The 65,479-nt window shown below is 39.8% G+C and overlaps 2 protein-coding genes, 1 long non-coding RNA gene and 1 pseudogene across 3 annotated transcripts; 3 read left to right on the top strand and 1 right to left on the bottom strand.

Annotated features, from left to right (window-relative positions):
- Positions 1 to 19,216: 19,216 nt before the first annotated feature.
- LOC122311023 lies at positions 19,217 to 20,759 on the bottom strand. The gene is made up of 2 exons (XR_006242719.1): positions 20,130 to 20,759; positions 19,217 to 20,034 (listed from the first exon to the last, which is right to left on the bottom strand). It is a non-coding gene; the product is annotated as an uncharacterized LOC122311023 (long non-coding RNA).
- Positions 20,760 to 20,901: 142 nt separating this feature from the next.
- LOC122311022 (endoglucanase 8-like) lies at positions 20,902 to 25,164 on the top strand. Its single transcript, XM_043125365.1, has 7 exons — positions 20,902 to 21,153; positions 21,261 to 21,668; positions 21,781 to 21,873; positions 21,990 to 22,151; positions 23,507 to 23,618; positions 24,118 to 24,281; positions 24,588 to 25,164. Exons 1-7 carry the CDS (start codon positions 20,908 to 20,910, stop codon positions 24,909 to 24,911), a joined length of 1,509 nt encoding a protein of 502 aa, XP_042981299.1. The 5' UTR covers positions 20,902 to 20,907; the 3' UTR covers positions 24,912 to 25,164.
- A 3,212-nt stretch (positions 25,165 to 28,376) lies between these two features.
- Positions 28,377 to 35,362, top strand: LOC122310286 (protein PLANT CADMIUM RESISTANCE 2-like). Its single transcript, XM_043124170.1, has 7 exons — positions 28,377 to 28,481; positions 32,324 to 32,460; positions 32,651 to 32,722; positions 33,577 to 33,673; positions 33,913 to 33,984; positions 34,793 to 34,965; positions 35,286 to 35,362. The coding sequence occupies exons 2-7, from the start codon at positions 32,361 to 32,363 to the stop codon at positions 35,360 to 35,362; spliced, it is 591 nt and encodes a 196-aa protein (XP_042980104.1). The 5' UTR covers positions 28,377 to 28,481; positions 32,324 to 32,360.
- Positions 35,363 to 36,787: 1,425 nt separating this feature from the next.
- LOC122311093 lies at positions 36,788 to 38,438 on the top strand (annotated as a pseudogene).
- The last annotated feature ends 27,041 nt before the right edge of the window (positions 38,439 to 65,479 follow it).

Genomic DNA, 65,479 nt, shown 5'->3' with positions numbered 1-65,479 from the left:
GTATGCACCATGACCTCCCCTAGGGGTCATCCGCACACCCTGGCTCCAGTGCCACACCGCAGAGTACCACCACGCATGTGACACCTAACGAGCGATGCCCAGTTCCGTGCCCCGCACGTTCGTAGCCAAACATCCTCTAGCCCTCGCCAGCGAAGGGCCACGGAGTCGGTGAGTAGAGCGATGCCCGGTTCCGCGCCCGGCGCGTTCGTAGCCAAGTAACCCCTAGCCCCCGCTCTCGTCGTCTAGAGACAACTCAGGGGACATCACTCAGTTTATTCTGCTCCCGAATGACCAGAGGAGCTCCACCGGGATAATACCACATCCCGGCTTGGGGTCGTGATACACACGCACCCGTAAGACCACTTACGCCAATACACAGGCTTTTCACATATAAACAAAAACACACGTGCATGCACCATGTAATGCCATATCAATGCATAATAAAATAATCCAACAACATAAAACAATAAAACAAGCAACTCCGTCCTCCATCCATCCGACCCCCGAACTCCTCGGACTTAGTCCGGAATCAACCAACCAGCAGATTAATTAATTGAAAGAGCAATACATATTTAAATCTGAAAATAGGGTTTGGAAAATACTTACAGCGCTATATGGCAATTTTAGAAAACTCGCGGCGTTGCAAACGGCGGCGAAAAAGCAACGTCACAGTCAAAATTCACTGTGGCCGTGGGTTGTGAAAAATTCACTTTTGAACGGGGACAAACTAGGGCTTGAGATTGATAGGGAATGATCTAGGGATGGTTGTGAAGCTATTGGAAGTGGTGGTTGGCCGTGGGTGGCGGCGGAATCGCCGGAAAGAGGCTGGATTTTCCAAAAAGGAAAGCTAGCTCGTAGGAGCTGTTCCGATGGTCGTTGGAGGCCGGAAATAGTTGGGTTAGGACGGCAAGGGACCGGTGATGAAGTGGTGAAGAAATGGTGGCCGGAGGTGGAGCGACGGCGGCTGATCGAGGCAAAATCTGTGCAGCCTTTGGAAAGCTTTTCCAGCCAAACGGCTTGCCGGATGGGGGTGGAAATCGGTAGGGTGGTGCGCCGGAGGGAGAGGAAGAGAATGGTGCCGGCGGTGAGCCACACGGTGGCCGGACGGCGGTACACCGGGGGTAAGAAGTTCCGACGTGAGGGAGAGAGAAGAGAGAGAGAGAGACCGGGGGGGGCTCGACGCGGGGGAGAGGAAAAAAGGAAAAAAAAGAAAAGAAAGAAAAAAAGAAAAGAAAGGAAAAAGAAAGAAGGAAAAAGAAAAAGAAAAAAAAAAGAAAAAGGAAAAATAAGAGAAAAAGGAAAAGAGATGTAGGGAAAAGATGAGGTCCAATCCTCATTCCGGGAAACAAAACTAAACTGCCAAAAAGAGATTAAAACCCACAAAACAACTAAAAGAAATAAAACACAACATCAATTAAATTAAAAACAATTTTAAAATGCAAATAAATTAAAATAAATAACTAATATATTAATTAAAATAAAAATAATTATTTCAGCGAAAATACACTCAAAAGCGGATCATCACATCCTCCCCTCCTTAAAAACAATTTCGTCCTCGAAATTTGCAGATCAACCACCAACTTAAAGCAAGCCACAAGAAAGCCCATAAACCAACTGTGATCAAGATTAAGACACATACCTTCTCTATTCGAACAAATACGGGTACTGCTCCCTCATGTCCGCTGCTCGCTCCCAAGAGAAGTTTTGAGCTAACGGATCTCCCCAAGCCACTTTAACCAAAGGTATCGTCTTGGACTTCAACTGTTGCTCCTTCCAATCCAAAATCTGCGACAGAACAACTTCATAAGTGAGATCCGGTTGCAACTGAATACCTGCTGGGTCGACGAAGCGTGGTTCTTGCTGTCCAAAGCTCTTCTTCAGGGATGATACGTGGAAGACATCATGAACATCCCCAAAATAATTTGGCAAAGCGACTCTATAGGCGATGGACTCTACTTTCTCCAGAATCTGAAAAGGGCCGACGTACCTCGGATCTAGCTTCCTCTTCTTACCAAAACGCTTAACACCTCTCATGGGTGAGACTTTAAGGTAAACCCAATCACCAACTTCAAACGACAACTCTCTCCTCCTGGTATCAGCGTAACTCTTCTGGCGACTCTGAGCTGCCGCCATTTTATCTCTGATGATCCAGACTTGGCTTTGCATCTCTTGAATTATTTCGGGTCCAATTATCCTACTCTCCCCAACTTCATCCCAACACAAGGGCGACCTGCACTTTCTCCCATAAAGAGATTCATAGGGAGCCATCTGAATGGTCGCATGGAAGCTGTTATTGTATGCAAACTCGATGAGCGGCAAATGATTTTCCCAACTTCCTTGGAATTCCATGACACATGCTCGCAGCATGTCTTCCAGGGTCTGAATGGTGCGCTCTGACTGGCCGTCTGTCTGCGGGTGATAAGCAGTACTGAACTTCAACTTAGTACCCAAAGCTGCCTGCAAACTCTTCCAGAACTGCGACGTAAACCTCGGGTCTCGATCCGACACTATACTCTTTGGTACGCCGTGTAGCCGCACTATCTCTTTGACATACAAACGGGTCAACTTAACCAAAGAGTCGGTGTTATTAACAGGCAGAAAATGAGCACTCTTTGTTAACCGGTCCACAATCACCCAAACAGAATTCTTCCCACTAGGCGTTCTCGGCAAACCCGCTACGAAGTCCATCGTGATGTCATCCCACTTCCACTCAGGAATAGGGAGGGGTTGGAGCATACCTGCAGGTCTCTGATGCTCGGCCTTCACCTGACGGCATGTGTGGCATCTCTCCACATATAAGGCAACGTCCTTCTTCATTCCATCCCACCAATAATTTTTCTTCAAGTCTCGATACATCTTTATACTGCCGGGATGAACTGAATACGGGGCCGCATGAGCTTCCGCGATGATCCGTTCTTTGAAATCTGAGTCCTTTGGGACCACTCTGCGATCTCGGAACCGAAGTATCCCATCATTATCCATGCTATAATGCAACGGCCCTCGAGATTTTCGGACTCTTTTCCTGATGTTCAGCAGCTTCGGATCCTTTCTTTGGAGGGTTTTCAATTCTTCAAAATCAGTTACCCGAATATCAAGAACTGAAGACAAAATCACTACTTGCTACGAACTCTCTATAAGGAGCCTTCTCATCCCACAAAGCAACGACTCCAATTCTGACGGCTCGGCTTCATCTTCCAAGTGTGACTTTCGGCTCAAAGCATCAGCAACTATATTAGCCTTCCCCGGATGGTACTTGATCTCACACTGATAGTCACTGATTAGCTCCAGCCATTGCCTCTGCCTCATATTCAGATTTTTCTGGGAAAACAAATGCTTCAAACTCTTGTGATCAGTAAATACCTCGCAAGCTTCCCCATACAAGAAGTGCCGCCAGATCTTAAGGGCAAAAACAATCGCAGCCAATTCTAGATCGTGCGTCGGATAATTCTTCTCATGGTCCTTTAGCTGATGAGATGCATAGGCTACAACCCGTCCTTCCTGCATAAGGACACAACCCAAACCGAACTTAGACGCATCACTGAAGACTACGAATGGCTTATGCGGTTCTGGGAGTGCTAACACTGGTGCCGTCGTCAACCTGTTCTTTAATTCCTGGAAGCTTCTCTCACATTTCTCTGACCAAACAAATTTTGTATTCTTCCGAGTCAAGGTTCTGAGAGGTCCGGATAGGCGAGCAAAACCCTCTACAAATCTTCGGTAGTATCCGGCGAGCCCCAAGAAACTCCTGACCTCGCGCACTGTAGTCGGGCGCTGCCATGACAAAATGGCTTCTACCTTACTAGGATCAACAGCCACTCCGCCCCGGGAAATTACATGCCCAAGAAATTTAACTTCTTCCAACCAGAATTCACACTTACCGAGCTTGGCGTATAGCTGGTGTTCTCTCAACCTCTCAAGCACCAGACTAAGATGATACACATGCTCCTCCACATCTCGGGAATAAATCAATATATCATCAATAAATACTACCACAAAGGAATCCAGATAAGGTCGAAACACTCGATTCATCAAATCCATGAAAGCTGCAGGGGCATTAGCTAACCCAAACGGCATCACCTTAAATTCATAATGCCCATACCTCGACCTTAAAGCAGTTTTAGGCACGTCCTAATCTCTGATTCTCAGCTGGTAGTATCCCGACCTCAGATCAATCTTAGAGAACACGGCTGCTCCTTGAAGCTGATCAAACAAATCATCAATCCGCGGGAGAGGGTATTTATTTTTTATGGTCACCTTGTTCAATTCCCGATAATCAATGCACATACGGAGGGTTCCATCTTTCTTTTTAACAAATAAAACTGGTGCACCCCACGGCGACGTACTAGGCTGAATAAATCCCTTCTCTACCAGTTCTTGCAACTGAGTCTTCAACTCTTTCAATTCAGCCGGGGCCATGCGATAAGGAGCTTTATGCACAGGAGCCGCTCCAGGTTCCAAGTCTATAACAAACTCCATCTCCCGAACAGGGGGTAGTCCGGGCAAGTCATCCACAAACACATCGGGGAATTCTTCCACAACTGGAATGTCTGCCAAAGACTTCTTCTCAGACGGCGTGGACACCATCTGCACCAAGAATGCATCCGCTCCCCATGCAATCTCTCGTCTTGCCTGAATCGCCGATATAATTATCGGTTTTTCTTTTAATCTACTCCCCACAAATTCCAGACAATCACCATCTGGAAGCTGAAAGCTAATTATCCGACTTCTGTAATTAATACTCGCAAAATATCGGTATAGCCAATCCATCCCGAGGATGATGTCAAAGCCCAACAGCTTGAACACCACCAAATCCGCATCCAAGAACCTTCCCTCAAAATTTAACGGGCATCCCAAAGTAACCTTGGAACACCACACCATCTCACCATCGGGTAGAGCCACTACCATAGACTTCGGCAACGGTTCCGTGACCAAATTACACACCCGAGCAAACGTGGAAGATACAAACGACCGTGAAGCACCGGAATCAAACAAAGTACAAGCATAAAACTCATACAAACGGACTCTTCCTGAACCAAACACATCAACCCATGAAATCCAAAAAGCAAAGAATAAACCACAAACACCAAAAATTAAATCCAACTTAAGATTAAATTAAGCCATACCTGTAATTACTCCAGCATCATGGGTCGCTGGCGCCTCATCATCCACCTCTCCGGGTGTGACAGCATAAACCCGGGCTTGCACTGCTTGCCTCGGGTTGGTTCTTCCACCGTGTCTACCTCCACGGCTTCCTTGAACTCTGACGGAGCAATCCCGAGCGATATGTCCCACTTGACCGCACCGGTAACACTGGGGTTCGCTACTCATCCGACACTCGCCCTCGTGAGCTCTATTACAAGCTCCACAAATAGGCACCTGTCCTCCCATACGAACACCTAAGGACGTTTGAGGTCGAGTTCCGGTCCGCTGAACAAACTTCTGGGGCGAACCCGAGCTGCTTCCTTCACCAGAAAAACTCCGCCTCTTATGCCTTGGAGGGGAGCCCACACTCAGATTATTTTCCCGCTCCACAAGGGTGGCCACATCCACTAATTCCTGAAAAGTGGATATCCGATGGCTGACTACCATATAGCGTATGTCATGACGTAGCCCCTCCTGGAAACGATCTACTCGCATCTCCTCAGTGGCGACAAGGTGAGGAGCAAATCGCTCAAGTTCTATGAACCTCCGGGCGTATTGTTCTACTGTCGCGCCCCCTTGGACCAGATTTGAAAACTCTCTTGCCTTTTGCTTCCTTACCGATGCGGGAAAGAAGCGGTCATTGAACTCCTTCTTGAAACGCTGCCAGGTCACCGCAGCGAAAGATCCCAGTTCAGATTCCAACAACACCCTCTTGGTATCCCACCAATCAGAAGCGATACCTTGCAGGAGATAGCTGGTGTAGAGTATTTGCTGTGCCTCAGTGCATCCACACACCTCAAAGATTTTCTCCAGATCTTTGATCCATCTTCCAGCCTGAAGTGGATCCTCATTTCCAGTGAAGTGTGGAGTCCTATGCGCCAGGAAGCGCTCATAGGTGCATCCGGCTTGCACCATGCTACTGGACCCTCCTGGATACATCCAAGGCCCTCCCTGATATGGCCAAGGACCTCCTGGTTGTTGCCAATACCCTCCTTGTTGTGGACAAGGCCCTCCTGATGGTGGACAAGGCCCTCCTGATGGTGGCCAGGGACTCTCTTGTTGTGGCCAAGGCCCTGTTTGTTGAGACCTCGCACTCTGTTGCATAAATTCCGTCATCTGCCGTATTGCTTCGGCTATGGAGTCATCCCGGGAGGTATTGTCCCGTGGTTCCTGGGTAGATTTCCTTGGTCTCTCCATTTTCCTGCCACAACACCACTCTTGACCCTCCTTTAAGAAAACAAATAAAACCATCATAAAACCAACAAAAACAAAACCAACACCACACAGCAAAAACAAAAGAAACCAGCTTGCAAAAACATAATCAAATAAATACAAACAAACAAACAAGCTCAAACAAATGAAACAAATAAAACAACTGTACTTAACATAATTTTCAAAACACCACTTTAAAAAGCATTTTGGTACTGCCTACGGGACATGTGGTTTTACCCAGAGCCAAACCGCTCTGATACCACCAGTGACGCCCCCGCTCCCCACGCTCGAACACGGGGAAATCGAGACATCCGGATGGTGACAACCCGGGTCACCATCCTATCGACGGGTGCCAAGTGTGTGCAAAAGCAACAAATGTGCACGAAGAAAACACGCAGCGGATAACGAAAGTCATAACTAAGTACCAGAATTTTTCTTAACGTAATACAAGCTGTTTAAAACATACATAGATAAAATATTACAAAAACACAAATACAGTTTTAAACCAAACATAAAGCATAGCATCAGCAACTCGGCGGAGCCGCATCCTCGGGCTCAGCCTCCTCCTCTTCGTCCTCTAACTCTGCACCAAAAGCTACGGAACCAAAAATGGTACCGCAGGTAAGTAAAACCCAAACACTACCAGATAAAAACACATAGAACTCAAACAATATGCATGAAACATGCCCAATGCACAAAACCCAAAAACATAATTTTCCACACACGCCAAAAACCCATTTGGCCCAAAAACACATCCTTTCCGAAAAACACGCCAAAAGTCACATTTGGCCTTTATCCGTCTCAAACCATTATCCATATTAACCGTATGCACCATGACCTCCTCTAGGGGTCATCCGCACACCCTGACTCCAGTGCCACACCGCAGAGTACCACCACGCATGTGACACCTAACGAGCGATGCCTAGTTCCGTGCCCCGCACGTTCGTAGCCAAACATCCTCTAGCCCTCGCCAGCGAAGGGCCACGGAGTCGGTGAGTAGAGCGATGCCAGGTTCCGCGCCTGGCGCGTTCGTAGCCAAGCAACCCCTAGCCCCCGCTCCCGTCGTCTAGCGACAAGTCAGGGGACATCACTCAGTTTATTCCGCTCCCGAGTGACCAGAGGAGCTCCACTGGGATAATACCCCATCCCGGCTTGGGGTCGTGATACACACGCACCCGTAAGACCACTTACGCCAATACACAGGCTTTTCACACATAAACAAAAACACACGTGCATGCACCATGTAATGCCATATCAATGCATAATAAAATAATCCAACAACATAAAACAATAAAACAAGCAACTCCGTCCTCCATCCATCCGACCCCCGAACTCTTCGGACTCAGTCCGGAATCAAACAACCAGCAAATTAATTAATTGAAAGAGCAATACATATTTAAATCTGAAAATAGGGTTTGGAAAATACTTACAGCGCTATATGACAATTTTAGAAAACTCGCGGCGTTGCAAACGGCGGCGAAAAAGCAACGTCACAGTAAAAATTCACTGTGGCCGTGGGTTGTGAAAAATCCACTTTTGAACGGGGAAAAACTAGGGCTTGGGATTGATAGGGAATGATCTAGGGATGGTTGTGAAGCTATTAGAAGTGGTGGTTGGCCGTGGGTGGCGGCGGAATCGCCGGAAAGAGGCCGGATTTTCCAAAAAGGAAAGCTAGCTCGTAGGAGCTGTTCCGGTGGTCGTTGGAGGCCAGAAATAGGTGGGTTAGGACGGCAAGGGACCGGTGATGAAGTGGTGAAGAAATGGTGGCCGGAAGTGGAGCGACGGCGGCGGATCAGGGCAAAATCCGTGCAGCCTTTGGAGAGCTTTTCCGGCCAAACGGCCGACCGGATGGGGGTGGAAATCGGTGGGGTGGTGCGCCGGAGGGAGATGAAGAGAATGGTGCCGGCGGTGAGCCACACGGTGGCCGGACGGCGGTACACCGGGGGTAAGAAGTTCCGACGTGAGGGAGAGAGAAGAGAGAGAGAGAGACCGGGGGGGCTCGATGCAGGGGAGAGGAAAAAAGGAAAAAAAAGAAAAGAAAGAAAAAAAGAAAAGAAAGGAAAAAGAAAGAAGGAAAAAGAAAAAGAAAAAAGAAAAAGAAAAAAAAGAGAAAGGAAAAAGAAGAGAAAAAGGAAAAGAGATGTAGGGAAAAGATGAGGTCCAATCCTCATTCCGGGAAACAAAACTAAACCGCCAAAAAGAGATTAAAACCCACAAAACAACTAAAAGAAATAAAACACAACATCAATTAAATTAAAAACAATTTTAAAATGCAAATAAATTAAAATAAATAACTAATATATTAATTAAAATAAAAACAATTATTTCAGCGAAAATACACTCAAAAGCGGGTCATCACAGCGGGCAAGGAGCCCACATCAAGTGTGTGGGTGGCAATTTGAGGGTCTCCCATATCAGAGACCTATACCTCACGAGGAGCAAGGCCATGAGATCCACCGACCACAAAGTCGACACCCACAAGTAGACGAGTAAGAGGCTCGCCGTTCTTTCCCACTATTCCTCTCCACCCCCATGATAGATTGTAAAGCTGAACATGCACAACCAGGTTCAATCCTACTAACTCTACCACAATTACCAAAGTCTCTTGGTGCTCGTACTCCACTGCCAAGTCATGGCTCCAAGGCCTGTATAATCAGGTTCAAATCCTGCCACCTTCACCACCATTACCAAAGCCTTTTGCTGCTCATGCTCCTTTACCAAGCCACGACTCCAAGGCCATTTCAATCCTGACAACTCCTCATATTCGGTCCCTCATCGCCATACACATTGCATGCAAAGGGTACACATAAGCTTGCACCCTGGAGAGCCACAAGCAAAGCTTTCGTGAACTGGTGGAGCCTTTCCAACAAGTATTGCAATAGCGGCCAAATATGCAAGCAAGAGGACGCATGTACAAAGCAAGAGTCCTAGCTCCATGACAGTTGAGCCACACACGACAGCACCAATGACCACCATCAACTTGGTCACCATGTCATGATATGCACTTACATAATGATAGGATGTGGACAGACGAACGACCCAACAATAGGTTTCCAAACACGCACCACAATTTCAAACACATGTAAAGCCTCTTGGTTTGAAAATACACACCATGGCATCCCAATGTCGTAATCACTTTCCTCACCACAGTAGATTGCTCACTATTAAGAGCTTGCACATTAGCCTTGCTCACATAACCACTTTTCCTCCTGACAACACATTGCATGACCCTTATGCAACGAGCAACTAGATCATAAGGTTGGCGACCATTAACTTGCAACCCACCTAAGGCATGGGTGGGTATGACTGACAATAATGACCCATGGGTCCACAGGTCCAATCTCAAAGACAAACGTAAGGCTTGTCAATCGCCTTCTGTAAATGTATAGAATTTTATTTCTTGAAGGTATACTTCATGTAAGTTTCAGATTTAGTATTTTTATTCTGAGTCAAAAACATGTGTTACTCAGTTTAGAATTTACTAAGCATGTCGATTGTTTGGTGATGAATTTTGTGATTTTAGTTGTTTGATCTAGCATTTTATCACTTAGTTTTGATTTATAAATGTGTTAAGAGTGTTTTATGGAATTTTGGAGTTATTGAAGTTGATTTAAAAATTGTTAGATCAACAACATCAAGGGTGTATTCTATTTGACCAAAACTTAATGTTTTGGGCATTTTATTGATATTAGGAGTTTAGATTTTTATGAAATGATTATTTTAACGTCTTAGCATTATCTTAGAACACAGGATATGATTTTTAGTGTTGCATAAATGGATTTAAGTATATGATTTATGGTTTGAAAGAAGTGTAACAAAAATAAAGATTTTCTAGCCAGGACTTGAATCGGCCAATGCATTGTTTGTGTAGTTTTGTTTCAATTTAAATTTTTCTGAATGTAGTTTTGGATTTAAGATGAAATTTACATGAGAAATGTAACTTTTGGTAGAATTTGGAGTTTGTATGCGAAATCCTTAATTTAGAAGCAAAATAGTCATTTCTCACAAGTAGAGAGATAAAGTGGCAATTTTTTCACAAGTTAGTGAATTTTATGTTTTATAGTAATTAGTAGGATATTCTAACTCTTAGAAATATCCCATTTCAGTTCACACTATTTTTCCGCTACTCTTTCGTCACTCGTATCACTGTAAGTTAGCCCTAACTTACTTTTTGGTGTATTTTTGTATGTGCAATAGTAAGTCATAATTGCCATAGTATTGTATCTTATGATATAGATAAATGTTCTAATATGATATGCCATGATTATTTAAGTACATGCATGCTTATATGTTACATCATATGTTATGTCATGTCATTTGTCACATGTTCATGTCAAATCATGTCTAATGCATAGAGTATGTCACAAAAATTATTTTCAAATTAGTAGAGTTTTTATGTTTATCATGATCTCAAGTGTTAGGATGGGACACTATCCTAGTGGAACTATATTATCCAAGCTGAAGTGTTTAAACTAGTGTTGAATTTTTTAAATTGAAAAAGTACCTTCAACAAGCTTCGAATATGATCTAAGTAACTTGTTGCTAGAGCAAATTCAAGTACCCAAAGCCAGTGGTGCCAACCTAATGTTGATTAGTTTTAATCGGTTCAGTTATCATGATGTATTCATAGTTAGAGCAGATGCCTGTGATATAATTTGGTAATGACAGAAGCACACAACTCAAGGGGACTTGTGTTGCATCCACATGTTCATGTTTAATTAATCGTGTTTATGTTAACAAAGTTCCAAATTCATGTTCAGTTCATGTCAAGTTCATTTCATCTCAGTTACAGTCCATTTCAGTTTTTAGTTCGTTACATTTTTTAGTCCATGTCAAGTTTCAACTTATGTCAACACATGTCATGCTATTTGCTAAGTCATATCATGCACATTCATGTTCACGTCACATTGCATTCTTCATTTAACTGTTGTGCATGAATCTATATACTGCTAGTTAGGTTGGTAGTTAACTTGCTGAGATTTGTAATTAGATCTCACTTGGTAGTTCCAAGTAGCATTTCCCCATAATGGTAGTATAACAACCTAACCCAATAATTCTAAGGTCAGAATATTGATAATTTTTATTGGGTCTAAATTATATTTAATGGGCCATATTGGATAAGTCAACAAGCGATAAATTATTGAGGTTAATTAGAAATTATAATTAGGTCTAATAATTTGGTTAAATCTCATTTATTATTGAATGAGTTAGACTCCTTTTAGAATTTAAAGATCAGCCATTAGAAATTTATTTCAATTTAAAATCACCACTGATTGAAGTCTCCTACACAGTCTCATTTACTGCCAATCCTATATTAAATGAACTACTAGATCATGTTTTTAAATTCAAACTATTTTCTTGAATGATCGCGATTGAGTCCAACCTGAACTCGAACTCGTTGGCTCCCTCTCCCAAATATCTCTATAAATATCTCTCTTCTATGCGTTATTTGAAAAAAAAAAAAAATCCCATAAGCCTTCATAAGTGCAGTCCACCACCATGATTGATTTTGTATTGAAAATTTTAGAAAAGAACACTACAAGATAAGTAGCTTAATTATAAATTAAGAATATCACACGTTAGCTAGTTATATATATTATTATTAAAGCCAATTATTTGAAAGTTAATATTTATGTGCCACACATGTCATGATATTTGCAAGCACGTCATTCATAATATTTCATTTTGTATATTATAATTATGTATATATTATGCATCATATGCATATCACATTACATAAGACACGTAAGCTTTCATAAAATCAAGTATAAGATAAGTTTAGAATAGTTAATCAGATGGCTATTAGATGCATGGTACCAATGTGATTTATGAGTGGACGTGCAAGCCACGAACATAAGCATGGTCTATTTGCAGCTCCTCTTGTGGCCCCAGAATATGGGGTCGGTGCACAACCTTACACATGGAGTGAAGTGTGTTGGCTAATATGATAAGTAAGATAAGTTACATAAATCATGCATGTCACAACATATGTATGAATAGTCATGATTTTAAAGCCTCAACATGAAATATTTTATGAAAACCTTATGTCAAGTATGTTTACTTTATGATGGGTTTATTACTAAGTTATCGACTCATTTTGGTTTATTTTTATATTTTTAAACCACCCCAAGTTGGAATATTTATGAAAACAAAGCTGCAGGGCGAGACTTAATCCAAGGAGGCGTGATAGTGGTCTAGATCATGTACAGGAGATTTAAAGTTATGAATTTCATGGCATAGATTTTGAGAAAGTTTAATAAATGATTCTGCATACTCTATTTTATGATCTCAGTATTTTAATAAAGAATGCTTTTATTTATAGAATTTTTGTACTTGGGGCTTCCTTCAGAATAAATATATATATACAGACTATGTGTCAAGACCTAGAGAGTCAGTTGAGAACCAACTATATGAGGTTGATTAGGCGCCGACACAACGACAAGAGAATTGTTACTTCATTCCTCTAGTTTTTAGATAAGAATATGGCTATCTAAGCAGAGTTGCAAGAGCGGCTTAAGGAGTTAGCTAAGTAGTTATATGTTTTTTGGTAATGTACTTATATAGCATTGTCTCTGATACTTATTTATGTTATAGTCATTACGGACAAGTTTTATATCAATACAATTATTATTTTGTTATTTTGTTATGAATCATGATATGTTTTAGGATATATATATATTCTAGTACAATGTTATTTATTCAAAGAAAAAAACTTATCTGATGTGTATATTGTATACTATTATATGTATACTAGGTGCATTGCATATTTAACGGTCATGAACAGGGGCCCCTAATCTTGTGTTACATGTCCCGTCGCTTTAGAATCCATCTGATCCCAAGCGACATCTGGAAGTGTCACACTTCCCAACCATGGACTTCATAGAGGGACTGTCCGAGTCTAAGGGATTTAATAGTATTTGGGTGGTAGTGGATAGACTTACCAAATTCAGTTATTTTATAGCCCTTAAACACCCTTATACTACCAAGGATATAGCCAAGCTCTTCGTAATTATACATATTTTAAGTTACATGGCTTACCTCTATCTTCGGGCAGAGATGACATTTTCACGGGTCATTTTTTACAATAGTTATTTACATTGTAGGGAGTACAAATGTCCTTAAGTATAGCCTATCATCCTCGGACCAATGGCGCAATCAGAGGCTATGAACACGACCCTTGAAAACTACCCAAGGCGTTTTACTAGGGACAAACTAAGTGATTGGGTTCTATGGCTACCATTGGCAGAGTAGTGGTACAACACGACTCCCCATCTATCTACTTGATTCACTCCATTCAAGGCATTATATGGATATCAACCACCAAGGTTTGTGAGTTACACACCAAGCATTGCAAGGCTGGAGGCAGTGGAAAGCAATCTAAGATCCTAAGACCAAATTTCTCAACTGCTGAAGGAGAACCTGCAAAAAGCACAAAACCAAGTGAAAATGAATGTTGATCTTAGGAGGAAGAAGCATGAGTTCGAGACTGGGAAGTAGGTATTTATGAAATTACGAACCTACAGGCAAACCTCTATGGCACATCGCATGAATCTTAACTGGCACCAAGATTTTTTGGGCCTTTTTGAGTTTTACAAAAAATATGGGTGATTGCTTATCAGCTAGATCTACCGGAAGGCTCTTGGATTCACCCACCATTCCACATCTCACACCTAAGAGGTTGGTCGGAAAAAACATTACTATGATTCCATTGCTACCATCAGTCAATGGTCAAGGGATTCTCCATCTTGAGCCCAAAACAGTGTTGAGCCGCCGAATGGTGAAGGCTAGGAACAAAACTTGGGTTGAGCTATTGGTGAAGTGGTAGGGGCAGTTGGAGGAAGAGGCCATATAGGGATCCTACTGTGGCTGAGCGATGCCTTCCCTTACCTTGTGAGCAAGGTGTTTTGAAGGATGGAGCAATGTAACAAGCCAAGGTTGAGACTTTGTTTTGGGAGTCTGAGGTTGCTATGGAAACAGGAAGGCATGACAATATTTGTGATATTTGTATCGAGGAACACTCTGTAGAAGTCATATGTAATTTAATATAAAAAACCCTAACTTTTTTCTCCGGCCTATCTTCTTTGGAGACACTCTCCTCAAAGAGAGCAACCCTATTTTATGTACTTTATTCCTTATATACCTGGTGTGTTACAACAAACTTAAGAATAATTTCATATCACAATGCTTCCAAAGACGGCTAATGTTTAGTTTAATTGTTGATGAGGTGAGGGGAAGTTAAACCTTCTTAGCCACATATATAGGACTTATGAGTTTTCAGTTTAAGGGGTTGTTTGAGAATAGAGATGGTTTGATCTCATTTCAAAATTTCTCATCCCATTTTGATCTTCATAAATATCATTTAAATAAAATACTTTTAAATTTTTAACTTTTTTATCTAATTATTACTAAATCATTATAATTTTTTCAAACTTCTAAATAAAATATAAACAATAATTTAATTTTTTTTAAATCTTAAAATAAAAATAAAATTAAAAAATTATATTCTTATAATATTTTAATTATATAATATTTTTATTCAATTTTTTCTCCCATGTTTCAAAATAGAATAAAATATTTTAATTCAAATTATTTCACTATAATTTAAATTTTTTATCCCATCTCATTCTCCCATTATTCCTAAGCCTAGCTAGCTAGCCGGTGAACAAAAACAACATAAAAAAAACATGCAAACATCTAAAGAATTAATAGGTGGATGCAGCCCAGCTCATGATATTCGATTAAACGGAATTAATAGGTGGATGCAGCCCAGCTCATGATATTCGATTAAACGGATTTATCGGCGTGACTTACTCATTAACCCAATCTATTAGAACTAAACTCAAAATAGTTTTGCTGTGTGGAGTGTGTGCATGCACTGTATGGACAAGAACGATACGTACGGAAGTTTTATCTTTACGTGAAAGCTTTGTAAAAAAATTCTTTTGGATGGGGAAACAAGGGAGCTAGATTTCTGTGTTTGAAGATTACGTTTTCCAAAGTAGACACAACTTCAAATATCACAACAGTTACGCTTTAAAAATAATAATGCAAACAGTCTCATGATTTTGGCATGAAAAGGTGTGTACGTACCCTCGTTGCCTCCAAAGAAAAAAATGTCCGACAGTACTACATCATTGTCAAAGAAAAGAAACAGGCGAACCGGACTCCGTGACTTGGGGGAAAATGTCCACCGCAAATAGCATTTTTTTAGTTGGAACTGTTGCTAGATTTGCCTTATGGCACAAATAAAACGATGCCATCTCAATGCATGCATGGTTTTAGGTAGCATTGTTTTTGCCCAGCTGGTTTCCTTGTCAATTTGGATCCATGATATAACAGTACGATCCATGCAGTGTATGCTCAATCTATCTTATCTTCTCATCATAATTTTTTAAATTTTCATATAAAATATAATAAATAATTTAATTTTTTTAAATATTAAAATAATAATAATATTAAAAAAATAATATTTTATTTTATTTTTATCTTTCATCTAAAATCAAAAATTGGCTCTACAATTTTTTGAATTAAGTTTGCCGTATTTGTATATTTTAAAATTATATCTATAATATTACTTTTTAACTTATCTTCCCCTGTAATAAGAAATTCGGATTGATTAACCAAAATTAAAAATTTCATCTCATCATTATAACTTTTTCAAATTTCAATACAAAATTAATATTAAAAAATTATATTATAATAATATTTTATTCATTACTATTCAAAATATCTCATCTGTATAACCAAACGGAGCCTAAGATGTTTGATTCGTTTTTAAGTGGATGTAAGACTTCTAATTTGCATTGAAACTAGCTTCATTTGGTTATACAATTTAAATGAGATAAAATGAAATATTTTGTTAAAAGTTGAATAAAATATTATTATAATATATTTTTTTAATATTAGTTTTATTTTTAGATTTGAAAATTTTAAATTGTTTATTATATTTTTTATAAAAATTTTAAAAAAATTATAATGATTATATCAAATAAGATGAGCTGAAATAATTTTATTTTATTTAATCAAACCCGCCGTAAAAGTGCATTTTAAACGAAAATTAACGGACTTGTACATATCCCATAAAAAATAGGAAAAAAGTTAAAAGGAAAAGAAAAAATGAGGGGTGATAAAGTTTTCGAATAGAGCACAAGAAAAATGGTTTCCTCATCTGTAGCTTTGGCATCATGTCCTCCGTACATTGGGATAATTTGGTGCGCTTTGCCTCCGTGTTTGAACCCATGTTTTCGTATAATTGGTCAAAATTCGGTGGCGGAGTGAAGAGTGTTCACAAAGAGTCGAGAGCTAGAAGTGCAGCTATAAAATAAATCTTATAAAAAGTAAATTTATGAATTGACATAGATTCGTATATTAAGTTAGAGGATAGATTTATTTATTTATTTATTTTAACATTTTATTAATGTAGGTGAGATGTTTAAAGTACTTAATTAATGAAGTATAGTGTAAAGTTAGGATTAATTCGAACCTCAACTCCAGTAACGTATTAAATTATTATTTATTTCAAATATTTAAATTAATAAAAAAATAAATTCTAATATGTATTATATCATATCCTTAGATTTATCGGGTAGGCATATATGGAGCATGGCATAAATCTACAATACAACAACATGCCGGCGTCTGAGCTAGGATGGCATAAATGTGCATGTTTGGAGTGCATTTTCCTTTATATAAAAGACAATGAACGTATGGGCCCGAAGAACAGGCCCGCGCTCCGAGGCATCCTAGCATTATAGCTTTCAGGACCCAGTTAATTAGGAGAGTGTTGATCATGTTATTTAAGCCCTGAATCTTTCGGTGGGGTTGCTACTCTTCGTATTGTTCAGGTGACAATCTTTCAGCTGGGTGGCGGGTGCTGTTTTCTACCAAGAAAGAAAGAAAGAAAGGAGCTGGGAGAAGGGGAGAGGGGAGAGGGGATCGAGGGGGATAACAATCTAATTGCATGTTAGCAGATATAATTAAAGAGATGTCTAGCATTTGTGATGATGAGCGAAAATCAGTTGGAAAATAATGAAAAGATTTTGACTAATTAACGATCGAGTGCATGATCTTTCATGATCATGTACCGTAATCGGCTAGAAATAATTGAAGATTTAACTGCTATCACGTTAGCAAATAGTTGAGGGCATCTCTTGCTAATTATAATGTCTCAAAACATGACTAATGATTCATCAAACATGACCACCTGATCATTATGCTAATGGAGTACTGTACATGCTTTTAACTTTTATAATTATTTAAGGATTATTGTATCTACAGTTATAATTAGATACTTCCAGAATATAGATAATGATCGAGGTCATATCAGTTAAAATTTCTTACATAATTACCTTTTGTGTAAAAATATGAATAGGGTAATTAGTAAATTATTAATTGAGTGTTTTAGTAGAGCGATTATTATATATGTAATCATAGAGAATGAACAAGCGATACTCCCATCCTATTATAGAATATCGTATCAGTTAAAATTGATGCTTACATTGATAATTTTAATTGCATGACATATGGTGATATGATTAGAACTGTGTGAAAATGAAGTTCGATGTCAAGGCTTTAGGGCCCTGAGTAATATTGCAACCGTGACCAAATTCACATATAAATGCATGTTTAGTGAAAAAGATTTTCAACATTACAAAAGCAAGAATAAGTTCGATGTATACGTATCTGAGGGATGAAACTTCTTTCCATTTGCCCTTTCCTATTGGTAGTAGTGTCTTTTTGGCTCCAGGCAAAGAGGTCACTAAACAGCCAATTTCTTCAGAAGTTTAGTTGTCAGATCGCGGTAACTTGTCCTTTTCACCCAATCCAATATCGGGGAAGAACCTAAAAAGAAGAAAAAAACGACAGGAATGAAGATGAATCTACAATTCAAAATTATTAATTTTTTAAGAATATCATCACTCTTTGCATCTACACTTCAGCATCACTTTTTATATACAGAGTCACCTATACCACACACTCAACACATGTTTTAATTTTCTTTAATTTTATTTTCTAATAAATTTTTTAAGTTCTTATATTCATCATCTATACACCATATATTTATTAAAAATATATATATAAAAAGATAAAAAGTCAAAATAAGTAAAATAATGAGCAAAATTATTCTTTACTTAAGATGTCGATGGAGTGAGATTTAGGTAACAGAGTTTGCCTAAGCTTGGCCCAAGGCTCCATCAAGTGACTTTTACGACTTGAGTTATCTAGATATAAGGTACACACCTCAATCAAGTGAATGTTTTTGTTTCTATTTTTATTTTTTCAAAATAGTAATATTATTAGATACAGTTCTAGATGTATAAATTTAGAACACTTATTTTAAAAAAAGTTAGTCTATCATTAAAAATATAAATTTTTACATGAGTCTCATATTTATTCATATTTTTTAAAGAAAATGTTGTGCCATATGTATACACTTTAAGACTGTCAATAGAATTTATCTTTACAAAATTTATGAATGTAGTAAATTTAGACTTCTAGTTTGGTTCTAATTATACATAATAACATGGGTTTTGCATTGAATAATGACTATTCTGTCTTTTTGGGTTCATTTAATTTCACAATTTCTTAGAGTATTTTATTTATTCCTTGTGAGTTTAGAGTACTTGCTTTACTATTAAGAAAGAGCTGGTTCACCTTTGCAAAGTATAACACTAATATTCAATAGAAAATGATTTCCATAATCTTAAAGTGTGCGGCGTGCTCTTTTAAAAAATATGGACAAATTTGAAATCGAGATAGAAAAATCTATTTTTTAACAATAGGTCTCATTTTTTAAATAAGTGAGCGATACTTATATATTTTGAGACTATGTATAACATTATTTATATTTAAAATTTAATACTATTTGTAAAGATTAATATTATTTGAGTTTTTTTACGGACAGTCGGCCTTGTGTAATTATGGTGCAATCGGTTGATGTACCACATCAATCGATTTAAAAAACAAAAAGAAATCGGAAAGAAACAAAATCAAAAAATGCAACTCACGGAGAGCATTGGGGTGCAGAAAAAAAAAAAAAAAAATGCAAAAATGCTAAAAAAATACACTTCTATTCGTCTTTGTGGCTGGAGCTTCTCTTCTTCGACGGAGTGATAAATTTCGTGGGTTGGCATTGTTGATCTATGCACAGTGGGATGGAGGTTGTTTTCGTCGTCATGGAGTTTCGATTGGTTCATCGGGGGTTTCAGTTCCTCTTCGTGCATTGATTGAGCTTCAACAACAGTTCTAGGAAAAAGAATTTTCAACGACTACTCTATACATTCCCCTGTGCAGATCCACTATAGAACCCAATCTAGGTTTCCCTCCCAAAAACCAGGAAAAATAAAATAGAACTAATAAATAGATAGTCTCTATATCAATAGCAAGTGGAACATTCTTAAAAAAAAAAAAAATTGAAATGGGTATGAAGTAACAAAGGTCTCTGGGTTAGGGAAGGAGGATGGATGTTCGGGGAGCTCTTCACTCACCGTATATTGAAACTTTTCTTGAAATTTTTTTGGAGCAGATTTGTGCAAAATCAAGGTGTTCACTTCCTCCCCCTTGGTTGCCAATAGTGTTGGCACAACCAGTATAATTATGGTTTTCTTTCCGATTTCAATTTCGATTTCCTCTGCAACCTGGTGTATTTCTAAGCTCCTTCTCTCTCCGATTTTCAAGAATCTGCAAATCCACAAAGAAAATTTTTCATTTTTCAAAAATACACGAAGGGGAAATGAAAGGAGAGTGAAAAAGAGAGGAGAAAACGAGAGGGAAACCACGGAAGGAGAGAAAAGAATGAAACAGTTCATTTCATTTTTTCAGGTGCACGCCAGTTCTCCCATGCGACTGCAACAAGAATTATTCATCTTTAAATATCACAACCAAATTGAAAGATATCTCAATCGAGTAAGGTTTGGGCCTTAATCTGCCAGCAACCTAACGTATCCTCAAAATGGATCGGATTACATAACATCGACAACAGGGCGTTTGGTGTTAACCAAAGCAGCAAGGACCATACAATCACTTGATTTTAGCCGTAGAATCTACCTATAAAACCTAAAATTGTCTATTTTTTTTTTTTATAAATACGTCCAACAACCCAGCATAAAGTCACATGCCTTCTGAGTTCTACCTCAAAAGTCCTAAAACAGCGCTAGAAAACCGTCAACATATCTGACGCTTCTGAATCATTCCCACCCAATCAAGATAACTTCGGGGCAAATTTGTTCTCTTCCTCCTCGTCCTTTGTGGGTCCACACCGTTTGAAACCCACCCACGTGTCCACCGTCAATACGACGGTGGATCACACCTCTTCCCTCTTTATTCTACTTTCTGTCCCACCGACCCTCTTAATAATCCAAATGGGATACTGGGGTCGGGTTGCCCGACCCAACAAGCTGTCAAGATCCGAGAAGACCCGGTCAAGCGTGTTGTGTATCGGAATCCGAACAATCAACCAGTCATGTCTGTCCGCGTGGCGGGCACTGATTGGTCCCAGCTCTGGAATCCAATGACACTTTCCAGTATAAAGAACCTCGACGGTTTCGCTTCTACATGCTCAACCAGCAAGACATGGCGCGAAGTGCACTCTCTTTCCCGGGCTATGTTCCCGCACTTGGCTTCCTCAGCGTCCTCCTCTTGCTACTTCCTCTCCGTTCAATCGCCGGCCCCCACAACTACCACGACGCCCTGAGGAAAAGCATCCTCTTCTTCGAGGGCCAACGATCGGGGAAACTTCCGCCAGATCAACGTGTCCAATGGCGCAGGAACTCCGGTTTGCACGACGGGGCCACCGCTGGGGTAAACTTCACAACCTACATTCTCACACACCTTTAACATTCCCCTTTTTCTTCGTTGAGCTAGTCTTAAAAACACCGGCGCTGTACCTACATTGCATACTTTTGCAGGTGGACTTAACCGGCGGATACTACGACGCCGGGGACAACATTAAGTTCGGGTTCCCAATGGCATTTACCACGACGATGCTGTCCTGGAGTGTTATAGACTTCGGGAGGACAATGGGACCGGAGCTGAGGAACGCCGTTAGGGCCGTGAAGTGGGGGACGGATTACCTCTTGAAGGCAACGGTGGTGCCGGATGTCGTTTATGTGCAGGTGGGTGACGCCTACTCAGATCACAACTGCTGGGAGAGACCAGAGGACATGGATACGCTTCGTACGGTGTATAAGATCGACAGGGCCCACCCTGGCTCTGACGTGGCGGGAGAAACCGCCGCTGCCTTGGCCGCTGCGTCCATTGTGTTCAGATCACGTGACCCTTCTTACTCTAGATTGCTTCTCAATCGTGCCGTTAGGGTACGTCCCTTTCACACATGAATCACCTTTTTTTTAACGTTGGGTAATTTTTATATATTAATTTTTTTATTCGTCCCATTTTGTGTGCAAGTATGTAACGGTTACAACGCAGGTGTTCGAGTTTGCTGACAGACACCGGGGTGCGTACAGCTCGAGCCTGCACCCTGCAGTATGCCCTTTTTACTGCGACGTCAACGGCTACCAGGTGGGGAGAGGGGGGGGGGGGGGGGGGGGGGGGGGATTTGTTCACGAGTCTCAGCCGTTGGATCGTCGTAAAAGTTGCTGGTTTTACTGAATGGTGTTGTTGCTGTTATTGTGTAGGACGAGTTGCTTTGGGCAGCGGCGTGGTTGCACAAGGCCTCGAGGAGGCGCGAATACAGAGAGTACATAGCGCAGAACGAGGTGATATTGAGAGCCGGGGATACCATCAACGAGTTTGGTTGGGATAACAAGCACGCTGGGATTAATGTGCTGATTTCCAAGGTAACCCTAATTCCTGAATTTATTTATCTTGGGAACTTCATAATATGAAGTTAATACATGAATATGTCTTGGCACTTATCAAAAGCTTTTTTGTCGGACTTTAATGTTTTTTATTCTCCCTGGAGTGTCCTACGTTCCTGTTTGATATATGGGCGTTTTTATTTTATGCTCTTTAACCCCATTGTTAATGCAATGGATGTGTATCACGTGGTGTGGAATGTGTATCTATCTAGTGGGGTCCAACTGATCTGGTTTGAACGTATTGAAGCAGTTATGTTCGAAGTATTCATGCTTAAAATATATACTAACCAAGATTATATAAAGAGAGGACTATGGCAGTATGTATATATGCTAATATATTTTTTTAGTAAGGTGTGTGGTGGTTCTAAAAGCGGCTTCCTACGCCCCTTAAGGCTTGGCTTTGTGATCATTCAACTTCCAAAAGGGTCTCCTTGTTATGGGTCCACATTTTTGGTGGAGCCCTCTACTCTGATCGGGATGAATGGAATGGAATATATAAAAGTTTTCTTTTTGGCTGATGCAATAGTCAAGATCGTAATGGAGAGAAGTTGTATGAATTTGATGATAGCACATGGAATCTCTGGTACAGAATTTGGCTTTCATGTGACTTGCTTTCTTTTTTCTTGCCAATGTAATTAATATGGAATTCAAGTTTGGTTCTACAATAAATGGGGAGAGCCTGGCTAGCAGTCCTGTCATGTACTTTGTGTTGTTTTCTTTGCATATGTAGGTTACCGTCTTATATGATGGAGAAATTAATTTGGGGTAGTGTCTTGTGGTGTTAACTTTTTTCTTTTTTCAAAAAATTTCCTTGTGAACTGTTATGATGCTTTTCCATTGCTTTTGTGCATTTGTGTGTTGTCCTCTCAATCAATATTAAAGTTATGCCAAAGCCTGAGTGAGGGGCTGGGGGTGGTTACCTCAAAGTCTAGGTTAACTCATCCATAGATTTGGGTCCTTTGTGGGTCCCGAAATGAGTAAGTTACTGCTGCATGCATGTGCATAAAGGCTGGAACGATGGTTCATCCCATGCTGAGCCATTATTCTTCACGATTGCGACTTCCTCTTTAGGGCTTTTCACTATTATCAGATACATATCCATACATACACACACACATTTATATGTATATATATATATTATATATGGGGAAAATCTTAATTTGCCAATCTACTCAGTATGTACATGCATTTTTGCATGTTTCAAGAGAAAAGATCGAAGATTATTTACGGCATGAGCCAGGGTTTGTATAGGTTTTCGCAATTGAAACTAGACATGGCAGACCAAGACAGCTAACTAGTTCTTTTTTACCTTTTCAAATGATTTATATGATCAGGAAGTATTGAGGGGAAGGGCAGATTATTTCAAGTCCTTCCAGCAAAATGCAGATGGATTTATTTGTTCTTTATTGCCTGGGATTTCTCATCCTCAAGTCCAATATTCCCCAGGTAATTTTTGTCTTTCTCCATTTCCCTGTGTCTTAAAGGATAGCTCAATCACACCTAATCATTGAGTAGAAAATCACGTGAATCACTGTTACCTTACAATAATCCAAAAGAATAACGGGCCCTTCATACCAAAAGTCTTGCGCAATGGTTCATTGGACAGACTGTAGTCTCGCAATTGTGCGTTCCATGCATGTGTTACGTTCTGTGTCATTCTTTTTGGCGCATATTCTTGCGGCTCTGAAATACCTTTTGCGTTAGATTAATAAATGACCATTTTTCTATAGAGAATTTTCACATTTGCTGCCAGAATGAATGAGTTTTTGTCATATATTAATTCGAATCTATTTTTATCTTATTAGGTCACTCGCATTACCCATAATAGAATAGAAATAGTATCAATACGGTAAAATAAATAGAAGTAAGATGATATTTTTCAGAATTAATCAAATCTTCTTATATAACATTCTGTTTTTCTGTTTTTGGCCTTTTATTCGGAAAGGTGGGCTGATCTTCAAGGCTGGTGGAAGTAACATGCAGCATGTAACGTCATTGTCTTTCCTGCTTCTGGCCTATTCTAATTATCTAAGCCATGCCCATAAGATTGTACCATGTGGCGAGACATCAGCCTCCCCTGCTCTGCTCAAACGACTGGCTAAACGTCAGGTAAAATTCATAGGCCACTATGATAATATAGGTGGGCCCTCCTCCTATCCAGGTTCAGATCAGCATTTAATCTGGGTGGACCTTCTCTACTTCAGACAAAATCAACGGCTAGGTTTGTCTGCTATATAATATATATACATATATGTATATATGAACAGTATCTATCATTATATAAGAGATGGTCCTCGGATTGAATAGCTCGATCCCCAGGGCAAACCACGTAATTAGGTGTCTTATTTTGGAATTTGGAAAAATAATGTGGGTGATTTTGATAATTTTGAATTGGATCCTTCCCTTGCTTACCAGGTTGACTACATTCTTGGAGATAATCCACTGGGAATGTCGTACATGGTTGGATATGGCGCACGTTACCCACAGAGGATACACCATAGGGCCAGCTCACTACCTTCAGTTGGGGCCCACCCTGCCCACATTGGTTGCAAAGCGGGTTCTCGATATTTCCTAAGTCCAAATCCCAATCCCAATCAGCTGGTTGGAGCCGTGGTGGGTGGGCCCAATAGCTCAGATGCCTTTCCTGACTCTAGGCCCTTCTTTCAAGAGTCCGAGCCCACAACATACATAAATGCGCCTCTGGTGGGCCTGCTTGCATTCTTTTCAGCCCATCCTTGATTTCTCCACCGAAAAACGAAAAAGAAAGGAACGTGAGGAAAAGGACAAGCTTTTAGTGGTGTGCAAAGGTGTCACCCTCCCCCCAATTATTGTGAGTTGCTAAAGATTCTAACCGTACCTCCAGTCATCAATGTAAGAAATCAAACGGCTGTATTTATGCACAAATTGTATAAATACAGCTGTCCCTATGAATAATTAATGACACGTATTAAAAATTCAGTGTCTACACCTGTCTTTTATTAACTTTGTTGCATCTATGTTGTATTAGGCTGTTTCAGGTTGATTTTGGGTTCTGTTTTGTTTTCTCTTAGCCTAATGATCTCTCTGTCACATTTTATTTAAAAAAAAAAAAGTAAATAAAAAGTACCATTTCTTTATTTAAAAAAAAAAAAAAAAAAAAAAAGCCTTAACAGCAGGTTAGCGCATACATATTTCAAAACCGAATAAAGAAATGGGCGACATAAACTTTGGAGCATGGTAAAAAATAGATGGTGTGCCGCTCTTGTATATGACTTCACCGAATGTTTATAGCCGGGGCAGCCCATATAAATTGAGGCCTAAAACGAAGAATTAAAATTTAAAATGAGATATTTTTTGTTTTGCAAGACATGTATACAAGAAGTAAAACAAATGATCATGATTCATGAATGAAAAGAAAAATGAAGAGACGACACAGTATACTGAGGACAAATAGAAGGTGAGTTTATGATCAACATACATCACTAACAGATGAGAGAGAGAGATATATATATAATGGTAAAAATGAGTTATTTATTTATTTTCATTTCTTTTCACTTATTTTTCAGGCCTTCTCATATATCTTCAACCCTTCCTCCCAACCCCACTCTTTTGGAGTTTGGACCATTAATTGACCACTCTTCTATTTCACATGCACGCAAAAAGCCAACTTCTATGTATTTTGTGTGTAATTTTTTTTTTTTTTTTTGGGTGTCTAACTTCTCTCTTTTTTGTTAACTTTGTGAATCATTTTTTTTTTCCCAAAAGAAAAATGTTGAATTTTATATTTGGGAGCTCATATGGTTGGAAGCCTTAGAGCATTGGCAATGGACCTAGTGATAAGTTTAAATTTTGACTAAAATTAAAGCTTTCGGTCAAATTCCAAACCAATGGAAATATAGATCCACATTGTATTAGCCATTCTAAAGTTAAAATAATAATATAATATTATATCTTTTTAATAATAATTTTATTAACTTTTTTAATATTTTGCAAATTCACATTTAATCTCCACAAAATGCCCATCATAAACCATTTTGCAACATTTCCACCAACATTCACAAAAACACTAAATTTGCACCAACATTCAGCGACGAAATTAGGGATGATGTCGGTGGCGACTACAAATAGCAAAAATAATGAAGACAACAAATGTCAAGTGGAAACAAATAGAGAAAAGCACCTAATGAAGGGAAAAAATAGAAGGGGAAAAAAAAAAGAAAAAGAGGAAGAAGAAGAGAAAAATGGGACGTTCAAAGCTCAAAGGAATTGGAAAAATCTGGAAAAATACTACGAAGAGAAGGGTCGATTATGCTCAAAGGCTGGACTTGGGAGGATTGAAGGGAAAGGAAATTGATAGATTCTGTCCAAATGAAACAATAAAATAAAAAAATTCTCGTGTGACAATATTGTTACGTAAGTATGTAAGATCCATTTGTATTTATATTTTATAGCATGACTCATATTTTTAATTTTTTTTTGCTCTCGTTAGTTTCTTATCCTTTTTAATAATAAAATAGTAGTATAACTATCAAATATACTTATTAAATGTGTGCAATTATATTTTTTTATTTTTTATTTTTTTCTTAATGGTTAAGAAAATAATTATTAGCAAATTTATATATATTTTTAATGCATAGTTAAGGATATTTAAAACATACATAAAAAATAAAATAAAATAAATTCATTTATACGAATGTACATATTTAAATTTTAATGGACACATTTGGCATCATCTTAAAATATTTTCTTTCTAATAAGGACAATGCTACTAGTATCGATAAACAATCGATGAAATGAACTAATGCAGTGTAAATGATGTTTTTATTTTTATTTTTTTCTTCTTTTCTTTTAATAATTTTTAATACAGTTTTAAATATTTTAAAAAAATAATAAAAGATATCAATTTATTAATATTCATTTTTTTAATTATTAAATAAAATTAAAAAAAATAAAAAAATTTCAATCAGACATTTTTATCAGTCAACTTCATCGTTTCAATTAGCATCTTCTTTTGGATAATTGAACACTGAGGAGTAATATTCGGTCCAACTCATAGACCAATTATAGCCCCCGATGGACCCCACTGCAAGACAATCTAATTTGACGGCACATGCAATGCGAAATGCTTTGGCTACTGCTGGTAGCTTTCCTTGGGTGCCACCGTTGGTTTTTTTTTTTTCTTATTATTTAATATTATTATAAATTTTTTATATATTTTTAAAATATTTAAAATATTAAAAAATGGTTTTTATTTTTTATTTTATTTTTATTTTTTATTTTTCTAATGGTGGCTGCCAGCCAGCTGTGGCTGTAGCATCATCCGCATGCAATTCAGTGCCATCGTTTCTCCGTTAAGTAAACCATCACCATCGCACATAATTCTAGTGTTTGTACTTTGTCCAGTAGTTTTCATGCACATAATTCTAATTATTGTCTAATTCGAATTCGAAGGTTTGAAGTGGTAGAGGAATGGAGAAATTCTATAGCATTTATTATTGCGCGCATAAACAACTTGAGCATATATCTTTTTCCTTTTCGACATATGGCTTGCATGCACCAAACATCATTGTATGTATATTATAAAACATAAAAATAATAATAAAAATTTATTGAAAAGTCCCATATAACTTACAAATAAGCTCATCTTAGACTTTATAAAGAGTTATCATATTCCTCCTATCAAGTCTTTTAAGAAGAGAAATGAATGTTTTTATATGATGTCAGAACAGGTTAACCTATGATCGATGATGGGTTACTACGATCTATCCACAATGATAATACCGGAAATACCGGCCTACACATGAGACAGCATATTGAGAAGTCCCACATGATTTAGAAACAAACTCATCTTAAATTTTATAAAGAATTATCATATTCCTCTTATCATACCTTTTAATCTTAAGCCATACATTTTTTTTAATTAATATATAATTTATCATTTTTATCATTTTTATTTAAATACATATATTTAAACGCACGTGACGGAAGACTTTGATGTAAATTTTTTTATTAAAAAAAAAAGGGACAAACTCGGTTAAAAAGAATAAATGAGGAAATCTTGCCCTTCCATCGTAGATTCGATGAATGAATGCAGAGATAAAGAAACATGTATAAACAGACAAATGACTTTTCTTATATTACCATGTATACGTTCCTCGCCATCTTCTTCTCCTTCTATATATACACTCCCAGTAATCAATCTCTTAATATAGCAGAGCCCAAAAACCAACTCTCTTATAGCAGAGCTTTCTCTTCTCTAGCTTTCTCCCATTTCTCTGCTTTGTTATATATTATTTAGATACACACACCAACACACACATCTGTAAAGACTCGACTGTTGCAGATGGAGACAAAGAAGCAAATGGTGCATGGCTCACTGTTTACTATTTTGGCTCATTAGACACCGTTCGGTGCTTTTGTATTGTTAGGCACCTCCCCAAGAATCATGCAGCAAATTGCTGCAACGTAGTGATCTGCTCTCCTATAAATAGGAGAGCTTAAGAGTGCAGACTGTGTGTGCAGCAGAGAGAAAACAGAGAGTGTTGTGTGTGTAGCAGAGAAGTGCATCAAAGTGGGTGAGAGAGAGATTTCTGTAAAAATCATTTTATAGTGAAATTACAACAGCTGTGGACGTAGGCAATTGCCGAACCACGTTAAATTTCGTCCCTCCTTTATTTAGAATCGTCTGTGTCAAAACAGCTCCCAACAACTGGTATCAGAGCACTGGTTCGAGCTGTCTGAAAATTCAAGTTGTTCAAAATCAATTTTTGACAATTCCACGGTGTTCCTCGCGTCGAGACGAATCCGTTGCCACAAACGGAATCGAAAAAGGAGGTCGGACGAGCCTACACGCGCCCCTAGAAGATCGGCGCGTGCATCTGCTGCAATCCACGCTCCCCCACGCGCGCCGAAGGTTGAAGACGCGTGAGGTACACGCGCCCACGCGCCCTCACGCGCTCCAGAGGTTGAAGACGCGTGAAGGACACACGCCCACGCGCCCCCACGCGCCCTACAAAGGTTCAGCGCGTGTTGAACATCGCCTCAGTCTCCCCCATGCGCCACAGTACTATAGCGCGTGTATCTCACGCGCCACGTGCTTGCCCACGCGCACTGTGCAGCGCGTGTATCTCACGCGCCAGACAGATCAAGACCGTCCATTTTTTAGATCTGTTTTTGGCTAGATCTAAGCCATTCGGAGTCCGATTTCGACGATCAAATAGTGCTTTCCAACTATTTGGATCATTCTGGACTTATCCGTACGGTCGAAATTTTGAGATTCGACATCAGTACATTGGATCTGAACCATCCACGTGTTGCAGATCATTTTGGGCTAGATCACGCCAGTTGGAGTTCCATTGCGACGATCAAATAGTGCTGACAAACTATTTGGATCATTCCGGACTCGTTTCCAGCTAATTCAAGTGTTTCAGACGCAACGGTGATCTTTGTTTGTTTGAATTTGAACTCATTTGTAAAGTTATGGCTGGAGAAGAAGCTAAAGGTGTTGGTATCGAGAAATTTGACGGTACAGACTTTGCCTACTGGAGAATGCAGATAGAGGATTATTTTTATGGGAAGAAACTACATCTTCCACTCCTAAGAAGAAAGCCAGATGATATGAGCAATGAAGATTGGAGTTTCCTTGATAGACAAGTGTTGGGAGTCATTCGACTAACACTGTCAAGATCAGTTGCACACAATGTGGGAAAGGAAAAGACCGCGGCGGATTTGATGAAAGCTCTATCGGACATGTACGAGCAGCCATCAGCCAATAACAAAGTGCATTTGATGTACAAGCTATTCTACTTGAGAATGGCAGAAGGAACTCCAGTTATTCAGCATCTGAATGAGTTCAACACCATCATCAATCAATTACGTGCACTGATTGCTCTAGCTCAATTGCCAAAGAGCTGGGAGGCCATGAGAACAGCTGTTAGCAATTCTTATGGCAAAACAAAGATGAAATATCAAGATATCCGGGACCATATTCTTAGCGAGGAAGTTCGCAGAAGAGATACAGGAGAAGCATCAACTTCCAGTTCTGCCTTAAACCTCGAGACGAGAGGTAGAGGAGCTAGTAGAAGTTCAAATCGGGGCAGATCGAAGTCCCGAAGAGGCAGAAATAAATCAAGGTCCGGAAAACAAGTACAGTGCTGGAATTGTGGCAAGATTGACCACTTCAAAAATAATTGTAAGGAAGCAAAGAAGAAGAATGAGCATGACTCTGTTAATGCCACAACAGAAGAGCTCCGAGATGCCTTACTCCTTTCAGTCGACAACCAAATTGAATCTTGAGTGTTAGATTCAGGAGCCTCGTTCCACACTACAGCACACCGAGAAATCATGCAGAATTATGTCACTGGTGATTTCGGGAAGGTGTACTTAGCAGATGGTGAAGCGTTGGAAATCGAAGGCATGAGAGATGTACCAATCAATCTTTCCAATGGAAGTGCATGGTTGCTACAGAAGGTGTGACATGTTCCCAAGCTCATGAGGAACCTGATTTCTGTAGGACAACTTGATACTGATGGGCATTCGGTACTATTTACCGGTGGCACGTGGAAGATAACAAAAGGAGCTATGGTAGTAGCTTGAGGCACAAAAACAGGTACTCTATATATGACTTCAAGCATTAGAGATACTATTGCAGTTGCTGATGCAAATGCTAACCTATGGCATCAAAGGCTTGGTCACATGAGTGAAAAAGGAATGAAAGTACTATTATCCAAGGGGAAGTTACCAAAGTTGGAATCAACTGATTTCGACATGTGTGAAGGTTGCATTTTTGGAAAACAGAAAAAGGTTAGTTTCCTAAAAAATGGTAGAACTCCAAAATCTACAAAGTTGAAGTTGGTGCACACAGATTTGTGGGGGCCATCCCCAGTCGCTTCTCTTGGAGGATCGTGGTACTATGTTTCCTTTATTGATGACTCAAACAGAAAAGTATGGGTTTATTTTTTAAAAAATAAATCTGACACATTTGATACTTTCAAGAAGTGGAGAGCCATGGTTGAAAATGAAACAGGCTTGAAGTTAAAATGTTTGAGGTCAGACAATGGAGGAGAGTACATCGATGGAGGGTTCAAAGAATTCTGTGTTGCAAATGGGATTAGATTTCAGAAGACTATTCCCAGGACACCGCAGCAGAATGGCATAGCTGAACGCATGAACAGAACTCTCAACGAACGTGCCAGAAGTATGAGGCTGAATTCAGGATTGCCTGAATGTTTTTGGGCTGATGCAATTAACACTGCAGCCTATTTGATTAATCGGGGACCTTCAGTTCCCTTAAAGTTTGATCTACCAGAGGAAGTCTGGAGCGGAAAGAAGGTAAATCTTTCCCATTTGAAAGTTTTTGGCTGTTTATCATATGTTCACATAGATTCTACTGATCGTAACAAGTTAGAATCCAAATCTAGAAAATATTTTTTCATCGGTTATAGTGATGAAGAATTTGGCTATCGATTTTGGGATGATAAAAATCGCAAAATCATCAGAAGTAGAAATGACAGTCCGCTCGAGCGAACTCATCCAGAGAGTTCCGCTCGACCTCTGCTCGACAGTCCGCTCGAGCGAACTCATCCAGAGAGTTCCGCTCGACCTCCGCTCGAGCGAAATCTTCCAGAGAGTTCCGCTCGACCTCCGCTCGACTGTCCGCTCGAGCGAGAAAGTAACCCTAACGTGCGCTCGACACTTCGCTCGACGTCCGCTCGAGCGAATGTTCTGACTAGCGCCTTGAAGTTGCTGTGATGATTGCTATGAAGATATGTAGACTCATTTGTCTCCAAGTAGGAGATTGTTGCAGATGGAGACAAAGAAGCAAACGGTGCATGGCTCACCGTTTACTATTTTGGCTCATTAGGCACCGTTCGGTGCTTTTGTATTGTTAGGCACCTCCCCAAGAATCATGCAGCAAATTGCTGCAACGTAGTGATCTGCTCTCCTATAAATAGGAGAGCTTAAGAGTGCAGACTGTGTGTGCAGTGTAGAGAAAACAGAGAGTGTTGTGTGTGTAGCAGAGAAGTGCATCAAAGTGGGTGAGAGAGAGATTTCTGTAAAAATCATTTTATAGTGAAATTACAGCAGCTGTGGACGTAGGCAATTGCCGAACCACGTTAAATTTCATCTCTCCTTTATTTAGAATCGTCTCTGTGTCAAAACAGCTCCCAACATCGACGTCACCGAGACATTAAGACTGCTAGCTCTAAAATGGCCAGCGCTTCGGTGCCTGCCCAGTACCCTGGTCAACCGACAAGTGAAGTTCGTTGGTCAACTAGCCTTTTTCACTGCTTCTCTGACATGCATAGTTGTAAATTTCTAACCTCTTTCGTTCCTTAGTCAGGTTATAATTAATATTCTGTGTTAAATAATGTCAATGCCTTTCGTTTCCTCACCTTGTTATATAATGCGAAGATCCATACAGAAATGCTCGTTTATAGTGATTGGCTAAAGTGGGGGGTTTAAAAAATTAAAACTAAAGCTACGAACTTCTGTCACAGGTTGCTTGACATTTTGGTGTCCATGCGTTGCTTTCGGGCGGATCTCCGAAATTGCAGACAAAGGATCCTCCTGTAAGTAGGATAAAAGCACATATATACATATAAATACATACATATATGTGTGTGTGTGTGTGTGTGTATATTCTGCGATGTATGTAGCTTTAATTTGTGTTAATTTTGGTCAACTTGCGGTGGAAATGGCTTGCTATATTTCCTCCTCCAGAGTTTATGTTGAGTTTGGCTTAATTTCCTGTTGAAAATGTGTTTTTTGGGGCTTGGCTTGACTGTGGCTCGACCGTGGCTCGAGCTAAGGTTCCGCTCGACAGTCCGCTCGAGCGAACTCATCCAGAGAGTTCCGCTCGACCTCCGCTCGAGCGAAATCTTCCAGAGAGTTCCGCTCGACCTCCGCTCGACTGTCCGCTCGAGCGAGAAAGTAACCCTAACGTGCGCTCGACACTTCGCTCGACGTCCGCTCGAGCGAATGTTCTGACTAGCGCCTTGAAGTTGCTGTGATGATTGTTATGAAGATATGTAGACTCATTTGTCTCCAAGTGGGAGATTGTTGCAGATGGAGACAAAGAAGCAAACGGTGCATGGCTCACCGTTTACTATTTTGGCTCATTAGGCACCGTTCGGTGCTTTTGTATTGTTAGGCACCTCCCCAAGAATCATGCAGCAAATTGCTGCAACGTAGTGATCTGCTCTCCTATAAATAGGAGAGCTTAAGAGTGCAGACTGTGTGTGCAGTGTAGAGAAAACAGAGAGTGTTGTGTGTGTAGCAGAGAAGTGCATCAAAGTGGGTGAGAGAGAGATTTCTGTAAAAATCATTTTATAGTGAAATTACAGCAGCTGTGGACGTAGGCAATTGCCGAACCACGTTAAATTTCATCTCTCCTTTATTTAGAATCGTCTCTGTGTCAAAACAGCTCCCAACATCGACGTCACCGAGACATTAAGACTGCTAGCTCTAAAATGGCCAGCGCTTCGGTGCCTGCCCAGTACCCTGGTCAACCGACAAGTGAAGTTCGTTGGTCAACTAGCCTTTTTCACTGCTTCTCTGACATGCATAGTTGTAAATTTCTAACCTCTTTCGTTCCTTAGTCAGGTTATAATTAATATTCTGTGTTAAATAATGTCAATGCCTTTCGTTTCCTCACCTTGTTATATAATGCGAAGATCCATACAGAAATGCTCGTTTATAGTGATTGGCTAAAGTGGGGGGTTTAAAAAATTAAAACTAAAGCTACGAACTTCTGTCACAGGTTGCTTGACATTTTGGTGTCCATGCGTTGCTTTCGGGCGGATCTCCGAAATTGCAGACAAAGGATCCTCCTGTAAGTAGGATAAAAGCACATATATACATATAAATACATACATATATGTGTGTGTGTGTGTGTGTGTATATTCTGCGATGTATGTAGCTTTAATTTGTGTTAATTTTGGTCAACTTGCGGTGGAAATGGCTTGCTATATTTCCTCCTCCAGAGTTTATGTTGAGTTTGGCTTAATTTCCTGTTGAAAATGTGTTTTTTGGGGCTTGGCTTGACTGTGGCTCGACCGTGGCTCGAGCTAAGGTTCCGCTCGACAGTCCGCTCGAGCGAACTCATCCAGAGAGTTCCGCTCGACCTCCGCTCGACAGTCCGCTCGAGCGAACTCATCCAGAGAGTTCCGCTCGACCTCCGCTCGAGCGAAATCTTCCAGAGAGTTCCGCTCGACCTCCGCTCGACTGTCCGCTCGAGCGAGAAAGTAACCCTAACGTGCGCTCGACACTTCGCTCGACGTCCGCTCGAGCGAATGTTCTGACTAGCGCCTTGTCCTATAAATACATCATTTTCTCTTCATTTTGAAGTGTGTTCAGCAGCCAAGAAAGAGAGAGTTTTGAGAATCCTTTTGTATACAATCCTAAGAGTCCATTGAGTGTATTGGGGCTTTAGGATTGAGGATTTTGTGATCAATACTCTTGTACTCCCATCTTTTGTTCATAGTGAAATTCATTGAAACCGACCCCTACAGTGGACGTAGGCTCACATTGAGCTGAGCCACTTAAATCTTGGTGTTCTTTTTGTGATTGTTGTTTATTTTGTTGCTTCCGCTAATATTTACTTCAACTTAGCCTTTGTTTGTTCGGTCCATTCCCAACAGTTTAACTGGTTTTGGTTGTTTGTACTCGTGCACATACCGTGCTAAACTTCGAAAACTCTATATGTTGGAGGAGAGCCCTTGTGGGGATTGTTGTGTTCATTGTTTCTGCGAGCTGTGTGCCTTGTGTCAAGAGTATCGTGAGCTGCAAAACCAGGGCTTCGATGTGTCTGCTGGTAAATTAAAATATTTCTAACAGAAACAGAATATATATAACTATATCCATATTTATATATATATATATATATATGAGTAATGCTAATCGTTAAATACAAACTCCAACTAAACAGCTATCGCGCAAGTTTTTTTTGTAAAAAAGTAAGATGCTCCACTAAAAAGAACAGATTTTATTTTATACTTTTTCATATCAAGATCAACTTTTTTACAAAAATTAAACTACACGAGACTGGTTGATTTAGAGCTTATACAAATCATTAAACATTATATAATAGAAACACGCGTAATTTTGTTCATCATGTTAAATATGCATATATAGGATGGGACGGGAACTCGCAAAAGAACAATCAAGGAGTGGCTATGGCTCCAGTTGTGGAAGGAGGAATGAAGCGCTAGTACTGCAGAAGACGTCCGTGCTTACGCGTACTTCTAATGAAAATAAGTTTAATTGGCAAGTGTTAGAGAACGCTAGCTATAGCATGATATGTTTAATAATGACTCTGAAGTCGTAGGTACGCTATCTTTTAATACTCCTCTTGTGCCACCTATAGATAGATATTGCAATTTGTAGTGCTGTAATATCATGATATCGTTCTGAATACAAGTATTATCTGTGTTGAATCGCGCAAGTCAATAAGAGAGATCATGAATTCTGAAATTTTCCAAGCACCCCTGATTATGCATGCTAATGCTGAACAAAACTATTAGTTCGGATTTGTAATCAATATAAAATAATGAAAGCATTAACACAATAATTTGATTACGAAGAGAAATCCTTTGAAAAACTCTTTACAAATTATCTATTTATTATTTATAAATATTTTTATCACATCTCTTATCTAATCAAACGAGACCTTAATTTTGAGTAAGGAATGGTTCGTGCTTTTATTTAAAGTCTCAACTCATTGGTCAAGCAGCTGATTGTCAATCGGCTGTATAGGACAAGTTAGGTTTGGAAAGTAAGATGAAAATTTTTTATTCTAACTGGTTTGTAATTATTTTATAATTTTATATATCTACTTATATTAGTTCTATTTTAACGCTCATGCATGTAAACATATATTCATAAATTATAAAAAAAAATGTGGAAAGAAATTAATAATTATTAATTAGGAGTACATGATCATGAGGCCGATCGACTACATATATCTTCAAAAAGAAATGTATGAGGAATACATTTAACAACAAGTCTCATCAGATTAATACTGATCATGTTTTAGAACGTGACTACTGTTCAATTTATTGAAAGTTAGCAATGAGATTTCTATTCATTCATAAGAAGCACTGATCAAGATAAGATGGAGAAAAGGTTGCTTTCCTAGCTTAACTACAATAACATCAATCTCGGTTTGAATGAGTTAATTGCCTAATGAAAGCTGTCCACTTAGAGAATGAAATTACACATGCAAACACACAATCGATCGACTTGGTGTAAGTATTAGAGCAACATGGTACCAGCTCTTGCAAGGATCTCGATCAAGTAAATGCAGGAGAAGGTATGCACATCAACGTCTCTAATATGCAGCAACATGGATCATCAAATAGAATTAGTTCTTGTAATAATATCATGGTACATTTACCACAATGTCCTCATCATAGATGATCTGTTATGTATCCTTATGTAATTTTAGAGGTTGTTACATTTCGCAGCTGTACAGATAGAAAGGCTGGAATATTCTTTTGTTTTCTGTTAGAAAGGTTGCTCTGTTTCTGTGTATATAAAGTAGCAGCAGTGTAAATGATAAATACAACGCATAATCCTTTTGCATATTTTCTGGTTTCTCTCTCGTTAGCAAGCTTGAATCATTATTCTCACAGAACCACTAAAGATAAGATGGAGATTTCTATCCATTCATAAGAACCACGAAAGCTAGCAATGAGATATCTATCCATTCATAAGAACCACTAAAGATCCTTATCTTTAGTGGTTCTCCATCTTCTCCTTCTATATATACACTCCCAGTAATCAATCTCTTAATATAGCAGAGCCCAAAAACCAACTGATCTCTTATAGCAGAGCTTTCTCTTCTCTAGCTTTCTCCCATTTCTTTGCTTTGTTATATATTATTTAGATACACACACCAACACACACATCTGTAAAGACTCAACGTCACCGAGACATTAAGACTGCTAGCTCTAAAATGGCCAGCGCTCCGGTGCCTGCCCAGTACCCTGGTCAACCGACAAGTGAAGTTCGTTGGTCAACTGGCCTTTTTCACTGCTTCTCTGACATGCATAGTTGTAAATTTCTAATCTCTTTCGTTCCTTAGTCAGGTTATAATTAATATTCTGTGTTAAGTAATGTTTAACGCCTTTCGTTTCCTCACCTTGTTATATACTGCGAAGATCCATACAGAAATGCTCGTTTACAGTGATGGGAGAAAGTGGGGGGTTTAAAACTAAAGCTACGTACTTTTGTCACAGGTTGCTTGACATATTGGTGTCCATGCGTTACTTTCGGGCGGATCTCCGAAATTGCAGACAAAGGATCCTCCTGTAAGTAGGATAAAAGCACATATATACATATAAATACATATATATGTGTGTGTGTGTGTGTGTGTATTCTACGATGTATGTAGCTTTAATTTGTGTTAATTTCTGTCAGCTTGCTTTGGAAATGGCGTGCTATATTTCCTCCTCCAGATTGTAACTGGTTGTGGTTGTTTGTACTCGTGCATATACCGTGCGAAACTTCGAAAACTCTATATGTTGGAGGAGAGCCCTTGTGGGGATTGTTGTGTTCATTGTTTCTGCGAGCCGTGTGCCTTGTGTCAAGAGTATCGTGAGCTGCAAAACCGGGGCTTTGACATGTCTGCCGGTAAATTAAAATATTTCTAACAGAATATATATATATATATATATATATAGATGAGTAATTCTAATTGTTAAATACAAACTCCAATTAAACAAATCTCTAATAAGGGTTTTTTTATTTTGATTTTTTTTTTTTTGTAAAAAAGTAAGATGGTCTACTAAAAATACTTTTTCATATCGAGATCTACTTTTTTACAAAAAAGTAAAATAAATAAAAAATAAATAAATAAATTTAAAAAAAAAAAAAAAAAACTGTTTGATTTAGAACTTACACAAATCATTAAACATTATATAATAGAAACACGCGTAATTTTGTTCATCATGTTAAATATGCATATATAGGATGGCACGGGAACTCGCAAAGTACAATCAAGGAGTGGCTATGGCTCCAGTTGTGGAAGGAGGAATGAAGCGCTAGTACTGCAGATCGAAGACGTCCGTGCTTACGCGTACTTCTAATGAAAATAAGTTTAATTGGCAAGTGTTAGAGAACGCTATAGCATGATATCATGTTTAATAATAACTCTGAAGTCGTAGGTACGCTAGCTGTCTTGTAATACTCCTCTTGTACGACCTATATATAGATAGATATTGCAATTTGTAGTGCTGTAATATCATGATATCGTTCTGAATACAAGTATTATATATATGTGTTGAATCGTGCGAGTCAACAAGTATTATATTTGTAAGCCTAGCTGGTAATGATTCTTCTGATCTTTAAAAATATATATATATATATATATATATATATATATGCGATCAGTTAATTCACTTAACAAATTCAACTAAGTATAAGTTGAAAACGTACATCTATTAGTGTTTATTTCTTTAAAACTATTTATTTTATGGCCTCACCTCATGCATGCACATGACTCTAATTAATCGCTTGACTATCAATTTTGTATTACGCAGTGAGGGGATTACAGGCGCCTTCCGTTATTTTCAACGGATAAGATGGCTGATCTGGCCCTTTTCCAGAGAGAAATTAATATTTACAATTAGAATGATTATAACGAATACATTATACGGTTAGAAGTGCTAATACGCAATGTTGTGATGCACGTGTTTGTGGTGGAACTCAAATAAATAGTTTAAATAATGAAATAAGAATTGTTGAACTTTTTAAAGTGTTTTTCCTTCCCTCGCAAGATATAAAAGATTCCTTAATTAAAATTAAAAACATATCTTATAAATTTGAAAAAGAGTTTGCAGAGAAAATCATTTAATTAAAATATATTGTAGTCCTTTTATACAATATTCTTTCATACATTATATAAACATGGTTAGACTTTTGTCACCCTTTCCTTGAGTCATGTCTGTCCTTATGCTTTGTCCTTATTTTTTTCTTATGAGGGGCAAGGGACATACATAAAAATAAAATAGTATATCACTCCATACTATAAAAATATTCCAACATAGGTTTAATTTTCATTCATGCATTTATCATTCCTCTACATACTTTACATAAAATATTTATTTTCTTTGAAAACATTACAAGGTGGAGTTTTTCTTTAAAAAGCTTTTGCTTTCTACTAAAACATTTCATACACCTTATACACTCTTTCATAAAGAAACTAAACCAGTTATATATTCAATTACTCTTATCACCTTTTATTTGGCTGGTATACATTGTTACTCATCGTGTGTTGGGGTTAACGGTATTTTGAATCCGGATTCTGCTCGTGGCTATAGGTTGAGAATACCTTTTAGTTAAGGGGCAGCACTTGGTGTACCACCAATATTACTTATCCAACATTGCAATTTGCTCAATCCATTAATACCATCATTCATTCAATCATGGCCGTTACATAGCTTTAAATATATTAAAACATTCATTCATTTCCTTTCCTTTCAATCATTTCCTTTTCATTCTTTCTTTCATTCATCATTCCATTTCATTTCATAAACATTACTTCACAGCATAAGTATAAACATCATCAATAAATATCAATTCATAGTATCCTTTAAACATCGTTTCATAGTATCATTTAAATATCATTTTATAGCCTCGGTTATAAATATCATTTCATTTCATTTCTATTTCAAATTCATACAACTATTCTTGAGGTGCATAAAAAGGGATTGCCAAAGAAGACCATTACATACATATATCTTAAAACATTACTACTTTAGCATGCTTTTATAAGTATTATTTCATTTTCCTTCATTGCATAAAAAAACATTTTTCATAAAAGCTTTCCATTTTCATATCATTAGAAAATTCTAGAAGAGTATGAACATAATATTTACTTAGATCCCAGGCCATTTTCATTTCATGCAGTCTATTCATATGCATTTCAAATGACAACCTACATGTATTCATAACTTAACATAATTTTCTTTTAAAATGCGTAAGCAACTTAAACTTAGAACTTACAGGAAACTTCCGTTGAGTTAGACTTCCTTCACTTAGGCCCATTCAAGTCACACTTCCAATAAATGATATTCAACTTCATGTCCTTGACTCCTTATACCTTAAAGTGAATCATTGTGCTTCACTATAAAGGTTTAGGCACAATCCCATCAACTCCATCATCCCCTTCCTCCATTGATGTATAATTAACCAACACTTCATCATAATCCAAACCAAGCATAATACACAACATTAAGCCAACTTTGAAGCTTAAAGATTGTATATTTATACTTAAGACAGACTATCTATTACATATGGTAAATCTATCCGATACATGCATCCAACTAATTTACACATGTACCCTACCATTTTCATCACGTAAGATCAACATATAGTCCACCAAAACATCAACTTGTTTTTACTCGCTTCCTACAAGCCAACACAATCCTAACCAACATATCACTTCACACAACATATCCAAACTAAATAGCTTATTCTGACACTTCACATGACATATAGCCACATCACAAATTACACAAACATCCCGTCACTTCACACAGTTCACAACCACTTTCCAAATGCACAATAATTCCATCACTTCACATGGCATCCGACCACTTCACAAACTACACAATCAACCCCATCACTTCACACAACACAACCACATCATAACTTTACATTTAATCCCATCACTTCACAATATAATGCCATATCACAACCTACATCACAAACTGCACCAATAACCCTTCACTTCACACTATGCACAACCACATCACAAACTTCACTATTTATAATCCACAATGCACAACACAGACCATACTTAACAACACCATTTCAATTTAAAAATATAATATTTGTTCAGATAAAGTGATAGGAGTTTATACCCAAAATCAAGGGGCTAAAATTGCTACTTGCCGCTTCTTGTCTGGTGGTCTTGTGGTGGTGGCTACAAATGTGCAAGGAGGGGCTAGGTTGTGGCTTGGAAGAGACTGTCATGACTGTAGGTGTTGCTACTGACTCTGGTGGTTGAGCATGGAGATTTGGCGTTATGTTCTTGGTGCAAGGGCAGTGATGGTAACGCTCAGTTTGGCTTAAAGCGGATGGCAACACTAGTGTGGTGGCTTACGATGGTTCTATTTTTTGTTCAAGGTTGGGCTTATCGTCAGTTTGGCTGGAGGAATTGGAGGAGGGCTCTAGCTTGGGGCATGGAGGAGGCAACCCTTGAGGTGGCTCACATTTTAGGCTTTCATAGTAGTTTATTGGTATTGGTGGCCGGGCGGGGGCGGAGTTGGGTTGAGTAGCAAGAAGACTTGCTCTGCCTTCGTGACTATAAAAATAGGCACAGTTTGGGTGGCTGACTTCCAACATGAGATAGAGGTTTGGGGGTGGCTAGTAATGCCACAAGCGACTATGGGTGGTAGCAAAACATGAGAGAAACAATGAGGGAGAAGGGAGATCAAGAGGGGACTAAAGAGGGAGGTTTTATTGGGGGAGAACATTGGAATGGAGTGGCTTGAGAGGTGGTACCGGGCTGAGGTGTGGGCTCTGTTTCAGTGGTGAGTAGTAGATGGTAACAGAACAAAAGGATCGAGAGGAAGATACTATGACACCCTCAACTCTCACATATGGACACGTGGAAATTAAGACATCAAGATGATGACAATACGGCTCACACACACTAACGAGAAGTGCTAAGTGTGTGCACATGCAACACATGTAAGACAAAAGATGCGGCGGATAAGTCAGAGTCAATCAATTAAGTACCAAAATTGTTAAATACAAATTCACTTAAATACAAGTGTTTCAAAAATAAAAAATACAGTTATTCAATGAAAACGTAAATAAATCAAAATATAATAACCATAAGCAGGATTTAAATCCCATCTCACAAGAAAGTGATCCCCGATCACTCCTCTGGCAGAGCCGCATCCCTAGGCTCTGCATCCCCATTTGCATAAAAAACTATGGCACCAAGAAACGGTACCACAGGTTAGTAATAATCCAAGCAGTCCACAAGATAAAAATACATTCATGCAATAACAAAAATGCATAAACATGATGCCATATGCATGAGATCCAAAAATCATCATTTGCCAAAAATGATTAATTTTCCACGCACCCCAAAATCCTATTTGGCCCAAAATCCAATCCATTAAAACATCCGCTATTTTTCCAGAAAATAGCTCATCATAAATTCTACCATTTTCACATACAGTGGTCCACATATCTTTTAACCAAATCTCGCAATTTTTTCAGAAAATGGCCCACATATATCCTTTAATCAAATCTCGCCATTTTTTTAGAAAATGGCCAATTATCTGTTTTACCGTATGCACCATGATCTCCCCTAGGGATCATCCGCACACCCTGCTGGCTCTCTTCATCACACCACGGGTAACGATTGTGATTGTGACTTTGTGACGAGTGATGCCCAGTTTCACACCCAGTGAGTTCGTGACCAAGCATCCTCTAGCCCCCGTTAGCAGAGGGGCCACGAATTCTACACAAAGCGTTATTATCCCGTCCGATCTTGTTGTCACCCAGCGACAACTCAGGGGACGTCACTCAGTATATTTTACTCCTGAGTGACCAAACGAGCTCCCCCCATTTCGGCTTGGGGTCATGATACACATGCACCAAGAAACCATTTAACACATGAAACCCAGTTTCCATTTCCAACACATCAACATGTATGCAATATGCAAAAACCCAGTCTTCATTTTACAAACATGAACATGTGTGCACCATGCAATGTATACGGCAAGACACAAAAATATCCAACAAATTTCAACATCAACCAATCACATAAAAAACTCTATTCTCCAATTCCAACTGACCCCCAAACTCCTTGGACTCAGTGAGGCACAACCAACCAAATCACAAAATATTGTTAATGAAAAATATATTTAAATCTCAAAAGTTATTTGGAAAATACTTACAGTGGTGGTGCTGGACGGTGGCACACGGCGGTGCAGTGAATGTGAGCCCACTCGGGCTATACACGGCCAGGAGAGAGAAAGAGGGGCGTGGGGGTGGTGGTTGGAGTGAATGAGGTCGCCAGCATGAGGGGGAGTGGTTGAGGTAGGTGGTGGCAGCCCCTTGCACGATGGTGGGTTGGGGGAAGAAGAGGCACACAGCGTGAGAGGGAGGGGGGGTCGTGCGCAGGAGAGAAAGCAGGAGAGGTAGAAAGAAAGAGGAAGAAAAAAGAAAGAAAGAAGAAAAAGAAAAAAGAAAAAAGAAAAAAGAAGGGAAAGGAAATGAGATCCAACCTTTTCAACTCAGAGTCTCAAAACTGACGCAACAAAAATAAATTTTAAAATGGCGAGTTAAATAAAATAATTTAAACGTAATGACTTAGTAAAATAAAATAATAAATCTAACAATAAACTAACTTAAAATAAAGAGCACAATAAAATAAATAAAAGCCAAATAAAAACACTACAACTTAATATTAATAAAATAAAATAGTTAAAGCCCAACAATAAAATAATTCAAGTTAGAGAGTAATTTAAATGCAAAATAATTATTAATATCAAGAAAACACATTATTTAAATCTCACAACTTAAAAATCATAAAACAATATAACGAGAAACACGCTTAATTTAAAATAAGAGAACCACTAATTGTAATAATTTAAATAATCCTTCAGTAAAAATACACAGATACTAAAAGAGAGACAGGCCAATGGTGAGAGAGTGGGGGCCTGAGAGAGAGGAGGGTTAGTCGGCCGGCAAGGTATGGTGGCATGCTCGTGATGCAGCTTCATTGCTATCATTCACGAAGGCTAGCTAGTTGGCAAAGGAGAGAGAGAGAGAGAGAGAGAGAGAGAGAGAGAGAGAGAGAGAGAGAGGATTTGAGAGTGAGGGCGAGAGGGAGGAGAGGTTATTGTCAGCGAGGCACGACAACAGTGTCACTGGCTTGCAAAGAGGCTTGTAGGGGGTCACGAGAGCGAACGACACAAGTTGGGGAGGAAGGGGGGGGGGGGGGGGAGAAGATAAATTAGGATTTTGACTCTCTAGAGCCGAAACAACGCTATTTATGAGTGAGCTGGACTTTTCTCCTAAGGCTTTAGTCCGTGTTGTGGGCTGGGCATCACACACATAAAGGATGAAATTAATCATAGAGAAAATAAACTAACAAAAGAAATAGGAGAATGAAATAGAAATGGTATGAGGCTTTATTTAAAATCGAACTTTGTTTTACTGATCCCAAAAATAATATTTTTCATCATCAAATAAAATGATGAGTTTTTATAAATATTTCTTAGGAGAAATAAAATCATCTAAATAAGTAGATTTTTTTAACATAAAATAAAATGATGACTATTAAATAATATTCCTAAAGATATAAAATCATTTAAATAAAATAATTTTCTAAAACTTTATTATTTTTTGGGCCCCAAAAATTAAAGCAGCTTACTTTAAAAATTAGGTTTGGTTCAATAACATTAAAAATACCCCATTTAAAACAAATTTGGACTTATAAAATATTTTAAAATACTTGGCTCAATTTAAAAATCATCCACTATATTTAAAATAAATATTTGATAATTAAAACGATTAGGCGAGCCTTGTGGCCAACTCGAGAGAAAAATGAACGGATGGTGACAAATGTTGATCTCATGTGATGACCCGTTTTTGAGTGTATTTTCGCTGAAATATTGTTTTTATTTTAATTAATATATTAGCTATTTATTTTAATTTATTTGCGTTTTAAAAATTGGGTTTTTAATTTAATTTAGTTTATTTGATGTTGTGTTTTTTTTTCTTTAGTTGTTTTGTGGTTTTTAATCTTTTGGCGGGTTAGTTTTGCTTCCCGAAAAGAGGATTGGACCTCCTCTTTTCCCTACATCTTTTTCCTTTTTCCTCTTTTTCCTTTTTCTTTTCCCTTCTTTTCCTTTTTCCTTCTTTTTTTCTTTTTTTTTTCTTTTCTTTCTCTCCTCTCCCGCTCGACCGAACCCCCCCCGTGCTCTCTCTCTCTCCTCCCTCTCCCCCGCATCGTCTCTCTCTCTCCTCCAGCCCAGCGCCGTCCGGCCACCAACCGGACCCCCACCGGTCCCAAAAGTTCCCCCTCCCTTCGGTGCACCTCCCCACCGAAAACCACCCCCAACCGGCCGGCCATTTGGCCGGAAAAAGCTTCCAAAGGGCGCACGGATTTCACTCCGATCCGCCGCCGTCGCTCCACATCCGGCCACCATTTCTTCACCACTTCATCACCGGTCCCTTGCTGTCCTAACCCACCCATTTCCGGCCTCCATCGACCACCGGAGCAGCTCCCACGAGCTTGTTTTCCGATTTGCCATTTTCAGCCATTTCCGGCCATTCCGCCGCCACCCACGGCCGTCCGTCACTTCCTTTAGCTTCACAACCATCCCTTGACCATCCCCCATCAATCTCGTGTCCTAGTTTGTCCCCGTTCAAAAGTGGGTTTTTCAGACCCACGGTCACAGTGAATTTTCACTGTGACGTTGCTGTTTTTCCGCCGCTTGCAACGCCGCTTGTTTTCTAAAATTGCCGTATAGCGCTGTAAGTATTTTTCCAAACCCTATTTTCAGATTTTAATATATATTGCTCATTCAATTATTTACTGTTGTTGGTTGTTGATTCCGGACTGAGTCCGAGGAGTTTTGGGGGTCGGATGGATGGAGGACGGAGTTGCCTGTTTATTTGTTTTATATTGTTGGATTATTTTATTATGCATTGATATGGCATTTCATGGTGCATGCACGTGTGTTTGTGGTCTTATGTGAAAAGTCTGTGTATTGGCGTGAGTGGTTTTACGGGTGCGTGTGTATCACGAGCCCAAGCCGGGATGGGTTATTATCTCGGTGGAGCTCCTCTGGTCACTCGAGAGCGGAATAAACTGAGTGATGTCCCCTGAGTTATCGAGAGAGATGACGGGAGCGGGACTAGGGGATGCTTGGCTACGAACGTGCCGGGCATGGAACCGGGCATCGCCCTACTCACCGACTCCGTGGCCCTTCGCTGGCGAGGGCTAGAGGATGCTTGGCTACGCACGCGCGGGGCGCGGAACTGGGCATCGCTTGTTAGGTGTCACATGCGTGGTGGTACTCTGCGGTGTGACACTGGAGCCAGGGTGTGCGGATGACCCCTAGGGGAGGTCATGGTGCATACGGTTAAAATTGGATAATGGTTTATGAGGCCAATGTGACTTTTGGCGTGGGCCAGATGGACTTCTGGCGAGATATTGGGCCGGATGGACTTCCGGCGAGATATTGGGCCAAATGTGACTTTTGGCGTGTTTTTCAGAAAGGATATGTTTTTGGGCCAAATGGGTTTTTTGGCGTGTGTGGAAAACTTGGGTTTTTGTGGGCTTTGTGCATTGGGCATGTTTCATGCATCTTGTATGAGTTTTATGTGTTTTTATCTGGTAGTGTTTGGGTTTTACTTACCTGCGGTACCATTCGTGGTTCCGTAGCTTTTGGTGCAGAGTTAGAGGACGAAGAGGAGGAGGCTGAGCCCGAGGATGCGGCTCCGCCGGGTTGCTGATGCTATCTTTATATTTGTTTAAAACTGTAGTCGTGTTTTGTAATATTTATCTATGTACGTTTTAAACAGCTTGTTTTACGTTAAGAAAAAATTCTGGTACTTAGTTATGACTTTCTTTATCCGCTGCGAGTTTCTCTGTACACATCTGTTGCCTTGCACACACTCGACACCCGACGATGGGATGGTGACCCGGGTTGTCACCATCCGGACGTCTCAACTTCCCCGTGTTCGGGCGTGGGGATTTTGGGGGCGTCACAGGTGGTATCAGAGCGGTTTGGCTCTGGGTAAAACCACATGTCCCGTAGGTAGTACCAGAATGTTTTTAAAGTTGTGTTTTGAAAATTATGTTAAGTATAGTTATCTTATTTGTTTTATTTGTGTGAGCTTGTTTGTTTGTTTTTATTTATTTAGTTATGTTTTGGCATGCTGGTTTCTTTTGTTTCTTGCTGTGTTGTGCTGTTTTTGTTTTTGTTGGTTTTATGATGGTTTTATTTGTTTTCTTAAAGGAGGGTCAAGAGTAGTGTTGTGACGGGAATATGGGGAGACCAGGGAGACCAAGGAAAAATACTCAGGAACCGCAAGAAAATACCTCCAGAGATGACTCCATAGCCGAAGCAATTCGGCAGATGACGGAGTTTATGCAACAGAGTGCGAGGTCCCAACAGGCAGGGCCTTGGCCACCACAAGGACCTTGGCCACCACAAGGGGGTCCTTGGCCACCATCAGGAGGGCCTTGTCCACCGTCAGGAGGACCTTATCCTCCGTCAGGAGAACCTTGTCCGCAACAAGGAGGGTATTGGCCACAACCAGGAGGTCCTTGGCCATATCAGGGAGGGCTTTGGATGTATCCAGGAGGGTCCAGCAGCATGGTGCAGGCCGGATGCACCTATGAGCGCTTCCTAGCGCATCGGACTCCACACTTCGCGGGAAATGAGGATCCAGTTCAGGCTGGAAAATGGATCAAAGATCTGGAGAAGACCTTTGAGGTGTGTGGGTGCACTGAGGCACAACAAGTACTTTACGCCAGCTACCTCTTGCAGGGCACTGCTTCTGATTGGTGGGATACCAAGAGGGTGCTGTTGGAATCTGAATTGGGATCTTTCGCTGCGGTGACCTGGCAGCGTTTCAAGAAAGAGTTCAATGACCGCTTCTTTCCCGCATCGGTAAGGAAGCAAAAGGCAAGAGAGTTCTCCAATCTGGTCCAAGGGGGCGCAACAGTGGAACAATACGCCCGGAGGTTCATAGAACTTGAGCGGTTTGCTCCTCATCTTGTCGCCACTGAGGAGATGCGAGCAGATCGTTTTCAGGAAGGGCTACGCCCTGATATACGCCGTATGGTGGTCAGCCTTCGAATATCCACTTTTCAGGAGTTAGTGGATGTGGCCACCCTTGTAGAGCGGGAAAATAATCTGTGTATGGGCTCCCCTCCAGGGCAAAAGAGGCGGAGTTTTTCTGGTGAAGGAAGCAGCTCGGGTTCGCCTCAGAAGTTTGTTCAGCGGACTGGAACCCGATCTCAAGCATCCTCCAGTGTTCGCATGGGAGGACGTATGCCTGTTTTTGGAGTTTGTAATAGAGCTCATGAGGGCGAGTGTCGGACGAGTAGCGGACCCCAGTGTTATCGGTGCGGCCAAGTGGGGCATATTGCTCGGGATTGCCCCGTTAGAGCTCAAGGAAGCCGTGGAGGTAGACACGGTGGAAGAACCAACCCGAGACAAGCAGTGCAAGCCCGGGTTTATGCTGTCACGCCCGGAGAGGTGGACGATGAGGCACCAGCGACCCATGATGCTGGAGTAATCACAGGTATGGATTAATTTAATTTTTTTAAGTTGGATTTAATTTTTGGTGCATTTGGTTTCTTCGTTGTTTTTTTTTTGGATTTCATGGGTTGTGTGTTTGGTTCAGGAAGAGTCCGTTTGTATGAGTTTTATGCTTGTACTTTGTTTGATTCCGGTGCTTCACGATCGTTTGTGTCTTCCACGTTTGCTCGGGTGTGTAACTTGGTCACGGAACCGTTGCCGAAAGCTATGGTAGTGGCGCTACCCGATGGCGAGATGGTGTGGTGTTCCAAGGTTGCTTTGGGATGCCCGTTAAATTTTGAGGGAAGGTTTTTGGATGCTAATCTGGTGGTATTCAAGCTGTTGGGTTTTGATATCATCCTCGGGATGGATTGGCTATACCGATATTCTGCGACTATTAATTGCAGAAGTCAGACGATTAGCTTTCAGCTTCCGGATGGTGATTGTCTGGAATTCGCGGGGAGTAGATTAAAAGAAAACCCGATGATTATATCGGCGATACAGGCAAGAAGAGAGATTGCATGGGGAGCGGATGCATTCTTGGTTCAGATGGTGTCCACGCCGTCTGAGAAGAAGTCCTTGGCAGACATTCCAGTTGTGGAAGAGTTCCCCGATGTGTTTGTGGATGACTTGCTCGGACTACCCCCTGTTCGAGAGATGGAGTTTGTCATAGATTTGGAACCTGGAGCGGCTCCTGTGCATAAAGCTCCTTATCGCATGGCACCGGCTGAATTGAAAGAGTTGAAGACTCAGTTGCAAGAACTGGTAGAGAAGGGATTTATTCAGCCTAGTACGTCGCCGTGGGGTGCACCAGTTTTATTTGTTAAGAAGAAAGATGGAACCCTTCGTATGTGCATTGACTATCGGGAGTTGAACAAGGTGACCATCAAAAATAAATATCCTCTCCCGCGGATAGATGATTTATTTGACCAACTTCAAGGAGCAGCCGTGTTCTCTAAGATTGATCTGAGGTCGGGATACTACCAGCTGAGAATCAGAGACCAGGATGTGCCTAAAACTGCTTTCAGGTCGAGGTATGGGCATTATGAATTTAAGGTGATGCCGTTTGGGTTAGCTAATGCCCCTGCAGCGTTCATGGATTTGATGAATAGGGTGTTTCAACCTTACCTGGATTCCTTTGTGGTAGTATTTATCGATGATATACTGATTTATTCCCGAGATGTTGAAGAGCATGTGTATCATCTTAGTTTGGTACTTGAGAAATTGAGAGAGCACCAGTTGTACGCCAAGCTCAGCAAGTGTGAGTTCTGGTTGGAAGAAGTTAAATTTCTTGGGCATGTAATTTCCCAGGGTGGAGTGGCAGTTGATCCTAGTAAGGTAGAAGCCATTTTGTCATGGCCACGCCCAACTACAGTACGCGAGATCAGGAGTTTCTTGGGGCTCGCCGGTTACTACCGAAGGTTTGTAGAGGGTTTTGCTCGCTTATTCGGACCTCTCACAGCTTTGACTCGGAAGAATACAGAATTTGTTTGGTCAGAGAAATGTGAGAGAAGCTTCCAGGAATTGAAGAACAGGTTGACGACGGCACCAGTGTTAGCACTCCCAGAACCGCATAAGCCGTTTGTAGTCTTCAGTGACGCGTCTAAGTTCGGTTTGGGTTGTGTCCTTATGCAGGAAGGACGGGTTGTAGCCTATGCATCTCGTCAGCTTAAGGACCATGAGAAGAATTATCCGACGCATGATCTAGAGTTGGCTGCAATTGTTTTTGCACTCAAGATCTGGCGGCATTTCTTGTATGGGGAAGCTTGTGAGGTATTTACTGATCATAAGAGCTTGAAGCATTTGTTTTCCCAGAAAAATTTGAATATGAGGCAGAGGCGTTGGCTAGAGCTAATCAGTGACTATCAGTGTGAGATCAAGTACCACCCGGGGAAGGCTAACATAGTTGCTGATGCTTTGAGCCGGAAGTCTCATTTGGAGGATGAAGCCGAACCGTCAGAAATGGATTCGTTACTTTATGGGATGAGAAGGCTCCTTATAGAGAGTTCGCAGCAAGTAGAGATTTTGTCTTCAGTTCTTGACATCCGGGTAATAGATTTTGAAGAATTGAAAGCTCTCCAAAGAAAGGATCAGAAGCTGCTGAACATCAGGAAAAGAGTCCGAAAATCTCGAGGGCCGTTGCACTATAGCATGGATAGTGATGGGGTACTTCGGTTCCGAGATCGCAGAGTGGTCCCGAAGGACTCAGATTTCAAAGAACGAATCATGGCGGAAGCTCATGCGGCCCCGTATTCAGTTCATCCCGGCAGTACAAAGATGTATCGTGACTTGAAGAAAAATTACTGGTGGGATGGAATGAAGAAGGACGTTGCCTTATATGTGGAGAAATGCCACACGTGTCGTCAGGTAAAGGCCGAGCATCAGAGACCTGCAGGCATGCTCCAACCCCTCCCTATTCCTGAGTGGAAGTGGGATGACATCACGATGGACTTCGTAGTGGGTTTGCCGAGAACGCCTAGTGGGAAGAACTCTGTTTGGGTGATCGTGGACCGGTTAACGAAGAGTGCTCATTTTCTGCCTGTTAACAACACCGACTCTTTGGGTAAGTTGACCCGTTTGTATGTCAAGGAGATAGTGCGGCTACATGGCATACCAAAGACTATAGTGTCGGATCGAGACCCGAGGTTCACATCGCAGTTCTGGAAGAGTTTACAGGCAGCTTTGGGTACTAAGTTGAAGTTCAGCACTGCTTATCACCCGCAGACAGACGGCCAGTCAGAACGCACCATTCAGACTCTGGAAGACATGCTGCGAGCATGTGTCCTGGAATTCCAAGGAAGTTGGGAAAATCACTTGCCGCTCATTGAGTTTGCCTACAATAACAGCTACCATGCGACCATTCAGATGGCTCCCTATGAAGCTCTTTATGGGAGAAAGTGTAGGTCGCCCTTGTGTTGGGATGAAGTTGGGGAGAGTAGGGTAATTGGACCCGAAATAATTCAGGAAATGCAAAGCCAAGTCCGGATCATTAGAGATAAAATGGCGGCAGCTCAGAGTCGCCAGAAAAGCTACGCTGATACCAGGAGGAGAGAATTGTCATTTGAAGTTGGTGATTGGGTTTATCTTAAAGTCTCTCCCATGAGAGGTGTTAAGCGTTTTGGTAAGAAAAGGAAACTAGATCCGAGGTACGTCGGCCCTTTTCAGATTCTGGAGAGAGTAGGGTCCGTTGCCTATAGAGTTGCTTTGCCGGATTATTTTGGGGATGTTCATGATGTCTTCCACGTATCATCCCTGAAGAAGAGCTTTGGGCAACAAGAGCCTCGCTTCATCGACCCAGCAGGTATTCAGTTGCAACCGGATCTCACTTACGAAGTTGTTCCGTCGCAGATTTTGGATTGGAAGGAGCAACAGTTGAGGTCCAAGACGATACCTTTGGTTAAAGTGGCTTGGGGAGATCCGTTAGCTCAAGACTTCTCTTGGGAGCGAGCAGCGGACATGAGGGAGCAGTACCCGTATTTGTTTGAATGAAGAAGGTATGTATCATGCTTTTTTTTTATCACAGTTGGCTTATGTACGTTTGTGTGGCTTGGTTTAAGTTGGTGGTGATCTTGCAATTTCGAGGACGAAATTGTTTTTAAGGAGGGGAGGATGTGATGACCCGTTTTTGAGTGTATTTTCGCTGAAATATTGTTTTTATTTTAATTAATATATTAGCTATTTATTTTAATTTATTTGCGTTTTAAAAATTGGGTTTTTAATTTAATTTAGTTTATTTGATGTTGTGTTTTTTTTTCTTTAGTTGTTTTGTGGTTTTTAATCTTTTGGCGGGTTAGTTTTGCTTCCCGAAAAGAGGATTGGATCTCCTCTTTTCCCTACATCTTTTTCCTTTTTCCTCTTTTTCCTTTTTCTTTTCCCTTCTTTTCCTTTTTCCTTCTTTTTTTCTTTTTTTTTTCTTTTCTTTCTCTCCTCTCCCGCTCGACCGAACCCCCCCGTGCTCTCTCTCTCTCCTCCCTCTCCCCCGCGTCGTCTCTCTCTCTCCTCCAGCCCAGCGCCGTCCGGCCACCAACCGGACCCCCACCGGTCCCAAAAGTTCCCCCTCCCTCCGGTGCACCTCTCCACCGAAAACCACCCCCAACCGGCCGGCCATTTGGCCGGAAAAAGCTTCCAAAGGGCGCACGGATTTCACTCCGATCCGCCGCCGTCGCTCCACCTCCGGCCACCATTTCTTCACCACTTCATCACCGGTCCCTTGCCGTCCTAACCCACCCATTTCCGGCCTCCATCGACCACCGGAGCAGCTCCCACGAGCTTGTTTTCCGATTTGCCATTTTCGGCCATTTCCGGCCATTCCGCCACCACCCACGGCCGTCCGTCACTTCCTTTAGCTTCACAACCATCCCTTGACCATCCCCCATCAATCTCGTGTCCTAGATTGTCCCCGTTCAAAAGTGGGTTTTTCAGACCCACGGTCACAGTGAATTTTCACTGTGACGTTGCTGTTTTTCCGCCGCTTGCAACGCCGCTTGTTTTCTAAAATTGCCGTATAGCGCTGTAAGTATTTTTCCAAACCCTATTTTCAGATTTTAATATATATTGCTCATTCAATTATTTACTGTTGTTGGTTGTTGATTCCGGACTGAGTCCGAGGAGTTTCGGGGGTCGGATGGATGGAGGACGGAGTTGCCTGTTTATTTGTTTTATATTGTTGGATTATTTTATTATGCATTGATATGGCATTTCATGGTGCATGCACGTGTGTTTGTGGTCTTATGTGAAAAGTCTGTGTATTGGCGTGAGTGGTTTTACGGGTGCGTGTGTATCACGAGCCCAAGCCGGGATGGGTTATTATCTCGGTGGAGCTCCTCTGGTCACTCGGGAGCGGAATAAACTGAGTGATGTCCCCTGAGTTATCGAGAGAGATGACGGGAGCGGGACTAGGGGATGCTTGGCTACGAACGTGCCGGGCATGGAACCGGGCATCGCCCTACTCACCGACTCCGTGGCCCTTCGCTGGCGAGGGCTAGAGGATGCTTGGCTACGCACGCGCGGGGCGCGGAACTGGGCATCGCTTGTTAGGTGTCACATGCGTGGTGGTACTCTGCGGTGTGACACTGGAGCCAGGGTGTGCGGATGACCCCTAGGGGAGGTCATGGTGCATACGGTTAAAATTGGATAATGGTTTATGAGGCCAATGTGACTTTTGGCGTGGGCCAGATGGACTTCTGGCGAGATATTGGGCCGGATGGACTTCCGGCGAGATATTGGGCCAAATGGACTTTTGGCGGCCAAATGTGACTTTTGGCGTGTTTTTCAGAAAGGATATGTTTTTGGGCCAAATGGGTTTTTTGGCGTGTGTGGAAAACTTGGGTTTTTGTGGGCTTTGTGCATTGGGCATGTTTCATGCATCTTGTATGAGTTTTATGTGTTTTTATCTGGTAGTGTTTGGGTTTTACTTACCTGCGGTACCATTCGTGGTTCCGTAGCTTTTGGTGCAGAGTTAGAGGACGAAGAGGAGGAGGCTGAGCCCGAGGATGCGGCTCCGCCGGGTTGCTGATACTATCTTTATATTTGTTTAAAACTGTAGTCGTGTTTTGTAATATTTATCTATGTACGTTTTAAACAGCTTGTTTTACGTTAAGAAAAAATTCTGGTACTTAGTTATGACTTTCTTTATCCGCTGCGAGTTTCTCTGTACACATCTGTTGCCTTGTACACACTCGGCACCCGACGATGGGATGGTGACCCGGGTTGTCACCATCCGGACGTCTCAACTTCCCCGTGTTCGGGCGTGGGGATTTTGGGGGCGTCACATCTCAAATCACTAAGACTATTCACTTGGGTTCTGGACTGGGTACCCGAGCATAACGGGAATCGGACCTGAATTTACCCAGGTTGGAATTTGGCTTGGGTTAACCTAGGTTATGTCCCCGGCTTGAACATGGATGAAGCCAGGTTTTTAAACCAGGAAATCCGGCTTCAGTTTTTTTTCCTTTTTTAAAGCCTAAATGTATTAAATTTCTTTCAAGAAAAAATAATGTTGAAAATCATAATACTAATTGCATTGAACATTGTCCATATTAATAAAAATATATCAAAGTGAAAAACTAAAATTTACATAAAAAATAACTAAAACTATAAATAACTAATTACATTTTTAACTCAGTGCATGTAAAAGAAGAAACAAAAAATCCAATATTCATCTTGTAAAATGTATGCAACATGCATTGCAATTCACTATATATGACATTGTTTGGTATTTATGAATTACATTACACAACACAATACCTTACTTTAATAAAAGTAAAACAAAGACACTAAAATCTAGCATTCATCATCATTTGTTTTCACAGATGAGATGATGTAAAATGAAATAAAATGAGTTGAGATAAAAGTGGAAAGTTAAATAAAATATTGTTATTATATATATATTTTAATATTATTTTTATTTTAGAATTTGAATAGGTAGAATTATTTATTTTATTTTGTGTGGAAATTTGAAAAAGTTATAAGAATTAGATAAATATGAGATGATCATAATGGTTGTGAAAACAAACAAGGCCACTCATTACCAATTGTATTCAACCAAATCAACATGACTTCAATATTCTTGATAGCATTAAAGCACAACATTTGCTTTTCTCTTCTTCAAGAGGTATAGAGCCTAGTATCCTGGTGCAGTTTGAAAAAACAAGGAGCAGGTGATAATTAACACCATGGCAAGATGCTTTGTGGGGAAAATTGTAGTATGAAAAACCATATCGAGAAAAATCCTACAAACCTTCCAAATTCTAATTTATTAGAAAATTTTGGATATTCAAGAAAGCATTTGAGAGCCAACTTGTATAAACCGGATGAATTCATGCTCATCATTTCTCATTAAACAAAATAAAGCAACAAGCCAAGCTTGAAGAACAACTTTTGTTTATTGGAAACTGAAAACAAAAAACAAAAAATAAAAAACAAAATATACTAATTAACTGCCTTAAACAAAATATGATGTGAGATTTTAGACAAACATTTCATTGGTACTGAAGTAGCCTTAAGTTCTTATTTACTCAAAGATCTCAAAGACCATTTACAAGAAGACTGCAAAGCATACAGGAACTACAAAGTGGTATCCATGGGATATGCCCCCTGGCGGCATAGAAGTATAGGGCTTAAGCATGAGTTGGTGAAACAAGAGACATAATGAAGAATGTGATGCCCCCATATTCTTCTTGGGATCGGACAGACATATGAAGCATCAAGACATACAACATAAAGTTTCATTTCCCCGTTGATGACATATAAGATGCAATCTTCCAAACATACATATAGCATTATGCAATATTTGCAGCGAATAATATTTTTCTTGAGCAATACTGTGCACCAAATTAATATTATCCCACATATTTAAAACATAATCCATACATATTGAAATACTAAATATTCATTCTTATAATAAGAGTCCAAAATGACTATAATCATAAGGGTACGGAGATCGAGCTCCTTAAGTATAAGTAGTAACTAAGCAACTACTAGGTTATCCATCGAGTAGCTCGCGCAATTCAATCAATCGATAAATCGAAGCATTGAGGCTATGAGCTTTGCATCATGCTGTCGTCGTCTAATCGGCTGTATTCAGTTGGTTGACCTTTGGTGCACCTCCTGAACCTGACACATGGTCTACCATTTGGAATGATTGGTAGTTGGGACTATCACGGTGAGAATTGATTATAAATCTTAGCAAGTTATTAGAGAATTTCCACACAGGTTAATGATGCATGCATGACAGTAAAGGCAAGAATGTATAATCAAAGTCATAAGTAAGCATAATATAACTTGACATATAACATGGCATAAATTGACATAACTTGAACTAAAACATGAATTGAACTTGAAACTTGACATGACATAAACATGAAACATTGCATGAATGTGAACTTGAACATAACATGAACGTGAACTTGAAACATAATTGAACGTGAACTTGAAACATAACATGAATGTGAACTTTAAACATGATTAAATGTGAACTTGAAGCATAACATGAACATGGACTTGTAGCATAACATGCACGTGAAATACATGAACTTGGAATCTTGCTCAGTAAATAAGAGTGATTAATGAAAGTAAAATGTGGGTGCCACAGGGGTCCCTTTAAACCATGTGTCTCTTCCTATTACCATATCACAACACATGTGTATGCACCAACTGTGAGTTCATTAATATACGTGCTAGTTCAGAGGTATCTACACCTATTATGGACACACATATTGTACGTGCCAGTTCAAAGATATCTACACCTGCTATGGACATACGTATTGTATGCATCTCGTGTTAGGTATCTGCACTTGCACGAGTAAGCATGACATGGAATGAAATATAGTGCCATCGGCGTTAGTGCTTGGTGCACTCCTGTGACCAGTTAATTAGGTATTATTCGCAACTTGTTAATTGTACTTTATAAATCTAGAGAATTTTACACTAATTTAAACACTCCTGAGCAAACAAAGGAGTTTCACTAGGATATTACTCTATCCCAGCACTTAAGGTTGAGATAGATGTACACAGACTATATATGACTTGAAAGACTGTTCCCGAGATACACAAATTGTACTCAAGACAAAATGTGACATGAAATGAAAGGACGGAGTTTCTGACATTGCATAACATGAAATGTATGCAAGACAAAATGCATGATGTACTTTGAGACAAAAACATTCGTGGCATGGCATAACATATAACAAACAATATTTTATAACATGATATAACATGTAACAGACAATATTTCATAACATTACATAACATGTAACAGTGAATATTATGTGACATGACATATGTGTAATAGATTTCATAATATAACATGACATACTTGCAATAGATAGAAATAAGTGACAGAATAGATTGTATAACAAATAAGTATTCATGACAGAATAAATTATGTGTAATAGATAAACATGTAATGACATAGCATAACATGACATATATGATACTATACATACATAAACTACAGTTCCCTTACCCATCACACATACATAGTAAACTGATAGTAAGTTAAGAGTTAACTTACCTCAATCGTCACATTTTACGAGAAATCAAGCACGAACATGAGAAACTGTAAGTTGGGATTTAAAAGTTGAAAGCTTTTTCACTAACAATTAGAAACATGGAAAAATGCTAACTTAGAGTAAAATTACCATTTTACCATTTACATATGAAAAAATAACCATTTTACCCCTAAGTTAAGAATTTTGCATCCTAATTTAAAAAATCACCATTCCTCATGTAAATTTTGTCATAAACTCAAATATAAATTTAGAAAAGTTTAAAACAATTCACAACTATGGAAATGCTCATAGGGCCAAAACTTTCATAGGTCATTTCTCTTGATCTTTGTTGCAATTTCTCACAACTTCAAAACTATGATTAAACTGAAATTTTGCAACAAAGATCTTCATATTCTAAGTTTAAAAACATAATTCAAAAATCCAACAAAAATATATTAATCATCAACACCAAAACTTTTTAGTAAAAAAATCCAAACAACTAAAACTACGAACCCCATAATCACAATGTTTGACCTATTTCAAAGCATCTCCAAGACCTCTGAAAAATTTTAAATATTTATTTTAACATATTTCTGAGAACAACCATGTTTTTAATCATCACATAAAAGTCATCAAAAATTACAAAACATCACTAGAAGTACTTGACTCCACACTTAGTCCAAAAATAGAATTTTTCTCTTAACTAGTTTTGGCAAAACACTTGATCCATGGCTTAAAATGATGAAATATTCAAACCAAAATGTCACATAGTTTAAAAATGTGCCTTAAGGTAGATCCAAGCATTAAAATTAAAATCATATGGCTAAAACAAACCAAAACATGGATCTAACCAAAAAATCAAACATTTGGCCTAACCAAATATTCTCTTGTATAAAAAATTATATATTTGAAAAGAACATAAAAAGTCTTCAAAATAACATCCTAAAATGTATATAAAAGGCTTAGGATTATCAAATAAATATATCAAAGCCATCAGAGTAAGATTAGACCACAAAAGATACAAACTTTCTTAAAACAGAAACTGTTTTTCGTCTTCTAGTTTCTAAGTTTCTAAATTTAAGAAAATCTTTCATCAAAATTTTTAATCATATATCAAATCCTCAACCAAAAATTATATGAACATGTTAACAATGCTTCATAAAAATTTCAGACCAAGGTATGTCTATTAGCATAGTCAAAGACGCCAAAATATAACACACTCTCCAATTTATCTCCCAGAATGACATTTCCATGGTTAAATAACTTTTAGCCAATCAAATGACCATCAACTAAAACAAACAAGATACTCACAAAAACTAGACTCAAATAAGAACAACTTTCATGAAAGAAACTTTATGAGAATCTTCTAGTATTTCCAAGTCCACCAGGTGCCAAAGGGGGAAAACCAAAAGGCCGACAAGCTAGCGCGAGCTGCTTTAGGGCAAGAAGATTCCCCACTACTAGAAAATATGGTTACCAAGACAGTCAACGAGTTGCAATGGGGTTGAAATCTCGAAAGTGAGGCCAAGGACTCCAAAATGGGCACTGGAAATAATAAAGTATTTGAAAATGAACGAACTCCTTGACAAGAAGTGGGAAGCACAGAGGATCAAAAATCGAGCAGCATGCTTCAATATGGTAGACGGGGTTAGTCCACACTACTCCTAAGGTGCATCTCATTCGATGAAGAATAGTACATACTAGTAGAGATACATGAAGGGGTACGCAAGAACCATTCTGGCAAGAAGGCATTGGCAAGGGTGGGGAACTATTATTCACATGCCCTCAAAGATGCAGAAGAATTTATCTAAAAATGTGAGAAGTGCCAAGTGTGCACCTCGATACCACATTGCCAGCTAGAAGCTGACGTCGATCATGTTGCCTTGTTTGTTCGTGCAATGCGGGATCGATCTGGTTGGCCTCTTACCTTTGAGTAATGGAGGTGTAAGGTTCATGATCATCGTCGTGGATTACTTCACCAAGTGGGTAGAGGCTGAAGTCCTAACAACAATTATGAAAAACAGCATGGCTTCAGGAACCTCATATTTTTCATATTTATAATCATCTATTCCCTTAGAATTGAAAAATTCAAAGTGGAAGTAGCCCAAACATACACAACCCGTGGCATGCACTCTAGTTGATGCCTAAGTGTACTTTCAACTATTGATCCCTATGAATGCATGCATATACAATTTTCTTAAATCAGACATAAACATAATTGTCCTTAATGAAATGATAAAGGCTAAATCTTAGGTGAGCAAGTTCATCCTAATACTTAATCATGGCTAAAAACCTTAAGCATCATTAATCAATTATGATGCTTTTAGCTTAAATCACAAAGGCATGCTTTCAAAATTCACCCAAAACATGTATTTTCATTCTTATCCCAATCACAAGTATTTCCAAATGCTCATTGATCAAGCCTAGGTAAAATAAATCAAAACTTCATAAAATAAGCTTGATTTAGTAAAAACAGTTCATACTTGGATGATCAACACAAGATAAAATTAAAACCTATCATGGCATGCTTCTAATCCCTAAATTAAACCTTCAATGATCATTCAAAGATATTAAAAAATCATATCAAAATATGCTAAGACATGCCATAGCTAAAATTTTCACTTAAAACAATTTAAACACTTAATCAATCCTTAATAAACCTAGTTTTGAATTAAGCATGGTAACCTTTTCTAAACTCAACCAAAATTCACTTCAACACTTAAAAGCAAGACTTGACATGCAAAATAAGATCTAGGGCAAGAAAAATTACAATTTTCATGGCCCTCTAAAATTTCCAACACAAGAACTCCCAAGAACACTTAAGCGCAAACACCTTTCGAATTCACTCTCAACTCTTAGAAGGTAGAAGGCTCTCAATGCTTAAGAGAAGCTTGGAGATGAGGTGTAGAGGAAATGAGGGAGTGGAGGGACCTTTTATAGGAAGCAATGGGGGAGGGGGAGTTTGCCTTAGTCCATGGTAATTGGCTGAAGTGGGCGGTGGTGTGAGGAGGTGAAGTTTCTAGCTTGGTTGCATCACTTTGTGCAGGTGAATAGTGATCCAAATAAAATGATTCTCTTCATTTTAAGGTACTTCTATGCAAGGAGAGGGTACCAGTGCTACCATGGTGCATTATTTGAAGAAAAGTAAAAAAAAAAAAGGTTTATGACATCAAGCATAATCGCCGATAGGCTCAAGGATGAAATCCTTGGATAGTTTTGATCATTTCCTTGACTCATCCTCTTTTCCTTTTTTCATAGTTGTTTTATGTAGGTCATGAGTCACTATTGGAAGGATTTTCCAGGTGGTGGAAGGAGGGGGATTGGCTACCAAGTGATGATGGAGTGGTAGCTCAAAGGGAAGAGGTGAAGGGAAGGGTATTGTCGAGGGTTCAACACTTCGACTAGAGCTCCAACGATGAAAAGCTAGAAGAACGGCTCAACCTGCTGGAGGGATAACTCTTCAGATTGCCTGACTCCCTCGTGATGAACCAATAGGCCCAAGTCTTCAGACTGACTGACCTCATTTATTCCTCACCAAGAGTCAACAGGCAACACAAGTCATTAGACTGTCCGACCTCTCTGGGTTAAGCCAACAAGGGGGACAAGTATTCAGACTGCCCAACCTCACTCATGTGAGAGATAAGTCTTGTGAAGCCAATTATGTGACCTCACATTGAAGTCATGTTGTTTCGCCAATTGTGGGCTTATAGCATGACTTTCACAATTCATCTGACTTCTCTATTTGGCAGTATAACTAGCTGCATAGGTTATCCCAATCCTCCTCAGGAAGTTTAACCTCAAGACAGTATTAGCCTTCTTCCTGGGACATGGCTAGATCTTGCTAAAGGTTGGCCTTTTTCCTAGCAGAGCTCGACAATTTTCTTCTTCTTCCTCTTCAGTTGGCCCAAGTCTAGCTTGATAAGGACCTCCTCCACCTTCACCATCTTCACCTTCTCATTGTTCACCTTACAAGAATACTGGTAGATCTGGTTGGTAAGAAAATGTAGCACCCAGACTTCCTCTTCCAACGGTCCCGTATTGCCCACAATGACTATCACCAATTGATCCACTCCTTGCCAAAATAGTTAGCTCAAAAAGAAGAAAATAAGGGCAAAGAAAGAGAGAAAAGGAGGAGGAAATAATATTACTAAAGAAAAGAAAGCCTTGAGCTTGTTAGCCTCCTAGCTGCTGGCTTTAATTCGGGCCTTATCGTAAATAAACTCTCAGGACCTCACTCTAGCCGGTTTCCTTGGACAACACCATATGTCCCAATTCCCAAGAGGACGCAAAGGGTTCCTAGGAAGGAGAACCGTTGAGTCTTTTAGGCAGAGGACTGGGCGAGATCTCAATGTTGGAGACATCTCCCCATGGTCATTCCGGCACACCCGCAGCATCCACATGGCCCTTCTCTAAGGTAGGGGTTGATGCGAGCATGGCCCCAAAGTCCTCAACAGCCTTGTCTCCAAGTTCCAGCCCAAATACCAACTCCATGGGGTTCAAGGAACCCCTAACTTCCCCTCTGTTCGTCAACTCCCAATAAGCCTCCACCTCTCGCCTACAGTGCTGTGTACTGCCACTTTCCCAAACGAGCAAGCATATCCATCATTGCTCGATAGCTCGGCCTCACAACTGAAGTTGACCTCCAACTCAGGCATATCCCCTTAGCTTGATGCTTGGCCTCAGCGTTGAAAGCCAAAGACACCTTGCCGCCCCCAGGTGCAACCACTTTGACCATTGGATCCGATGTTGAGGCCTCTCTTGACCACTTTTCCGACACCAAGTCTCCCAAGGGTTGCCCACCACAAACCTGTGGGTTGCCCGAGGTCCCTACCTAGGTTTGGGAAACTTTATCCCAAAGCACCTCCAATGAAATGACCTCGAGCACCTGGGACTCGTAAAATGGGGCTCAATGATAGAAATTCTTCCTTCGCTAGCATCGAGAACTAGGGGGTCACCTAAGGACCCACCTATGTGAAGGAAGTAAACACCCTCACCATCACTCGTAGACTTTAGAGCTCTGGCATCAGGGACCTCCATACTCCTACCAGCTAGCTTGTCAGCCTCAGGGAAAGGAATTATCTCCAAGGTGTAGTCGATGGACAGGGTGAAGAAGTAGGATTCTGAAGAAGTAGGATTCTCTCGAAGTTAGATCTTGGAAGGCTAGGAAGAAAGCCATCTCCAGCTCCACTCCCCGACTAAGAATCTTGGCCTTCCCAGTGTGGCTCGATGGGGTAACGGATGACATTGGCTGAGGTGCAGGAGTGGGGGCTCCCATTGAACAAGAGTGACTTGTCTCCTCTAGGATGTTCGTACGACACTCAAAAAAGATCGTTGCATGTTGCCAAGCGTGGTAGAAGAAGGCACAGTTTGAGAACCAGTAGGTGGGAGAGTGGGCAAAGAAGCTCCCGAGAGGTAAAGGATGACCCCAACAGAGGAGCCTCAGAAGGAGAGGTGTGTGCAGGGCCACCCAACGGACCTAGAGTGGGTGGCCCAACTGGAGAAAACTGCCTTGTGGGAGGCAACTGGGTCAAATCAATGACTAGTTGCCCAACCGGGTCTCTAGATTCCTTAGCACGAGGTTTCTTCCCCTTCCCCTCTAACGACTAGCTCGAGGGTCTCTTTTGATTTTTTTGGATAGGGGACCGCATTGGAATACAGCGGCCTTTGAAGCGAGTGTAGACCGAGGGGACTAAGAATTTGCCTATGTTGCCTTCATATATCAAGGTGTCAATGTGGACTCCTTCGGGTGTGACTTCACCTAGCTTAGACACTGATGAACTAAAGGAAGTCCAAAATTTCCTAGATAGGTTGACCAAAGAGAAGCTGCAGTCCATTGGTGAACATGGAGAGATACAACGCCACCATCGTGGGGTAATCCTAAGAATCTACAATCCCTAGATAGGCTGATGAAATCTCAAAGAGGGTGGAGTTTAGCACCCTAATTGAGGACCTCAGAGACCTTAGATCGGCCTCAATGATGATGGAAGACCAGTGATAGCCCTCAAAGTACTGTGATATATCACGAACCTCAGGCGGGTCCAAGCCTCCAAAGGTTCTAAAGGTCCTCGCCAAGCGAGACAAGTGTGAACCTCGAGAAGCAGGGAAAGAAGCATTCTTGGGTGGCATTGGGAGAAAAATGGGGACTAGTTGAAGAAGGCAAAGGAAGGAAGAAGAGCAAGGAGGCAGGTAGTACACAGGAGATTCAAAAAGATTGACAGGGTAGGAAAGAACCTAAACTAAGAAGGATGGAGTCTAGGCACATCAATGCTGGATGGACTTCCCCAGATAAAGGAGTCTGAAAGTAATCATTTGCTAAAAATATGCATAGTCCATATACAAGTCTGAAAATAATTTGTGCTTAAGGCTTGCAGAATTTATACCCTAAGATTCGATGAAACATAAGTATTAAAATCTACATACTCGATACCATAGACTTGATCAAAACAACATATCAAAGTCTCTGGTTTCTATAACTTTTAATCCAATAAACCATAGTCTATGGAATCTAAATTCACAAATCATATAAAAATTATTCTCTTAAAGTCCACATAATGTACAACCTTTAATATCACATGAATTATTTCTTAAAAAATACAAAATCCAAATCTCAAACCTTATCAAGATCACTTCTTAAAGTCTGTGGAATCTAAAATTGTAAAGTCATAAATGTCATTTATTATGGTTTGTAAAATCTACAGCGTTGATTGACCAACTCATATACTAAAGTCTACAAAATATAACACATTAACTCTCATCAAAATCAATCTTAAAGTTTACAGAATTCAAAACCTTATATTTCCAAAATCTAATTTCATAAAGTGTGTGGAATTTGAAACCTTAACTCTCATCAAAATCATATCTTGAAGCTCATAGAATTCTAAAACCTTATATCTCACCAAAATCATTTTTAAAGTCTGCAGAATCTCAAACGCTAAATATCAACAAAATTATCTCTTGTAGTCAGCAAAATTCTAAGCATCAAATCTGAAAATTATTTACTAAAGTCCCCAGAAATCTAAAACCTCATATATTAAAGTCTATAGAACCTCAAACCTGGCTTTGATACCAATTGTAATGCCTTGTACCAGGAGGGTCAGAGAATTATTTCCTTTTACCTAAAATCATCTCCCTACAACATGACACATATATTCCAAATTCTCTATGAAACATAAAACTCATTATTTCGAATTAGCTACTCCAATATAATTAACCTAAGACACTACATAGTTTCAAAATAAACATCAACCTTCCAAAACACTAAGTCAACATAACAAAATAAATCTAATAAATAAAATTCTCTAATAGTCAAAGTACACTCTTTTTAGTTAATCCACTATACTCACATAGCCTTACTTGTACTTCCTATTTTGAATTCTTAACTGAAATATCCAAAACATTTGAAAATATTATGGAGATAAGGGGTGAGTTATCAATAACTCAGTAAGCAGAGAAAATATACTAGTATATATACATAAGCCATTTACATAGTACAGAATGCAAAACAAAACATGTTATCATAATATCAGAGCAACAGTTTCAGAAGTACTCATATACAAAAGTCCTTTATCGCAGTATAACTGAACATCATCATATCATATCACATCATATCAAAGGCATCATATCAGAATAGAGACCATGCTTAACTGTAACACCCCGCCTAAAAAGCTCCTAAGGCCTTGACTTTAGTAGCCTTAATACTAGTTAATTAGGAGTTGGGCTATTGGGAATTAGAACATTTTTGAATTTTTGAGTTGGCAAGCAGATTGTATACTTTTGGTTTAGTTGGAATTATTAAGGTTCTAGTGCAATATTGATTCTACGGAAAATGAAATTTTTGGAACTTAATTGGATTAGTAGTATTATTACGGAGAATTTTTTGTGCTTAATTAATTTCGAGAAAATGTGCCAAGAGGCCAAAGTTAGAAGGACAAGTGGCATTAGAGATTTTGCCACTTATTTGGCTAAGTAATTTGGGTTAAATTTTTTATGGATTTAGGAAAGCTCAAGATATTTGTTTATTAAAGGCCCAAGCTTTTTTAGTATAAAGGCT

This window comes from Carya illinoinensis, chromosome 5 (assembly GCF_018687715.1).
Source record: "Carya illinoinensis cultivar Pawnee chromosome 5, C.illinoinensisPawnee_v1, whole genome shotgun sequence".
In the NCBI taxonomy this organism is placed as follows: Eukaryota; Viridiplantae; Streptophyta; class Magnoliopsida; order Fagales; family Juglandaceae; genus Carya; species Carya illinoinensis.
The sequence above is the reverse complement of the archived record's forward strand: the minus strand, read 5'-3'. Positions and strand labels throughout refer to the sequence as shown.

Excerpts from the sequence above, each read along its gene's own strand:
- LOC122311022 (XM_043125365.1), top strand. The coding sequence starts at position 20,908 with ATGCTCAACCAGCAAGACATGGCGCGAAGTGCACTCTCTTTCCCGGGC. Across the intron at positions 21,154-21,260 it reads ACGACGGGGCCACCGCTGGG|GTGGACTTAACCGGCGGATA; the intron begins GTAAACTTCACA and ends ATACTTTTGCAG. Across the intron at positions 24,282-24,587 it reads AACGACTGGCTAAACGTCAG|GTTGACTACATTCTTGGAGA; the intron begins GTAAAATTCATA and ends CTTGCTTACCAG.
- LOC122310286 (XM_043124170.1), top strand. The coding sequence starts at position 32,361 with ATGGCCAGCGCTTCGGTGCCTGCCCAGTACCCTGGTCAACCGACAAGT. Across the intron at positions 33,985-34,792 it reads TGCAGACAAAGGATCCTCCT|TTTAACTGGTTTTGGTTGTT; the intron begins GTAAGTAGGATA and ends CATTCCCAACAG. Across the intron at positions 34,966-35,285 it reads GGGCTTCGATGTGTCTGCTG|GATGGGACGGGAACTCGCAA; the intron begins GTAAATTAAAAT and ends ATGCATATATAG.